This window comes from Mus caroli, unplaced genomic scaffold (genome assembly GCF_978045245.1).
Source record: "Mus caroli unplaced genomic scaffold, Mus_caroli_1 scaffold_8, whole genome shotgun sequence".
Lineage (NCBI taxonomy): Eukaryota > Metazoa > Chordata > Mammalia > Rodentia > Muridae > Mus > Mus caroli.
In genome coordinates, this window is record NW_028227263.1 from 129,169,996 (window position 1) to 129,242,084 (window position 72,089).

General features: G+C 37.8%; 1 pseudogene across 1 annotated transcript; it reads left to right on the top strand.

Annotated features, from left to right (window-relative positions):
• Positions 1 to 24,560: 24,560 nt before the first annotated feature.
• Positions 24,561 to 59,110, top strand: LOC147003502 (sulfotransferase 2A1-like; annotated as a pseudogene). The gene is made up of 6 exons (XR_015048013.1): positions 24,561 to 24,779; positions 25,847 to 26,055; positions 29,419 to 29,545; positions 50,908 to 51,002; positions 53,512 to 53,689; positions 58,894 to 59,110. The product of XR_015048013.1 is annotated as a sulfotransferase 2A1-like (transcript).
• The last annotated feature ends 12,979 nt before the right edge of the window (positions 59,111 to 72,089 follow it).

Consider the following 72,089-nt stretch of genomic DNA (forward strand, 5'->3'; position numbering starts at 1 on the left):
AAACCCAAAATGAGGCAACACTGGAGATAGAAACCCTAGGAAAGAAATCTGGAACCATAGATACCAGCATCAGCAACAGAATACAAGAGATGGAAGAGAGAATCTCAGGTGCAGAAGATTCCATAGAGAACATCGGCACAACAATCAAGGAAAATGTAAAATGCAAAAAGATCCTAACTCAAAACATCCAAGAAGTACAGGACACAATGAGAAGACCAAACCTACGGATAATAGGAGTGGATGAGAATGAAGATTTTCAACTCAAAGGACCAGCAAACATCTTCAACAAAATTATAGAAGAAAACTTCCCAAATCTAAAGAAAGAGATGCCCATGAACATACAAGAAGCCTACAGAACTCCAAATAGACTGGACCAGAAAAGAAATACCTCCCGACACATAATAATCAGAACAACAAATGCTCTAAATAAAGATAGAATACTACAAGCAGTAAGAGAAAAAGGCCAAGTAACATATAAAGGCAAGCCTATCAGAATTACACCAGATTTTTCACCAGAGACTATGAGAGCCAGAAGATCCTGGACGGATGTTATACAGACACTAAAAGAACACAAATTCCAGCCCAGGCTACTATACCCAGCCAAACTCTCAATTAACATAGATGGAGAAACCAAAGTATTCCACGACAAAACCAAATTCACACATTATCTCTCCACGAATCCAGCCCTTCAAAGGATAATAACAGAAAAAAACCAATACAAGGACGGGAACCACGCCCTAGAAACAACAAGAAGGTAATCCCTCAACAAACCTAAACGAAGACAGCCACAAGAACAGAATGCCAACTTTAACAACAAAAATAACAGGAAACAACAATTACTTTTACTTAATATCTCTTAATATCAATGGACTCAACTCCCCGATAAAAAGACATAGACTAACAAACTGGCTACACAAACAAGACCCAACATTTTGCTGCTTACAGGAAACTCATCTCAGAGAAAAAGATAGACACTACCTCAGAATGAAAGGCTGGAAAACAATTTTCCAAGCAAATGGTATGAAGAAACAAGCTGGAGTAGCCATTCTAATATCTGATAAGATTGACTTCCAACCCAAAGTCATTAAAAAAGACAGGGAGGGGCACTTCATACTCATCAAAGTTAAAATCCTCCAAGAAGAACTATCAATCCTTAATATCTATGCTCCAAATACAAAGGCAGCCACATTCATTAAAGAAACTTTAGTAAATCTCAAAGCACACATTGCACCTCATACAATAATAGTGGGAGACTTCAACACACCACTTTCACCAATGGACAGATCATGGAAACAGAAACTAAACAGGGACACAGTGAAACTAACAGAAGTTATGAATCAAATGGATCTGGCAGATATCTACAGAACATTCTATCCTAAAACAAAAGGATATACCTTCTTCTCAGCACCTCATGATACCTTCTCAAAAACTGACCACATAATTGGTCACAAAACAGGCCTCAACAGATACAAAAATATTGAAATTGTCCCATGCATCCTATCAGATCACCATGGACTAAGGCTGATCTTCAATAACAAAATAAATAATAGAAAGCCAACCTTCACGTGGAAACTGAACAACACTCTTCTCAATGATACCTTGGTCAAGGAAGGAATAAAGAAAGAAATTAAGGACTTTTTAGAGTTCAATGAAAATGAAGCCACAACATACCCAAACTTATGGGACGCAATGAAAGCATTTCTAAGAGGAAAACTCATAGCTCTGAGTGCCTCCAAAAGGGAACTAGAGAGAGCACACATTAGCAGCTTGACAACATACCTAAAAGCACTAGAACAAAAGGAAGCAAATTCACCCAAGAGGAGTAGACAGCAGGAAATAATCAAACTCAGGGGTGAAATCAACCAAGTGGACACAAGAAAAACTATTCAAAGAACCAACCAATCAAGGAGCTGGTTCTTTGAGAAAATCAATAAGATAGATAAACCCTTAGCCAGACTCACTAGAGGGCACAGGGAAAGCATCCTAATTAACAAAATCAGAAATGTAAAAGGAGACATAACAACAGATCCTGAAGACATCCAAAACACCCTCAGATCCTTCTACCAAAGGCTATACTCAACAAAACTGGAGAACCTGGATGAAATGGAGAAGTTCCTAGACAGATACCAGGTACCAAAGTTGAATCAAGATCAGGTTAATGATCTAAACAGCCCTATATCCCCCAAAGAAATAGAAGCAGTCATTAATAGTCTCCCAACTAAAAAAAGCCCAGGACCAGATGGGTTTAGTGCAGAGTTCTATCAGACCTTCAAAGAAGATCTAATCCCAGTTCTTCACAAACTATTCCACAAAATAGAAACAGAAGGTACTCTACCCAACTCATTCTATGAAGCCACAGTTACTCTGATACCTAAACCACAAAAAGACCCAACAAAGATAGAAAACTTCAGTCCAATATCCCTTATGAATATTGATGCAAAAATCCTCAATAAAGTTCTTGCTAACTGAATCCAAGAACACATCAAAACAATCATCCATCCTGACCAAGTAGGTTTCATCCCAGGGATGCAGGGATGGTTCAATATACGGAAATCCATCAACGTAATCCAGTATATAAACAAACTCAAAGACAAAAACCACATGGTCATCTCGTTAGATGCAGAAAAAGCATTTGACAAGATCCAACACCCATTCATGATAAAAGTCTTGGAAAGATCAGGAATTCAAGGCCCATACCTAAACATGATAAAAGCAATCTACAGCAAACCAGTAGCCAACATCAAAGTAAATGGCGAGAAGCTTGAAGCAATCCCTCTAAAATCAGGGACTAGACAAGGCTGTCCACTTTCTCCATACCTATTCAACATTGTACTTGAAGTCCTAGCCAGAGCAATTCGACAACCAAAGGAGATCAAAGGGATACAAATTGGAAAAGATGAAGTCAAAATATCACTTTTTGCAGATGATATGATAGTATATATAAGTGACCCTAAAAATTCCACCAGAGAACTCCTAAGCCTGATAAACAGCTTCGGTGAAGTAGCTGGATATATAATATTAACTCAAACAAATCAATGGCCTTTCTCTACACAAAGAATAAACAGGCTGAGAAAGAAATTAGGGAAACAACACCTTTCTCAATAGTCACAAATAATATAAAATATCTTGGCATGACTCTAACTAAGGAAGTGAAAGATATGTATAATAAAAACTTCAAGTCTCTGAAGAAAGAAATTATAGAAGATCTCAGAAGATGGAAAGATCTCCCATGCTCATGGATTGGCAGGATCAACATTGTAAAAATTGCTATCTTGCCAAAAGCAATCTACAGATTCAATGCAATCCCCATCAAAATTCCAACTCAATTCTTCAACGAATTAGAAAGTGCAATCTGCAAATTCATCTGGAATAACAAAAAACCTAGGATAGCAAAAACTCTTCTCAAGGATAAAAGAACCTCTGGTGGAATCACCATGCCAGACCTAAAGCTTTACTACAGAGCAATTGTGATAAAAACTGCGTGGTACTGGTATAGTGACAGACAAATAGACCAATGGAATAGAATTGAAGACCCAGAAATGAACCCACACACCTACGGTCACTTGATCTTCGACAAGGGAGCTAAAAACATCCAGTGGAAGAAAGACAGCATTTTCAACAAATGGTGTTGGCACAATGGTTGTTAACATGTAGAAGAATGCGAATCGATCCATTCCTATCTCCTTGTACTAAGGTCAAGTCTAAGTGGATCAAGGAACTACACATAAAACCAGAGACACTGAAACTTATAGAGGAGAAAGTGGGGAAAAGCCTTGAAGATATGGGCACACAGGAAAAATTCCTGAATAGAACAGTAATGGCTTGTGCTGTAAGATCGAGAATTGACAAGTGGGACCTCATGAAACTGCAAAGCTTCTGCAAGGCTAAAGACACCATCAATAAGACAAAAAAACCACCAACAGATTGGGATAGGATCTTCACCTATCCTAAATCAGATAAGGGACCAATAGCCAATATATATAAAGAACTCAAGAAGGTGGACTCCAGAAAGTCAAATAACCCCATTAAAAAATGGGGCTCAGAACTGAACAAAGAATTCTCACCTGAGGAATACCGAATGGCAGAGAAGCACCTGAAAAAATGTTCAACATCCTTAATCATCAGGGAAATGCAAATAAAAACAACCCTGAAATTCCACCTCACACCAGTCAGAATGGCTAAGATCAAAAATTCAGGTGACAGCAGATGCTGGCAAGGATGTGGAGAAAGAGGAACACTCCTCCATTGTTGGTGGGATTGCAAGCTTGTACAACCACTCTGGAAATCAGTCTGGCGGATCCTCAGAAAATTGGACATAGTACTACCGGAGGATCCAGCAATACCTCTCCTGGGCATATATCCAGAAGATGTCCCAACCGGTAAAAAAGACATATGCTCCACTATGTTCATAGCAGCCCTATTTATAATAGCCAGAAGCTCTAAAGAACCCAGATGTCCCTCAACAGAGGAATGGATACAGAAATTATGGTATATTTACACAATGGAGTACTACTCAGCTATTAAAAAGAATGAATTTATGAAATTCCTAGCCAAATGGATGGACCTGGAGGGCATCATCTTGAGTGAAGTAACACAATCACAAAAGAACTCACACAATATGTATTCACTGATAAGTGGATATTAGCCCAAAACTTAGGATACCCAAGATATAAGATACAATTTGCTAAACGCATGAAACTCAAGAAGAATGAAGACCAAAGTGTGGACACTGTGCCCCTTCTTAGAATTGGGAACAAAACACCCAGGGAAGGAGTTACAGAGACAAAGTTCGTAGCTGTGATGAAAGGATGGACCATTTAGAGACTGCCATATCCAGGGATCCATCCCATAATCAGCTTCTAAACACGGACACCATTGCATACACAAGCAAGATTTTGCTGAAAGGACCCAAATATAGCTGTCTCTTGTGAGACGATACAGGGGCCTAGCAAACACAGGAGTGGATGTTCACAGTCAGCTATTGGATGTATCACAGGGCTCCCAATGGAGAAGCTAGAGAAAGAACCCAAGGAGCTAAAGGGATCTGCAACCCTATTGTTGGAACAACATGATGTACTAACCAGAACCCCGGAGCTCTTGTCTCTAGCTGCATATGTATCGAAAGATGGCCTAGTCGGCCATCAATGGAAAGAGAGGCCCATTGGACTTGCAAACTTTATATGCCCCAATATAGGGGAATGCCAGGGCCAAAAGAATGGGAATGGATGGGTAGGGAATTGGGGGGCGCTATGGGGGACTTTTGGGATAGCATTGGAAATGTAATTGAGGAAAATATGTAATAAAAATATTAAAAATTAAAAAAAAAGAAAAAGATCTCTCCAATTTCTTTAGCAGGGCAAATAATACAACGAACTTTCCTCTTATCACTGCTTCCATTGTGTCCCATAAGTTTGGGTATGATGTATCAACATTTTCATGGAATTCCAGAAAGTCTTTAATTTCTTTCTTTATTCTTCCCTAACCAAGTTATCATTGAGTACAGTTGTTCAGTTTCTATACGTATGTGAGCTTTCTATAATTTCTATAATAGGGGCTGGCCTGGTATATAGTATGGTTTTGCCCTGAATATTTTGGTTTCTTCATATGTGTTGATTCAGTGTTTTTCTGGGTCTAGTAGACTGGCCTTACATTTGTGTTGCCTTAGATTCTGCATGACCTCTGACCAGGTTCTTCTGGCTTTGAAAGTCTCTATTCAGAAGTCTTGCTTAATTCTGATAACTTTGAATGTTATTTGGCCCTTTCACCTTAAATCTTCTAATATTGTTTCTTTGTTCTGTCCTTTTAGTGTTTTGATTATTATGTGACATGAGGATTTTCTTTTCTGGTCCCATTTATTTGATGTTCTATGGGGGTCCTGTACCTTTATGGCCAACTTTTTCTTTAGGTTGGGGAAGTTTTCTTCTATAATTTTGTTGAAAACTTTTTAAGGTCCAACGATCTGGGAACCTTTGATTGTCTTCTATTCTGATTATTCCTACGTTTGTTTGTTTGTTTTTGTCAACGTGTCTTGAATTTCTTGGATGGTTTGGGGTAGGAGTTTTTTAATGTTTTAAATTTTCTTTGACTGTTGTATCAATCTCTTCTATTTTATCTTCTACACCTGAGATTTTCTCTTCTTTTTCTTTTTAATTTTAATTTATTTTTATTAGATATTTTCTTCATTTACATTTCATTGCTTCATCTTCATTTACATTTACATTCACAGTCATCCATAAAATAGATGACTGTGAGCATCCACTTCTGTATTTGCCAGGAACTGGCATAGCCTCTCAAGAGATAGCTATATCTCTTGAGAGCTGTATCTCTTGAGAGCTTATCCCAAAAGTCCCCTATAACCTCCCCATGCCTTGCTCCCAAACACACCCAATCTGCTTCCTTGCCCTGGAAGTCCCCTATACTAGGGCATATGATCTTCATAAGACCTGGGGCCTCTCCTCCTATTGATGGATGACTAGGCCATCCTCTGCTATATATGCAACTAGAAACACAGTTCTGAGGGGTAATGGTTAGTTCATATTGTTGATCCTCTTATAGGTTTGCAGACCCCTATAGCTCCTTGGTTACTTTCGCTAGCTCCTTCATTGGGGGCCCTGTGTTCCATAAAATAGATGACTGTGAGCATCCACTTCTGTATTTGCCAGGAACTGGCATAGCCTCTCAAGAGATAGCTATAGCAGGGTCCTGTCAGCTATTTTTTCTTCTATCTCTTGGATTCTGTTGTTGATACTTACATCTGTAATTCCTGACATCTTTCCTAGGTTTCCCATTCCCAGGTTTGCCTCCATTTGTGTTTTCTTTATTATTTCTACTTCCACTTTTAGGTTCTGGATGACTTTATTCAATTCCTATGCCTGTTTATCTGTGTTTTCCTGTGTTTATTTCAGTGAGTTATTGTATCCTTCTTAAAGACTCTATTATCTTCATGAGATATGATTTTGTGTCATCTTTCTGATTTTTCAGGTCTGTTGTATTCAGGGCTTGCTGTTGTGAGGGAACTGTGTTCTGATGATGTCCTCGGATATTGGCTTCTGTTGTTGATTGTCTTGCACTTGCCTTTTGCCATCTGCTTATCCCTGGTGTTTGTTGGTCTGGGTTACTGTCTGGAGTCTGCCTGTTTTGTCCATGGATTACTTCAGGTCTCCTGCATCCTTGGTTGTAGCAGACTACCTTCTGTGGGCCTCCAACTTAGGAGCTCTTCACAGGGGTAGAGAACTCCTGGGAGCCCTTCAAACTCTTGTGTCTTCAGTGAAATATTCAATCTGTTGTACAACTTCTCTGAGTACAGCTGATCCTCAATTACTCTGAGTGCAGTAATCCTCAACTGCTCAGAGTGCATCAAGTTTTATAGAATAGATCAGAATATGGTGTATTCACTGAAGCAGACCAGCCGAGAATCTGCCCCAGCAAAAAGGACTGGGCATCTAATTACTTTCTTTATTTCTTCCATGACCAATTTCTCACTAGGAAGAGAGCTGTTAAGTTTCCATTGGTATATAAGTTTTCTGTTTTTTGGTTGTTATGGAAGTCTAGCCTCAGTCCAAGGTGATCTGATAAAGTACATGGGATCATTTCAATCGTCTTGTACTATTTGAGGTTTGTTCTGTTACAGATTATATGTTCATTTTGGAGAAGGCACAGTGAGGTCCTGAGAAGAAGGTATATTCTTTTGATTTAGGGTGAAATATTCTGTATATATCTATTCAATCCATTTGTTTCATAACCTATCTTAGTTTCACTGTGTCTCTGTTTAGTTTCTGTGTCAATGACCTCTACATTAGTGAGGGTGGGGCGGCGAAATCTCCCAATATTATTGTATGGGATTCAATGTGTGTTCAGAGCTTTAGTAAGTTTCTTTTATTAATGAGGTTGCCCTTGTATTTGGGCATAGGTGTTCAGAATTGAGACTGTATCTTAGTGGATTTTTCTTTTAATATATATGAAGGTTCCTTCCCTATCTCACTTGATAACTTTTGGTTGAAAGGTTATTTTATTGGATATGACAACGGCAACTCCAACTTTTTTGGGGGACTATTTGCTTGGCAGAATTTATCCATCCTTTTACTCTGAGGTATTGTATGTCTTTATTCTGGAGGTGTGTTCCTTGTAGACAGCAAAATGTTGTAATCTGCTTGCCTATCTGCGTTGTTGGATTAAACAAAATTAATATGCAAAAATTAGTAGTATTCCTAAATGTCAACAATGGACATGTTTAGAAAAAATATAATTTATAATAGTTTAGAATATATTGGAAATAATTCTGAAAAATGGAGTGAAAGAATTTTACAATAAAAATTTATGATAAAAATAAAGTTTTATTTATTCATTTTATATCCTGATTCCTGTCCTCATTCCAATCATACTCTCCTACAACCCTTATCTCTACTACTCCCATTCTCTTCTAAGATATGTAGACCCCCACTGATATACCCCCCAACACTGGCAAAACAAATTTCTGCAGAGATAGGCACTTTCTCTCTTACTGAGACCAGACATCACAGCCCAGCTAAAATAACATATCCTAGAGAATGGAAACAACTTTCAGGATAGCCCTGGCTCCAGTTGTTTGGTACCCATTTGAAGAACAATTTGTCCAACTGCTACATATATATGGTGGAGTGGGGTAGGGGCTAGGTCCAGCTTGTGTTCTTAGTTGGTGTTTCAGCTTTGAGAGCCCCAAGGGTTCAGGTTAGTTGACTCTGTTGGTCTTCCTGCATTGTTCCTGTCCCCTTTTGGGCCCCTCAATCCTTCCCTAAATACTTATAGAATAGGTCCCAATCTCCATCCTCTGTTGGGATGTGGGTCTCTGCATCTATCTGAATTAGCTGCTGGATGGTGCCTCTCAAGGGACAGTCATGCTAGACTCCTGTCTGCAAGCATAACAGAATATCATTAATAGCATAAGGGATTGTTCCTTAACCATAGGATGGGTCTTTAGTTGGGCTGGTTATTGGTTGGCTATTTCCTCAGAATCTCCTCCAACCTCCCTGACTACAGTTCTTCTAGACAGTATAAATTTTAGGTCAAAAGTATTGTAAGTGGATTACTGTACCTACCCTCTACTGGTGATCACTTCATATTGCATATCTCCAATGCTGTGAGTCACAGTTTGAATGTCTCCTCCACCCCAGATTTCTAGCATGTCTTCCAGATCCTCCAACCTCCCCCGTCAGTTGCTGTTTTCCATTCATTCTCATAGCCATCTGGACATCTCTCCTGTCCCTCCTCACACCTAATCCTGAAACCCACATCCTCCCCCGCAACCCTCTCTTTACAAAGTTACAAAGTTCCTTCACTCCATCTGCCTCCATGACTATTTTGTTCCCCCTTCTAAGTGAGATTCAAATATCCCCAGTTGGCTTCCCTCCTTGTTTCTCTACTTTAGAAGACACCATTATTTTTTTTAAAAATAACCTAAAAAATGGGAAAACATGGACTGGTTCCTTGTTGATTACATCTGTGTCAGAAGCTCCTTGTGTAAGATAGCCCCTGGAGTTGATCCTGTGCAAAAGGACTCCATACCCAAAAGTGGCTGGAAGAGAGCTGAACTCCCAGGAATGCCAAAACCTGTGAACATTGGTAAGACCACCATTTCTGCTCAAATTACTGGTCCAAGAGGGACCCACCATGATCCATCGGGACACAGAAACCAAGTAACTGCAAGGGACAGGATCCATCCATTTTCTGTCTGAGCCCAGAGCTGAGCCTGTACCACAGCACTCCATATACAAAGTCTTCCCAGAGAGAACTGTTCTTCCAGGAATACTGACACACAGGCTTGAAGGAGGGAAAAGCCACAGTCAGAGATAGTAAGACCAGCTGGCACCAGAGATAACCAGATGGTGAGAAGCAAAGGAAAGTACATAAGCAACAGAAAACAGGGCTATTTGGCATCACCAGAATTCAGTTCTCCCACCATGGCAAGCCCTGGATATCCCAACATACTGGAAAACCAATAACCTGATTGATAAAAATCACATCTCATGATGATTTTTAGAGAACTTTAAGAAAGACTTAAATAACTCCCTTAAAGAAATTACAGGAGTACACAGGTAAACAGGTAGAAGCACTTAAACAGGAAACACAAAAACCCCTTAAAGAATTATAGGGAAACACAATCAAACAGGTGAAGTAACTTACAAAAACCATCCGTGATCTAAAAATGGAAAGAGAAACAATAAAGGAATCACAAAGGGAGACATCTCTGGAGAAAGAAAACCTAGGAAAGAGATCAGGAGTCATAGATGTAAGCATCACCAACAGAATGTAGATAAAAGAGAGAATCCCAGGTGCAGAAGATGACATAGAAAACATTGACCCAACAGTCAAAGAAAATACAGAATGCCAAAAGCTCCTAAACCCAAACCTTCAGGAAATCCACGACACATTGACAAGAAGAAACCTAAAGGTAATAGGTATAGAAGAGAGCAAAGATTCCCAACTTAAAGGGCCAGCAAATATCTTCAACAAAATTATAGAAGAAAACTTCCCTAACCTAAAGAAATAGATGTCCAAGAAAATATATGAAACCTACAGAACTCCAAATAGATTGGACCAGAAAGTAAATTTCTCTTGTCATATAACAGTCAAAACACCAAATGCAGAAAACAAACAAAGAATATTAAATGCCATAAGAGAAAAAAGTAGGTAATATATAAAGGCAAACCTATCAGAATGAAACCAGACATCTCACCAGAGACTATAAAAGCTAGAAGATCCTGGGCAGATGTCATACAGACCCTAAGAATACACAAATGCCAGCATAACGACTATACCCAGCAAAATTCGCAATTACCATAAATGGAGAAACTAAGATATCCCATGGCAAATCCAAATTTACACAATATCTTTCTGCCATGCCCTCTGGTCTTGTCACCTTGACAGGCTGAAAAACATCTGTAAGCACTCAGTGAGGAAAAGAGTTTCAAGGAAGCTCACCTCCTGGAGTTTTGGCGTTCTCGTTTACCCATATACTCATCTCTATTCCCGAGTTAGTCTGGTGTATGGATCTATGAGCTCTCTTTTAATATTTTATTATAAATGCCTTTTAAGATTAAATTCTGTTATAGTTAAGTCTCCCCATTGTTTCAAGGTCCCAGAAGCCTGCAAGCTTGAAATCTCATAGGAATGCAGTAAGGAAGTTTACCTATTCAGTAACTAATTAAGCATTACAAAAGATGGAGCCAGTAGCTCAGAGCTGGTCTACCAAGGACAGTAGCAAATCTCACCCAAACAAGGGAATGCCATATTAGAGCTAGGGAATCCCACTGAGACAGAGATCTTCTCTACAGCTAGGTATTGCAAGTTTCACATTAGAAGCAAGTTGGTAAATTCTTCTGTAGACACAGGAAATGGGGTGTTGGGGTATTGCAGTATTCATGAAAAGGTCTGCTAGTGCAGAACTCCAGGTGGTGGGTTTAACAATAGACTAGTTTACACCTAGTTCCCTTCTTTTGCAGCAGCAGCCTGGTCCCCACCTTCTTTTGATGCATATATTCCTTTTGTATTGCGTCATTGTAACTTGGTGGATTGTATTTTGCCTGTTTTCTTGTTATTTCTTTGGTATAAAAAGTTTGATGCTTGACCTGACACAATACAATCAGATTCTATACAGTCTTGCATGTTGTTCTGTCTGTCACCTCCTGACGCCTTGTCCACCTGCCCCAGAGACCCGTTCCACGCAGAGAAAGGGACCCTGAGGGTCCGCAGCATCTTTCCACAAATCCAGCCCTACAAAAGATAAGACCCAGCCCTTTGCTGCATACAGAAAATGCACCTTAGTGACAAAGACCTTCACTACATCAGAGAAAAGGCTGGAAAACCAGTTTCCAAGCAAATGGTCCTAAGAAACAAATTGAAGTGGCCATTCTAATATTCTATTCTATTCTAATATTGAAGAAAATCAAATTTCAACCAAATTTACCAAAAAGGATAAGGAAGGACACTTCATACTGTTTAAAGGAAAAATCTACCAAGCTCAACTCTCAATTCTGAAAAATCTATGCTCCAAATACAAGGGTATCCAGATATTAAAATATATATATATATATATATATATACGTATATATATATATATGTATGTATGTATGTATATATATATATATATATATATATATATATATATATATATATATATTAAAGCTCAAAGCACATATTGGACCTCACAAAACAATAGTAGAGACTTAAATACTGAACCATCATCAATGGACAGATCATGGAAACATAAACTAAAAAAAGACACATTGAAACTAACAGAATTTATGGACAAAATGGATTTGACATATCCAAATCTATAGAACAGATCATTCTAAAACGATTTAATGTACCTTCTTCTTAGCACCCCATGGTACCTTCTACAAAATTAACCATAGAATTGGTCACAAAACAGGCCTCATCAGATACAAGAAGATTAAAACAATCCTAGTTATTCTAATAGATCACCGTGGACTAAGGCCAGTCTTCAATACCAACTAAAACAACAGAAAACCCACATACATGTGGAAGCTGAACAATACCCTGCTCATTGATAATTGTTCAAGGAAAAAGAAAGAAAGAAATGAAATACTTTTCTGAATTTTATGAAAATAAAGACACAGCATACCCAAAGTTTTGGGAAAAAAATGAAAACAGTGCTAAGAGGAAAACATGTAGATCTGCTGTAGGAATTGTCAGCTGGTACAACCACTCTGAAAATCAGTCTGGTGGTTCTCCTCAGAAAATTAGGCATAGTACTCCTTGAGAACCTAGCTATACCACTTCTGCATGTATACCCAGAAGATGCTTCAACATGTAATAAGGACACATGTTCCACTATGTTCATAGCAGCCATATTTATAATAGTCAGAAGCTGGAAACAACCAGATGCCCCTCAACAGAAGAATGGATACAGAAAATGAGGAACATTTACACAATGGAATACTAACCAGCCATTAAAAACAGTGACTTCATGAAATGAAGGATGGAAATGGATGGCATTTGCATGGAACTTGAAAATACCATCCTGAGTGAGGTAATTGAGTCTCAAAAGAACATACACCATATATACTTACTGGTAAGTGGATATTAACTATCCCATATACATTCACCATACACTACACTATTGTGGATGCTGTGAAGTGCTTGCTGACAGAAGCCTGATATGGTTGTCTCCTGAGAGGTTCTGCCAGAGCCTGGTAAATACAGAGGCAAATGCTTGCTGTCAACCACTGGACTGAGCATTGGGTCCACAATGGTGGAGTTGGAGAAGGGACTGATGGAGCTGATCGGGTTTGCAGACTCATAGAGGGAACAACAGGGTCAATTGGCCAGACTCTGGAGCTCCCAGTGACTGGACTACAAACCAAAGTGTACACATGCATGCCTCTTCCTACATATGTGGTAGATCATGGTCTCGTTGTCATCAGTGGGAGGAAATGCCCTTGGACCTGAGGGTGTTTGATGCCCCAGTGTAGGTGAATGCCAGGGTAGGAAGTCGTGAGTATTTGGGTAGGGGAACACACTCATAGAGTCAAGGGGAGGAGGAATGGGATGGGGGGTTCTGAAGGGAAAATCAGGAAAGGGAAAACACTTGAAATTTAAATAAAGAAAATATGTAATAAAAAATTAAAGATGGGAAGGCACCTGCACATACCACTCACAGATTGGCAGAATCAATATTATGAAAATGATAAAATTAGCAAAGGAAATCTACAGACACAATTTTTAAATTGCATTCCTTAAAAGAAATAATGCACTTTAAATTTACTTTACTTTCATGTGTGTGAGTGTTGGCATAAATAATTGTGTACGTCATACATACTTGGTGCCTATAGAAACCAGAATAGATCATAGAATTCCCTAGAACTATAGTTACAAATTGTTGTAAGTGGCATATGGGAGAAAAGAATGGAACCTGGAGCCTCTAGAAGAACAATTGCTTTTAACCACTGAGCCATATCATTCCTCTCTTCTTTCAGGGTCTGTTTGTAAAATGAAAAATCTTGTCCAGCAAGATATGATTATGCCTTGAATTCTATGACATACAGGTTTCCAATAGTCTAATCTCTTTTTTTTCTCCTATCATAATCAGACCTGGTACTTCAGAAGAGACAAAATTGTTAGAAAGGAAATCAAAATGATGCTATATTTTCATCTGATTTTTTCTGTAGTGTTAATGCCCATTATTTTCTCCAAAATGATATCTGGTGGAATATGAAAATAATGGGCCTAGTCTAATTTTTATCCACACAAAAAAATAATACCTTAGATATTGAGGACTGTTGTTTCCTTAAATTAGTATTGAAGACATTTTGAAAAGGTATATGGAAACTTTATATATTAGAAGCTTCCTTAATGTAAATAAAAATTACTTAAGTAATGTTATGATATATGGGGCAGACAATGCCCCAAGTGGAAATTATACACTACCAAGTAAAATCTCCAGTAGCAAGGATTGGTAACATCTTGTGAGTTGTTGAATAAATATGTCTAATATGACCCCCTAAACATTTCAGGCTACTGTCAATGCTATTTATTGCTTACATCCATAACATGATGGTAAGGTCCTATTACTGATGACATGAGGTAATTTCTCTCATTGAACATGTAGAAATTGAGCTGGTGTCCAACCAGATGCTTCAGCTTTTTTTTTTTTTTTTGACAGAATACAAACTAGATTTAAAATGCTGCATTAAAAACACCACAAATACCACATTTGGGTACCTACAATGAATGTTCTATTTGGAAGACAACAATATAGAGCAAAAAGAATGCACAATGCTTGCTCACTCACCACTCTACTTGCTGTTTTTCATTATAAGGTATTTTTTTATCACAGGGTGGCTGTTGTATCTTTGTGACTAGAAGCCCAACTCTTGTGCTAATTAAAGTATATCAGAATTTTGCTTAAAATACTTTAAACACCTGCAATAAACTACAGAATTTGCCAAGAATAGAGATACTCTGGATAACAATCAAAAGGTTTTAAATATGAATGCAATCCATAAGAACAATAACAACAAAAATAGAACAATTTTCTTTCAAGAAAAATAGACCAATTGCTACAAGTTATCATTATGTGAAGATAGTATTTTGAAGGCTTAGTCACAGGTGCCTGTGGAATTTGCTGCTGGGCTTCTGCTTCATGCCTGGAGAACCTTGGGAAAAGCAGTACTAACACAACAGAATGACATTTGTAGCGTAGAATACTGGAGTGAGAGACATGAGGTTGATGGCTAAAATCACATTCCTGTGTATTAAACTGTTACATCTTAATTATTCATACAGCTCATTGGTTCAATAGCACAAAAATAGAGAACAGCATCTCAAAATTTATCTCATTTCAAGTTCAGAGACAAGTCTCAAAATTTACCTCATTCCAAGTTCAGTTCCAAGGCTTAACCATTTTTTTCATTATTTTCTGGAGGCAATTCCTTGTTTACAATCTGATGGCATTCACACTCTGATAGTTTCCAAAGATACTATATGAAGAGGATGCTGAAGGTGATCACTATGAACCATATGGCCACATAAGGACTCTTGCATTCACCAATTCGGGCACACTTCCAAAATATTACCAATAGTCCAGTTTTACTTCTGTCCAGGATGCTGTGTGCCAGAGATCGAATATAAGCACCCATAAATATAAGCACCCATAAATATAAGATTACAGTCAATAGACTCTGAAAATTGAATATGGCAGGCATAGCGAGGTCGTTGCTGGTTCAGCCAGATCATCATTCTGGCCAGGGCAAAAGAGAATGCCCAGATGCTTCATCTTTATTGGTTCTCATTAATAGTGCTAGAAGGTACTGTACACACTATAGGAGAAGGAAAGAGATCATATATATTAAATAATGATGAACCCTGTGACCTGCAACAGTGACTTATCTTCAAGATATATTGGTGCAATAATGGCATAAGTGTTATGGGAATGACCAACAACTATTTGATTGAATTTAAATACAATGTCCTGAGATGGAACCCACACCAGACAATGGTAATGAAGCCAAGACCCTTATGGTAAATAGATTCTACTAAATCAACATAGCAATAAAATGACTCAAAGGGAGAAAACTCTGAAATAAAATCCTAGTAAAGAAGTCAGGAACCATAGATGCAAGCATCAGCAACAGAATGAAAGAGATCGAAGAGAGAATGTCAGTTGCAGAAGATTCCACTGAAAATATAGACACAACAAACAAAGAAAATGCAAAATGCATAAATATCCTAACTCAAAACATCCAGGAAATCCAGGACACAGTGAGAAGACCAAACCTACAGATAATAGGTATAAATAAGAATAAAGATTTTCAACTTAAAGGGCTGGGAATTATCTTCAACAAAATTATAAAAGAAAACTTCCTTAACCTAAAGAAAGAGAAGCCCATGAACATAAAAGAATTCTACAGAACTCCAAATAGACTAGACCATAAAAGAAATTCCTTCCAACACATAATAATCAGAACATTAAATGCACTAAACAAAGATAGAATATTAAATGCAGTAAGGGGAAAAGGTCAAGTAACATATAAAGGCAGACCTATTAGAATTAGACCAGACTTCTAGCCAGAAACTATGAAAGCCAGAAGATCCTGGACAGAGGTTATATAGACCCTAAGAGAACACAAATGCCAGCCCTGGCTACTATACCCCAAAAAACTCTCAGTTACCAAGGATGGAGAAACCAAAGTATTCCATGAGAAAACCAAATTCACACAATATCTTTCCACGAATCCAGCCCTTCAAAGGATAATAAAGCAATAACGCTAACACAAGGAGGGATATTATGCCTTAGAAAAAGCAAGAAAGTAATTCTTCAACAAACCTAAAAGATGATAGCTTCAAGAACAGAATTCCAAATCTAACAACAAACATAACAGGAAGCAATAAAGACTTTTCTTTAATATCTCAATATCAATGGACTCAATTCCCCCGATAAAAGACATCGACTAAAAGACTGGTCATGTAAACAAGACCCAACTTTTTGTTGCATAGAGGAGCCCCACCTCAGGCATAAAGGCAGACATTACCTCAGAGTGAAAGGATTGAATACAATTTCCAAGCAAATGGTCTGAAGAAACAAGCTGGAGTACCCACTCTAATATCGTATAAAATTGACTTCCAACTCAAAGTTATTAAAAAAGATAAGGAGGGCACTTAATACTCATCAAAGGTAAAATCTTCCAAGATGAACCCTCAATTCTGAATATCTATGCGCCAAATGCAAGTGCAGACACATTCATTAAGGAAACTATAATAAAGATCAAAGCACATATTGCACCTCACAGAATAATTGTGGGAGACATCAACACCCGACTCTCATTAATGGACAGAACATGGAAAGAGAAACTAATCAGAAACACATTGAAACTAACAGAAGTTATGAAACAAATGGGTTTAACAGATATCTACAGAACATTTTATCCTAAAACAAAAGAATATACCTTCTTCTCAGCATCTCATGGTACGTTCTCCAAAAACTGACAATATAATTGGTCACAAAACAGGCCTCAAAAGATACAAAATATTGAAATTATCCCATGCATCCTATCAAACCACTATGGACTAAGGCTGACCTTCAATAAAAACGTAATAATAGAAAGACAATATTCACATAGAAGCAGAACAACACTCTACTCAAGGATAACTTGGTCAACGAAGAAATAAAGAAAGAAATTAGTCTTTTGGGAAGTTATTTATTTAGATATTTTCTTCATTTACATTCCAATTGGTATCCTGAAAGTCTACTATAGAGTCCCCCTGATGTGATCCTCAACCCACCCAATCCAACTTCCTGGCCCTGGCATTCCCATGTACTGGGGCATATGATCTTCGCAAGACCAAGGACCTCTCCTCCCACTGATGGCATATTAGGCCATTCTTTGCTACATAAGCAACTAGAGACCCGGCTCAAGGGGGTACTTGTTAGTTCACAATGTTTTTCCTCCTGTAGGGTAGAATACCCCTTTAGCTCCTTGGGTACTTTTTCTAGCTCCTTCATTAGGGTCCATGTGTTCCATCCAATAGATGACTGTGAGCATCCACTGCTGTCCTTGCCAGGGACTGGCATAGCTTCACAAGAGACACATATATCAGGGTCCTGTCAGCAAAATCTTTCTGACACACTCAATAGCATCTGAGTTTGATGGTTGTTTATGGGATGGGTCCCCTTGTGAGACAGTCTCTGGATGGTCCTTACTTGTATCTCAGCTCTGAACTTTGTCTGTGTAACTCCTTCCCTGAGTATTTTGTTGCCCAATCTAAGAAGGAAGGAAGTATCTACACTTTGGTCTTCCTTCTTCTAGAGTTTCATCTGTTTTGCGAATTATATCTTGGGTATTCTAAGTTTCTGGGGTAATATCCGCTTATCAGTGAGTGCATATCATGTGTTTTCTTTTGTGATTGGGTTACTTCACTCAGGTTGATATCCTCCAGACACGTCCATTTGATTAGAATTTCATAAATTCAATGTTCTCAATAGCCGAGGATTACTCCATTTTGTAAATGTACCACATTTTCTGTATCTATTCTCCTGTTGAAGGACATCTGGGTTCTTTCCAGCTTCTGGCTATTATAAATAAAGCTGCTATTAACATAGTGGAACATGTTTCCTTATTATAAATTGGAACATCTCCTGGGTATATACCCAGAAGAGGTATTGATGTATTTTCTGTTTGTACTATGTCCAAATTTCTGAGGAACCGCCAGACTGATTTCAAGAGTAGTTGTACCAGCTTGCAATCCCACCAACAATGGAGAAGTGTTCCTCTTTCTCCACATCCTCATCAGAATCTGCTGTCACCTGAGATTTTGATCATTAGAGTTTAATGAAAATGAAGCCAGAACATACCCAAACTTACAGGACATAATTTAAGACGTCCTAAGAGGAAAATCATATGTCTGAGTGCCACCAAAAATAAACTAGAGAGAGCATACACTAACACCTTGACAGCACACCTAAAAGCTTTAGAACAAAAGGAAGCAAATTCACAAAAGGAGAATAGACTGCAGGAAGTAACCAAACTCATCATCGAAATCAACGAAGTGGAAACAAAAAGAACTATACAAAAAAATAAACCAAACTAGGAGCTGGTTCTTTAAGAAAATCAACAAAATAGATAAACCCTTAGCCAGACTAATTAGAGAGCACAGGGGCAGTAGCCTAATTAACAAATTCAGAAATGAAAGAGAAGATGATATAACAGCACAACCTGAGGAAATGCAAAGCATCATCAGACCCTACTACAAAAATCTATACTAAACAAAACTGGAAAACCTGGATGGAATAGACAATTTCCTAGACAGATACCAGGTACCAAAGTTAAATCACGATCAGATTAAACAATTTATACAAGTCCCATATTCCCTAAAGAAATATAAGCAGTCATTAATAATCTCCCAACCAAAAAAGGCCAGGAACAGATGGGTTAAGTTCACTGTTGTATAACACCTTCAAAGGAGACGTAATTCCATTACTCCTGAAACTATTCCACAAAATAGAAACAGAAGATACTCTACCCAATTCATTATATGAAGCCACAATTACTCTGATACCTAAACCACAAGAAGACCCAACAAAGAAAGAGAACTTCAGACCAATTTCCCTTAGTAATATTGATGCAAAAATACTCAATAAAATTTGCACAAACCAAATCCAAGAACACATAAAAACGATCATCCTTCATGATCAAGCAAGCATCATCCCAGGAATGAAGGGATTGCTTAATATATGAAAACCCATCAACATATATATATTCACTATACAAACAAACTCAAAGACAAAAATCACATGATCATCTCTTTAGATGCTGAGAAAGTATTTGACAAAATCCAGCACACATTCATGGAAATCAGGAAATCATCAGTAATTCAAGGCCCATAACTAAACATAATAAAAGCAATATACAGTAAACCAGTAGCCAAGATCAAAATAATGCAGAGAAGCTGGAAGCAATCCCACTAAAAGTAGGGACTAGACAAGGCTGCCCACTCTCTCCCTACCTATTCAACATAGTACTTGAAGTCCTAGCCAGAACAATTCAACAACAAAAGGAGATCAAGGGGATTCAAATTGGAAAGGAGGAAGTCATAATATCACTATTTGCAGATGATATTATAGTATATATAAATTACCCTTAAAATTCCACCAGAGAGTTCCTATATCTGATAAACAACTTCAGTGCATTAGCTGGATAAAAAAAAATTAACTCAAACAAATCAGTGGCCTTTCCCTAGACAAAAGATAAACAAGGTGAGAATGAAATTAGGGAGACAATCCCCTTTGGAATAGTCATAAATAATATAAAATACCTTGGTATGACTCCAAGTAAGGAAGTGAAAGATTGGTATGATAAGAACTTCAAGTCTCTAAACAAAGATATTGAAGATCTCAGAAGATGGAAAGATCTCTCATGCTCATGGATTGGCAGGATTCATATTGTCAAAATGGCTATCTTGCCAAAAACAATCTACAGATTCAATTTAATCTCTGTCAAAATTCCAACTCAATTATTCACAGAATTAGAAAGGGCTTTTATTAAATTCATCTACAATCACAAAAAACTTTGGATAGCAAAAAATTAAGGGGATCAAGGAACTCTCATACAAAATGAGAGACACTGAATCTTATAGAGGGGAAAGTAAGGAAAAGCCTAAAAGTTACCGGCACAGGGAAAATATTCCTGAACAGAACAGCAAAGACATGTGCTGTAAGATCGAGAATTGACAAATATAATTGTAAAGATTCTGTAAGACAAAAGACACTGTCAATAAGACAAAAAGGCAACCAAGAGATTGGGAAAATATCTTTACCAATCATAAATGAGATAGGGTACTAATATTCAATGTATATAAAGAACTCAAGAAGATGGACTCCAGAAAAATCATATAACCCCATTAAAAAATGGGACACAGTGATGAAGAAAAAATTCTCAAGTGAGGAATATCGAATGGCTGAGAAGCACTTGAAAAAAATGTTCAACATCCTTAATCATCAAGGAAATGCAAATCAAAACAACCCTGAGATTCCACCTCACACCAGTCAGAATAGCTAAGATAAAAAATTCAGGTGACAGTAGATGCTGGCCAGAATGTGGAGAAAGAGGAACACTCCTCTATATTTGGTGGGATTGTAAGCATGTACAACCACTCTGGAAATTAGTCTGGCAGTTCCTCAGAAAATTGGACATAGTACTAATGGAGGATCCAGCAATAACTCTCTTGGACATATATCCAGATGTTCCAACTGGTAATAAGGACACATGCTCCACTATGTTCATAGCAGTCTTACTTATATTAGCCAGAAGCTGGAAAGAACCCATTTGTCCCTCAACAGAGGAATGGATACAGAAAATGTTGTACATTTACACAATGGAGTACTACTCAGATATTAAAAACAATAAATTTATGAAACTCGTAGGCAAATGGATGGATATGGAGGATATCATCTTAGTGTGGTAACCAAATCACAAAAGAACTAACATGATATGGATGCACTGATATGTGGATATTAGCCCAGAAACTTAGAATACCCAAGATACATTTTGCAAAACACAAGAAAATATAGAAGAAGGAAGACCGACGTGTAGTTATGCCATTCCGCTTTAAAATAGGGAACAAAATACCCATGGAAGGAGTTACAGAGACAAAGATGGTAGCTGAGACCAAAGGATGGACCATCCTGAGACTTCCCCTCATGCAGGGATCCATCCTATAATGGGACACCAAACACAGACACTATTACATATGCCAGCAAGATTTTGCTGAATGGACCCTAATATAGGTGTCTCTTGTGAGGCTATGCCAGTGCCTGACAAATACAGCAGTGGATGCTCACAGTCATCTATTGGATTGAACACAGGGCCCCCAATGGAGGAGCTAGAGGAAGTTCCCAAGGAGCTGAGGGGTTCTGCAACCCTATAGTTGGAACAACAATATGAACTAACCAGTACCCCCAGAGCTCATGTCTTTTGTTGCAAATATAGCAGAAGATGGCCTAGTCGGGCATCATTGGGAAGAGACAGCCATTGATCTTGCAAACTTTATATGCCCTAGTACAGGATAATATCAGGGCTAAGAAGTGGGAGTGAGTGGGTAGAGAAGCAGGGTGAGGGGATTGTATAGGGGACTTTAGGGATAGCATTTGAAATATAAATGAAGAAAATATCTAATAAAAATTATGAAAAATACTGACCTTTACCTCTGGCCAGTTTTATTTTTTCACAAGAGAAGAAATAATAATATATATATAAGAACTAAAATATACCTTCTTAATTGGTCAAAAACTTTAGCAAGCAAGGTAATAAAAATTAAACTATTTTGAGATTTAATCTACTCTAGTCAGAAATAATATGACCAAACAAAAAACTTACAAAAAATGCAGGTGAGATAAATGATTGTAATAGTTTGGGAAACGGCGACCCTCACGAACTTAACTGCATTTCAATATGATGAAGTCACTGTGAAAATGAAAAGTGTATCATATGGCACAGATACAATATTCCTTGACATATGTGAAAGGACTTGATATATTACTCCACAAATTGTTTCTTAGCCATGTTTATTACTTTCCTAGTCATAATAACTAGAAAACAAAAACAACTTAAATATCCTTCAACTAATAAATGACTAATGAAAGTGTGGTTCATATGTACAAAGAAAATCTACTTAGATGTGGAGATAAATGACATCATGAAATTTTTAGGCAAACAGGTGGATCTATAAGAGATTTGTGTGTTCTGCCTTTGAATCTGTAACTGTGTGCTTATAACTTGGAGTAACCACAGTAACCAGGAAAGTTAAAAGGGATCACTTGAGAGAAAAATTCTAGACACTGGAATAGCACACAGGTGTTACAAAGGGAAAAATGGGGAAAATAGGATGGAGTGTATTTTGGAAACAGGACACAGGTCTAATGCACAGTAATTGAAGTGATAAAAGGCTAAATAATTCCATGGATGTTTAAAAAAACATAGAAAATCATATTATCCAGGATTTATCTAAAATCACATATGATAAATATATATGTGAAACATAAATATGTAGTTTAAAGATATTTTGCCATTTGGAATGACAATGTTCTCCACAAGAACTATGGACTATATATCAAAACCCTAATATCATGCATGAGAAATATTCTCTAAAGTAGTTAGTAGAATCTGAGAATTCCCCCCCAAAAAACATAAGTTCTTGATGCCCTTGGTTGCCTCCCAGATCTTGGAGATGCACTTCAGACAGTTTGGAGGAACTGATCTAAAATAGTCCGGAAATCTCTTGCCAATGAAGTGGTTTCATAAAGTAAGACCTTGCTCACTATGCCAGGGAGAGGAACAATCACTCAAACTATGCAGGCATGAAGCCTGTGAGCCATAAGAATGACTTGACTGGCAAGGCATCCAAAGAAGCCAAAAAGTGGCACTTTTATTTTGGGCTGATCAAAGGCTATATAATTAGTCCTTAAGCCTACTCAAATAGAGGGGAGCCATGTCTGGTATTACAAACATAAAACCAGGTGGGAATGGAAAAAGCAAAACCCCATCAGTCTCATTACCAACAGTTCCCTAAACCAGTGTAATTTCCAGCTGTTTTCTAAGTACTTGACCTTATACCCACAGGTTAATGAAGTTCTCACCCATTGTCAAAGATACTTCTTTTTGCAACATGTGGTGACTCTGGCAAGGATCCACAATGGACCAAAATGTAGATAATAACATAAAGGTACACAACCCCAACTGATATATCTGAAATAAATCCCTACAACCTGAGAGGCTCACAGAAAAGGTCACAGAAGAGGATACAGAGTTCCCCCAAAGGCCAAGGTTCCTGTTGATACAATATGTCTCTCTTAGACACAACAGGAAAATAGACACATGAACTTTTAACAGTATAGTTACCCAAACAAACCAGCATAATGGCATTAGTAGGTATACTAAAGAGGCCAGGGGAAATTCTATATGATTTTACTATATAAGAAATACCTCATATCAGCTGTTGCTAAGATATGGAGAATAGGATGTGTCTGAAGATGAAATCTCACATTGATTTTTCTAATCTTAACTGCACACCTCAAGATGCATCACATATAAGCTCAAATGCATGGACTGAGTAGGTTGACTATACATGTGTGTTTATATAAATAGCAGCAAATGTTAAAGAAGAGATCAAAATTATGGGAAAAGGAGGGAAGGCTTTGAGGGGAAGAAGAAGGGCAGTTAATGTACTATGAGTTTCTCAAAAGCAACCACTATTTAAAAAAAAAAAAGAAATTCCATAGAATGGTTTTGTATGATCTCTTGTCATTTTTCTGTACATTCAAAATCATTCTGAAAGCTAAATTGTATTACTAGGCATTTTAAATTAACTTACATTTCTATGTCCTATTGCATCTTACTGAGTCTCTGATTTGAGGTCATGAACTTGGTCTCACAAATTGCAGAATGTTATTTGTACAACTTTAAAATTGCTCAATATAGTAACCTTTGACTGTAGGTTGCAATATTTATTTCTTCCTATAAGTAAATATTTCACAGCAAACAAGAGAATGTTAATGATTTTTTACCTGCACTATAAATCTTACCTCTCAGCATTTGCTATAAGCTGAGTAGGTGTGCTGGGCTGTAATCCTAACAGCACCTACAAGGAGCTATTCATGATGTCAGACTATAATTGGTTTGAAGGGATACCTTTTCCTGCCCTAGCATATCAAAGAGAAATTTTGGAAGATATCCATAATAAGTTTGTGGTGAAAGAAGAAGACTTGTTGATATTGACTTACCCCAAGTCAGGTAAGGATCATCAGTAAGACTAATTCTGAAGTGTATAAGGGAGGTTAGTACTTTGATCCTAATTCATTTTGTATGATGAGTAGAGTGTTCTATATATTAATGTGTAAAATGACTTGTGGGCATGGAGATTTGTGTGTGTTCCACTCTGTCTGACCTATGTGGGCCGAGGAGATCAGCTATGGCACCAGGACAATGATAGTGCGTGCTCCCTGAGGCAGAATATGCCATTGGTCCATTTCTCTGGGGTATAGATATAAGAGTGAGAGCGGTGAGATTAAATACAAGAAATAACATTAAGAGATAAAGGCATGTATGTGAGGATATTTGGAGAAGAGGACAGTTTTAAGTAAATTTACTATGGACCTTGTGCAGGACGTAGAAAGAATCTGAAAACTCAAGAAAGCATAAAGCAACATCATGGTAGTTTGGGGGTATGGATGATTGCTGTTTGGAAGAAGCACTGAACATTGAGTAAGTATTAGGTTTTTGACATTGAAAGAAAAATGACACAGAAATTCCATAGGCAGTGGGAATACAGGAAAAAAGTACCAGACAATATCTCAGAGAAGGAAGCTAGAGAAACATCCACTGACAAATGAGCACATAAACACAAATCAAGGGTGTGTGATAAATATGCACAAGGGAATTGATTCACTTTAAAAAGAAGAAGTACTCAGTCATATATTGCAGCCTGGGGGCATCTCAATGACAGTGAATTAAATTAAAGGAGGTAGTCTCAGCGGGCATGTGCTATGATTAAAACATTTTGAAATATTTGAGATACAAATTCATCCCACCAGAATGTAGAATGATGTTGGCCCAGAGCTGGAGGAGATATTCCATTGCCAGGTTGCTGTTTATTGAGTATAGGGACTCTGTTTTGCAAAATTAAGTCTAGAATATGATGAGTGAATATACTTTGCACCTATGTCACATGGACATTGTGAACACAAGTCTGTGTGCTTGAAATTAGGCAGCACTGTAAATTGTATGAGCATATATTCTACTTGAAGCTTTTTCACAAGTAATGTTGACATGAGTGACAGTCACTTTTCCTTTTCATTCAGGAACAAACTGGCTGATTGAGATTGTCTGCTTGATTCAGACCAAGGGAGATCCAAAGTGGATCCAAACTGTGCCCATTTGGGACCGCTCACCCTGGCTAGAGACTGATACAGGATACCCTGCATTAATCAATAAGGAAGGACCACGATTCATATCCTCCCATCTTCCCATCCATCTCTTCCCCAAGTCTTTCTTCAGTTCCAAGGCCAAGGTCAGTGTCCAGTGGTTGAAATTTTCTTTGACTAAACACTCTGAACTTATTTTACCTGACAAGTCCTGAAGGACTTTCTGAAATGTGAAGATGGGATTCTCATGCACTAGGTGATGCTGATATTTCCCCACCTCAGACTATATTAGATAGAGTACAAGGATGTGGACCAGCACACAGTGATCCTGGGCAGCTTTAAGAAATAAAGTGAAATATCACACTGAAATATTCATGAACTATATATAGGCCAAACAGAGTTCAAACTCTAATGTACAGATATAATTACTATATCATTGTCATCAAAGAGCCAATCTTACTTATAACATATACTCTAAGCCCTGTGGGTGAAACACCTAAGACACAATTGCTTATAGGGGAAACAAAATGACCAGGTATCAATGTTCAAAGATCAGTTATATATAAAGTGTCATCATGTGTCTAGCTGTCTATTAATATCAGTAGCCACAGGAATCTCCCATGAAATGGAAAGAGGATCAGTAGAAGGAATCAGAGATATCCACATACTGACCTATCACAGGTACTAGTTAGTAAGAAAGTTTTCTGTAAATCCCTCCATCCATTAAAGCTATAAATAGTTTATGCTGCAACTACAAAGACAAACTTAGAATAATCTCTCATTAAAATTGCACAATGAATTTGTGGCGACTCTTATATATGTGTGTGTCTTATCTGGATTTGGAAAATTTTGACAGGGGAAACTGAAGCTTAAAGAGATAAATTCTATATTTCTGGCAGAGCCTCTCAGAAGACAGCTCCTGACAGCATGCACTTCTCGGCATTGACAATAATGTCTTGGTTTGTTTACTGAATATGGGATGGATCCTCAGATGGAGCAGTATCTGTATTGTCTTTCCTTCAGTCTCTGCTCCAAACTTTGTCTCCATGTTTCCTCCCATGAGTTTTTTGTCCCCCCTTCTAAGAAGCATGGAAGTATCAACACTTTGGTCGTCCTTCTTCTAGAGCTTCATGTGGTCTGTGAATTATATTTTGGTTATTCTGAGCTACTAGGCTAATATCCACTTATCAGGTAATGCATATTATTTAGATACTTTTGTGATTGGGTTACATCACTCAAGATGATATTTTCTATTTCTATTAATTTTCCTATGAATTTCAAAGGTCATTGCATTTCAAAGGTTTTTGTTGATGAGTAGTATGCTATCTTGTAAATGTACCAAATTTTCTGTATCCTTTCCTCTGTTGAAGGACATCTGATTTATTTCCAATTTCTGTCTCTTATAAATATGGCTGCTATGAACATAGAGGAGCATATGTCCTTGTTATATGTTGTAGCATCTTTTGGGTATAAGCTTGGGAGAGGGTCCTCAGATAATACTTTGTACAATTTCCTTAGAAACTACCAGACTGATTTTCAGAGTGGTTATACCAGCTTGCAATCCCACCTGCAATGGAGGAGTGTTCCTCTTTTCCATTTGTCCTAATGACAGGGTTCATTGACTTACAGAAACTTTGCAATTTTATTAGGTCACATTTGTCAATTCTTGATCTTAGAGCATAAACCATTTCTGTTCTGTTCAGGAATTTTTCTTTTGTGTCCATATATTTAAGGTTCTTCCTCTCTTTATCTTCTAAAAGTTTCAGTGTGTCTGATTTTATGTGGAAGTTCGTGATACACTTGGAGTTGAGCTGTGTAAAAGGAGATAAGAATGGGTTGATTTCCAGTGTTCTACATGTGGACAGCCAATTAAACAGGCATCATTTGTTGAAAATGCAAAATATCAACTGAACATAGGAGTGTGGGTTCAATTTTGGATTCTCAACTCTATTTCATTAATCTACCTGCATTTCATTGTACCAATAGCATACAATTTTTTTTATCAGTATTGCTCTATAATACAGCAAGAGATCGGGTATGGTGATTCACTCAGTAGTTCTTTTATTGTTGAGAATAATTTTTGATATCCTTGGGAAGTAGGAGTGGATGGTTTGGTCAGAAAACACTTTCATTGAAGCAGGGGGAAGGAGATTGGATTGGGGGTTTCCAGGGAAGAGGTGGGAAGCTGAAAAAAGTGATAAGATTTGAAATGTATATAAAAATATCCAATAAAATATTTAAAATTTCTAAGAGGACTTAGAGAGATGGCTCAGCTGTTAAGAGTTCTGGCTTCTCTTGCAAAGGACCTCGGTTCAGTTCCCAACACACACATGGTGTCTCACAACTGTCTGCAACTCTAGTAACAGGGCATCCAACCACCTTTTAGGTGGTTTTGGATTTCTGTCCACAAATAATGTACAAAAATGAATGTGTGCACTCAGACATGAATAAATCAATATTTTTGAAGTTAAAAAGATGAGATCTAGAAGTATTGGTACAAAATATGAAGTGCCTTTTTTTAAAAATGATTACTTTGGGGGCTGGAGTTGTGGCTCCAGGATTAAGAGCAGTAACTGCTTTTCCAGAGGTACTGACATCAATTCTCAGCAACAACATGGTGACTCATGACCATATGTAATGGGATCCAATGCCTTTTGGTATGTTTGAATACAGCGACAGTGTACTCCTATATATAATATAAATATTTTTTTAAAAAATAATGATTTCTTTTAATTTTTTTCTTTTCGTTTATGTTTTGAAATTTTTATAATAAATTAGAATTATATACATCATTTTCCCCTACCATTTTCTCCCTCCAAAAACATTAATATATCACTTTTTTCTCTCTTTCAAATTTATGGTTTATTTTTTCATTAATTCGTGTTACATAAATATACATATACACATACACATACACATAACCATACATATACATATACATATACATATACCTATACATATACCTATACCTATACCTATACCTATACCTATACAAAATCATATACATATACATATACATATATATTCCTAAATATATTTCTATGTTTATGTATTCCTATATAGACATATATTTACATGTTTCTAAAGTATACAGTATATATTCATATTTAAATAAATAATCAATATATTCCTAAATGAATCTGTATATCCCTAAATCCTTCAGTACATCTTTCTCAATCACTACAGCATTACTTGTATGTATATTTTACAGGCTTGCCATTTGGTATTAGATAACCAATTGTTATTGTAATCTAGAACTGTCTAATCAGCCCGGTTTTTTTTACACTGTTAATGAACTAGTCATTTTGTTGTTCCATTTTTACAAATCATATAAAATTAGAAAAGGGGAATTATGACTATAGATTTTTTCACTTGTGTATATGTTTTGCCCACATGAAAATAACAAATGTTTTTAAAACCATTAGATATTAGAAAATTTCATGGAACTTAAGAGAGTTAAAATGTGAGGAATAACTGTTGACCTTCATTTACATCTTTATCCATTCAAGGCAATCTATCTCATCAGAAATCCCAGAGATATTCTTGTGTCTGGTTACTTTTTCTATGGTAACACAAACCTTGTGAAGAATCCAGGGTCACTCGGAACTTATTTTGAATGGTTCCTCAAAGGAAATGGTGAGTAATCTGTAAAATATAGGAGGTGGGAGAAACTCAGAGACATTTATTTCATTAATTAACTTATTAATTAATGATTTATTTATTCATATTACATATACTATTAATTAATTAACATCACAATATTCAGCACCCCTCTCCTCTTAATGATCTCTACTTGCAGCTCCTATCCCCATCCTCTTGTCTTCTAGAAAGGGATAGGTGTCCCTAGCGTACCTCCCTACCATGACACATCAATTCTCCCCAGGACTTAGTGTGTCTTCTCCCACTGAGACAAGACAAGGCAGCCCAGATAGAGGAATAGGATCCACAGACAGGAAACATGTTCATGGAGAGCCCCAGCTCCAGTTGTTGGGAGACCTGCTCGAAGACCAAGTTGCAAATCTGCTACATATGTGCAGGGCCCCAAGGTCTAGCTCTTGATCGCTTTTTGTTTGGTGGTTCGGTTTCTGAGAGTGTTAAAATGTCCAGGTTGGTTGACTCTTCAGGTCTTAATCTGGGGTTCTTAACACCTTTGGGTCCCTCAATCCTTTCCCCAACTTTTCCAAAAGACTTCCACAGCTCTAACTAATGTTTGGCGGTGGATGTATACAATCTCTTTTACTCAGCTGCTGGGTGGAACCTCACTTATTCTGGGCTCTTGTAGGCATGCATATCAGAGTAATAGTGTCATGGATTGTTTCTTGCCCATGGTGTGTGTCTAAATTTTGGCTAGTCAATAATTGCCCATTTTTTCCATCTCTGCTCCATCTTTGTTTCTGGACATCTTCTGTTTAGAACACATTTGGGGTCAAAGGTTTTCTGAATGTGTTGCTATTCTTATCCCTCCACTGGGAATCCTACCTGCCTACAGGAGGTGGCATTTCAGGCTCCATGTCACTTACTGTTAAGAGTTTCACATAGAGTCACCACCATAGAGACTCTGGAATCTCCCCAGTTCCAGGGCTCAGAGAATTTTTTTTTTAAAGACAAAGTGAGAGATAGCTTAGGTTGGCCTTGAATTTTCTATATTGAAGTGTGGTTCCTTCTTCTGCTACCTCTCAAGATCTAAGACTAAAAACACCTACTGTATATTCTATTTAATTGGTGCTGGGGCTCAAACCCACAATTTCATATATGATACCTAACTTGCCTGCATCTCTAGACCTTTAATATTCTGTAGGTTCCATTTTATCTCTATACATTCAACAAGTCTATGGGCCCAGGAGTCATCATCATTTGAACACTGATTGTGAAGTCTTTCTGTTCTCACATGCCACTACAGTGCAGGATACAGTCACAGATTGCCCCATGTCATAATATTTAAGCATCATTTGGAGTATCTAGTCTTTACAGACCTAATCTTGATATTGACATCGGTCATCATTTGATTAAGAAGTGGCCCACATAGGCCCCCAAATTTCAACACTTGGTTCCCAATTGGTGGCACCTTTTCAGAATGTTTATGAGGCACAGCCTGGTTGGAGAAAGTATTCCATTCAAGGCGGGCTTTGAGACAGTAAACACTCAAACCAATTCCAGTACACTCCATTTGATTCCTGCATGCAGTTGAGAAAATGAAATCCCAGATTTCACTTCCTATCGTTCTACCTGACACAAACAAGCTCTCTTTTCCTTAAATTGCCTTTTATCATGGTGGTTTATCACAGAACAGAAAAATGAGAAATGCTGCTTATTTCCTACTATGCTTCTCATTTGTCTATTTTCTTAGTCTTTTTGTAATGGCTTCTTATACATCTTATAAATTAGCGTGATCATCCAGCATTTTCTTAAAAGACATCTTTCTATATATTGTAAATCCTAATCTCCTATTTGTCTCTAAAATATTTTCAGAGGTGGGGTGGTGGATTCTTGTTACGCTGTTTTGATTTATATTCTTATTGAAATATATTAATCACATATAATAAAGTGTTTTATTTTTGATGTTTCCATACATGTATACAGGGATTTTGATCTCAGTGACAGCCCACTTACCATTCTTGCCTTTTCTCCATTCTAGCTGATTTTAATTCTTTTTCCAACTACCCCTTTCTTATTTTTTACATCTCTTATGATATATTTTCTTTATGTACATTTCAAATGTCATCCCCTTTTCTAATTTCCCCTCTGAAAATCACATATACCCACCATGATCTCCCTGTACCCCAACCCACAGAATCCCATTCCAGGTCCTGGCATTTCTCTATACTGGGGCATAGAGCCTTCACAGGACCAAGGGCCTCTCCTCCCATTGATGATCAACTAGGCCATCCTCTGCTACATATACAGGTTAAGCCACAAATTCCACCATCTGTTTTCTTTGATTGTTGGTATAGTTTGGAGGAATGCTGGGGGTATTGGTTAGTGCATATTAATGTTCCTCCTATGGGGCTTCAGACCCTTACAGCCCCCTGAGGACTTTCTCTATCTCCTTCATTGTGGAACTTGTGCTCAGTCCAATAGATGGATGACTGTGAGCATCCACTTCTGATTTTGCCAGGAACTGGAAGACCCCTCAGGAGACAGCTATATCAGGCTCCTCTCCGCAAGCTCTTGTTGGCATCTTCCATAGTGTCTGGTTTTGGTGGTGGTTTATGGAATGGATCCCCAAGTAGGGCAGTCTCTGGATGGTCATTCCTTCAGCCTCCACTCCGAAATTTGTCTATGTAACTCCTTATATGGGTATTTTGTTCCTCATTCTAAAAAGAATTATGAGACTCTGGGCTAATGTCCACTTATCAGTGAGTTCATATCATGTGTGTTCTTTTGTGATTGGGTTAACTCACTCAAGATGATATCCTCCAGATCCATCCATTTGTCTAGGAATTTCATAAATGTATTGTATTTTTTCAATATTTATTATATATTTTCTTCAATTACATTCCAAATACTATCCTGAAAGTCCCCTATACCCTCCCCCCTGCACTGCTCACCTACCCAGTCACTCCCACTTCTTGGCCCTGACGTTCCCCTGTACTGGGACATATAAACTTTATAAGACCAAGGGGCCTCCCTTCCCAATGATGGCTAACTAGACAATCTTCTGCTACATATGCACCTAGAGACTTGAGCTCTGTGGGTACTGGTTAGTTCATATTGTTGTTCCACCTATAGGGTTGCAGACTCCTTCAGCTACTTGGGTACTTTCTCTGTCTCCTCCATTGGGAGCCCTGTGTTCCATCCAATATATGAATGTGAGCATCCACTTCTGTATTTGCCAGGCACTGACATCACAAGAGACAGCTAGATCAGGGTCCTTTCAGCAAAATCTTGCTGGGATATGCAAAAGTGTCTATGTTTGGTGGTTGATTATGGAATGGATCCCTGCATGGGGCAGTCTCTGTACAGTCCATCCTTTGGTCTCACCTCCAAACTTTGTCTCTGTAACTCCTTCCATGGGTGTTTTGTTCCCTATTCTAAGGATGAATGAAGTATCCACGCTTTGGTCTTCCTTCTTCTTGGTTTTCTTGTGTTTTGAAAATTGTATCTTCAGTATTCTGAGATTCTGGGCTAAAATCCACTGATCAGTGAGTGCAAATCAAGTGAGTTCTTTTTTGATTGGGTTACCTCACTAAGGATGATATTGTCCATTTACATCCATTTGCCTAAGTATTTCATAAATTCATTGTTTTTAATTGCTGAAGTGTACTCCATGTGTAAATGTACCACATTTTCTGTATCCATTCCTCTGTTGAGGGACAAATGGGTTCTTTCCAGCTTCTGGCTAATATAAGTAAGGCTGCGATGAACATAGTAGAGCATGTGTCCTTATTACCACTTGGAACATCTTGGTATATGCCTAAGAGAGGTATTGCTGGATCTTCTGGAAATATTATGTCCAATTTTCATAGGCATCATCAGACTGATATCCAGAATGGTGTAAAAGCTTGCAATCCCACCAAGTGATGGAGGAGTAATCCTCTTTCTCCACATCCTGGAAAGCATCTACTGCCACATGGATTTTTGATCTTAGCCATTCTGACTGGTGTAAGGTGTAATCTCAGGGTTGTTTTAATTCGCATTTGACTTAGGATTAAGAATGTTGAACATTTTTTCAATTATTTCTCAACCTTTTGGTATTACTCAGTTGAGAATTCTTAATTTTAGCTCTGTACCCCATTTTTAATGGGGTTGTTTGATTTTTTGGAGTCCAGCTTTTCAATCTCTTTGTACAAATTGGATATTAGTCCTCTATCAGATTTAGGATTGGTAAAAAAAAAACTTTCCCAATCTGTTGGTGGCTTTTTTGTCTTATTGACAATGTCTTTTGCCTTACAGAAGCTTTGCAATTTTATGAGGTCCCATTAGTTAATTTTTGAACTTAATGCACAGGCCATTGCTGTTCTGTTCAGGAATTTTTCACTTGTGCCCATATCTTCAAGGCTTTCCCCACTTTCTCCTCTATAAATTTCAGTGTCTCTGGTTTTATGTGGAGTTCTTTGATCCGCTTAGACTGGAGTTTTATACAAGTAGATAAGAATGTATCAGTTCGCATTCTTCTACATGAAAACTGCCCGTTGTGCCAGCACCATTTGTTGAAAATGCTGTCTTTTTTCCACTGGATGGTTTTAGCTCCCTTGTCAGAGATCAAGTGACCATAGGTGTGTGGGTTCATTTCTGGGTCTTCAATTCTATTCCATTGATCTACCTGTCTGTTGCTGTACCAGTACCATGTACTTTTTTATCATTATTGATCTGTAGTACAGCTTGAAGTCAGGCATGCTGATTCCACCAGAGGTTCTTTTATTGTTGAGAATAGTTTTTGCTATCCTAGGTTTTTTACTATTCTAGATGAATTTGCAAATTGCCCTTTCTAACTCAGTGAAGAATTGAGTTGGAATTTTGATGCGGATTGCATTGAATCTGTAGATTGCTTTCAGCATAATAGCCATTTTTACTATATCAATACTGCCAATCCATGAGCATGGGAGATCTTTCCATCTTCTGAGATCTTCTTCAATTTATTTCTTCAGAGACTTGAAGTTCTTATCATATAGATCTTTCACTTCCTTAGTTAGGGTCACACCAATATATTTTATATTATTTGTTACTATTTTGAAGGGTGTTTTCTCCCTAATTTCTTTCTCATCCTGTTTACCCTTTGTGTAGAGAGTTAATTTTATATACAGCTACTGCACTGAAGCTGTTTATCAGGTTTAGGAATTCTCTGGTGAAACTTTTAGGGCCACTTATATATACTACCATATCATCTGTAAATAATGGTATTTTGACTTCTTCTTTTCCAATTTGTATCCCCCTTATCTCCTTTTGTTGTAAATTGCTCTGGCTAGTACTTCAAGTACTATATTGAACAGGTAGGGATAGAGTGGACAGCCTTGTCTAGTCCCTAATTTTAGTGGGATTGCTTCCAGCTTCTTTCCATTTTGTTTGATGTTGGCTACTGCTTTGCTGTATATTTCTTTTATTATGTTTAGTTATGGGCCTTGAATTCCTGATCTTTCCATGACTTTTATCATGAATGGGTGTTGGATTTTTCAAATACTTTCTCAGCATTAAACAAAATGATCATGTGGTTTTTGTCTTTGAGTTTGTTTATATAGTGGATCACATTGACGGATTTCTGAATATTGAACCATCCCTGTATCCCTGGGATGAAGCCTCCATGATCATGATGGATGATCGTTTTGATATGTTCTTGGAATCGGTTTGGGAGGATTTTATTGAGTATTTTTGCATTGATATTCATAAGGGAAATTGGTCTGAAGTCCTTTTTCTTTGTTGGGTCTTTATGTGGTTTAGGTATCAGAGCAATTGTGGCTTCGTATAGTGAATTGGATAGACTACCTTCTGTGTCTATTTTGTTGAATAGTTTGAGAAGCACTGAAATTAAGTCTTCTTTGAAGGTCTGATAGAACTCTGCATTAAACCCATCTGTTCCTGGGCTTTTTTTTTTGGTTGGGAGACTATTGATGACTGCTTCTATTTCTTTAGGGGAAATGTGACTTTTTAGGTCATTAATCTGAACCTGATTTAACTTTGGTACCTGGTATATATCTAGGAAATTGTCCATTTCATCCAGGTTTTACAGTTTTGTTGAGTATAGCCTTTTGTAGTAGGATCTGATGATGTTTTAGATTTTCTCAGGTTCTGTTGTTATGTCTCCGTTTTTATTTCTGATTTTCTTAATCAGGATACTGTCCCTGTGCCCTCTAGTGAGTCTGGCTAAGAGTTTATCTATTTTGTTGATTTTCTCAAAGTACCTGCTCCTGGTTTCGTTGATTCTTTGAATACTTCCTTTTGTTTCCACTTGGTTGATTTCAGCCATAATTTGATTATTTCCTGCTATCTACTCCTCTTGGGTGAATTTCCTTCCTTTCCTTCTAGAGCTCCTAGGTGTGCTGCCATGCTGCAACTGTATGCTCTCTATAGTTTCTTTTTGGAGTCACTCAGGCCTATGAATTTTTCTCTTAGGACTGCCTTCATTGTGTCCCATAAGGATGGAAAAGTTGTGGCTTCAATTTCATTAAACTCTAAAAAGTCTTTCTTTCTTGATTTCATCCTTGACCAAGGTATCAATGAGTAGAGTGTTGTTCAGTTTCCACATGAGTATTGGATTTCCATTATTTATGCTGTTTTTGAAGATTAGCCTTAGTCCATTTTTATGTGATAGGGTGCATGGGATAATTTCAATATTTTTGTATCTGTTGAGCCCTGTTTTGTCCCTGATTATATGGTCAATTTTGGAGGAGGTACCATGAGGTGCTGAGAAGAGGGTATATCTTTTTGTTTTATGATAAAATGTTATATATATTTTTTTTTCAGATTTTCTGTTAGTTTCCATGTGTCTCTGATTTGTTTCTGTTTCCAGGATCTATCCATTGATGAGAGTGGTGTGAAGTCTCCCACAGTTAGTGTTTGAGATGCAATGTGTCCTTTGAGCTTTACTAAAGTTTCTTTAATGAATGTCTGCCCTTGCATTTGTAGCATAGATATTCAGGATTGAGAGTTAATCTTGGTAGAATTTAACTTTGATGTGTATGAAGTGCCCCTCCTTGTCTTTTTTGATAACTTTGGTTTGGAAGTCGATTTTATTCGATATTAGAATAGCTACTCCAACTTGTTTCTTCGGACCATTTGCTGGGAAAAATTTTCCCAGCCTCTCCCTCTGACATAGTATCTGCCTTTTTCCCTGAGGTGGGTTTTCTCTAAGCTGCAAAATGTTGGGTCCTTTGAAGGCCTGGATTCATGGAAAAATATTGTGTGAGTTTGGTTTTGTCATGGAATACTTTGGTTTCTCCATCTATGTTATTGAGAGTTTTGTTGGGTATAGTAGCCTGGGCTGGCATTTGTGTTCTGTTACGGTCTGTATAATATCTTTCCAGGATCTTCTGGCTTTATTAGTCTCTGCTGAGAAGTCTGGTGTGATTCTAATAGGTCTGCCTTTATATGTTACTTGAACTTTTCCCCTTACTGCTTTTAATATTCTATCTTTGTTAGTGCATTTGATATTCTGATTATTATGTGTTGGGAAGAATTCCTTTTATTGTCTAGTCTATTCAGTGTTCTGTAGGTTTCTAGTGTGTTAATGGTCATCTCTTTCTTTAGGTTAAGGACGTTTTCTTCTATAATTTTGTTGAAGATATTTGCTGGCCCTTTAAGTTGAAAATCTTCATTCTCATCTACTTCTATTATCCATAGGTTTGGTCTTATCATTGTGTCCTGGATTTCCTGGATGTTTTGGGTTAGGATCTTTTTGCATTTTGCATTTTCTTTGATTGTTGTGTCCACGTTCTCTATGGAGTCTTCTGCATCTGAGATTCTCTCTTCCATCTCTTGTCTTCTGTTGCTGATGCTCACATCTATGACTCCCGGTTTCTTTCCTAGGGTTTCTATCTCCAGAGTTGTCTCCCTTTGGGTTTTCTTTATTGTTTTTACTTCCCTTCTTTTGATCTTTGATGGGTTTGTTTAGTTCCATCACCTGTTTGGTTGTGTTTTCCTGAAATTCTGGAAGGGATTTTTGTGTTTCTTCTTTAAAGGCTTCTACTCATTTAGCAGTGTTTTTGTGTAATTCTTAAGGGATTTTTGTGTTTCTTCTTCAAGGCATTCTGCCTCTTTAGCCATGTTCTCCTATATTTCTTTAAGTGAGATATTAATTTCCTTCTTAAAATCATCTACCAGCATCATGAGATACGATTTTAAACCTGAATCTTGCTTTTCAGATATTTTGTGTTATCCAGGACTTGCGGAGGTGTGGATGCTAGGTTCTGAGGATGGTGAGCAGTCTTGCCGTCTATTAGTAAGAATCTTATGTTTGCCTTTAGCCGTCTGGTAATTTCTGGTGTTAGTTGTTATAGCTGTTTTTGATTGTAGCTTGTTCCTCCTGTGATTCTGTTTGCTTCTGTTAGCACTCCCGGGAGGCCAGCTCTCTCCTGAGTCTCAGTGGTCAGAGTACTCTCCTCTGACATGGAATGAGCACTGATGTCTGGAGCTCAGATCTGCTTCCTGGCTGAATATGAAGGCCCGAAAAGGGGCCTGTCCCAGAAGCTATGTTGCTTTTGCAGTCTGCAGGCTCTCCTATGCAGACTGGTCTCTGAGGGACCTGGGATACAAGATCAACTTCATTGTCTTTAATAGCTGCATAGTACTCCATTCTGTAAATTTACCACATTTTCTATATCTATTCTTCTGCTGAGGGATATCTGGGTTCTTTCCAGCTTCTGGCTATTATAAAGATGGCTGATCAGCAGATAAAAAAAAATTGAAGTAATCCCATACATCCTATCACCATAGACTAAGTTTGAACTTCAATAACAACATAAATAATAGAAAACCCACATAAAGGTTGAAGCTGAACAACACTGTATTCAATGATAACATGGTTAAGGAAGAAATAAAGAATGAAATTAAAGGCCTTTTAGAGAATAATAAAATGAAGCTACAACATACCTAACCTTATGGGACACAATGAAAGCAGTCTTATGAGGAAAACTAGTGTCTATATTTTAATAGGGCATTGTGAACTTCCAGGTTTACTAGAAACTGAATCCTTGTCTTATAGAAAACAGGGGATGCTTTGAACTGCTGAGCCTCCTCACATATGTACCTCATTAATTGTTTCAAATGCAACATTTATCATACACACACACACACACACACACACACACACACACACACATATATATATATATATATATATATATATATATATATATATATATATATACATATATTCATCCATATCTTTTATGTTTTCAAGCTTAGTGGTATATGATTTTTAAGGTAAACTCTAAAATTTTTCTTAATTTCATTTGTGCTGTGATAATGACTCCTCTTTTGTGTTTTACTGTATTGCTTTTGGCATTTTGGCATTTGCTATTCTTTTGGTGAGTTTAGATAAGATTTGATCAATATTCGTTATATTTTGAAAAATATAACTGTTTCATCAACTCCCTATATTGTGTTTCTTGTTCCTGCTGTTCCCTTCTTTAATTTCTACACTGAGGTCACTGATATCTTTCCAGCTACTAAGTTCGCTGTTTGCTTTGTTCTTTTTCCAAATTTCCATGTTGAACATTAACTATTGTATTAGAAATCACCTTGATTTCTTAATGAAGGAACTTTGAGCTTTAAATGTCCCTGTTAGGGCTGTTTTCATTTTATTCCATAGGTTAAATGCTGTTTTGTTTCCATCTTCATTTGATTATATGAGTCCTTTTGTTCTTGACTTCTTCATCATTCACTTGTGAGTTGTTAAATCTCCGTGAGTTAGTTTGCATTCTGGAGATTCTCTTTTTATTTATTTGTAACCATTTTATTGTTGCTAAGTAGAATATAAGAAATTATTTTAATTTATATTGGTCAATAATTTCTTTATATATATATTTGAGTGATAGCTCCATAGGCTTCTGAGAACAATGTGTATTCTACACTGTTTAGATTTAGTGTTCTATAGATGTTTGTTAAGCCTGCTTTATCCGGGACATCATTTAATATTGTTTATTTTTTAATAAGATGATGTGTTAACCATTCAGAGTAAGACTACTGTTTGTTACTGTATATCTAGTAGTATGTTCTGTGTAGAACTAGGTGTACCTGTGATTACAACTGCCCTGTCCTTTCCATGCATTATTCCTTTAATCAATACAAAACGATGTTTATCATTTCTCACCAGAATTGATTCAAGTCAACTATGATTTTGTAAGATTACATCAGCAATATTTGCTTTTTCTAGTTCCATTGGCCTGAAACACTTTGGTTAATCATTTCATTATTAGCTCTCATCTATTTTTTATGATAACATACAGCAAATATATACTTCCCTAAAGTAAAGGAAGAGATGCACAAGAACATACAAAAAACCTACAGAACTCGAAATAGACTGGACCAGAAAAGAAATATCTCCCTTACATCACATAATAATCAAAACAGCAAATGTACTAAACAAGGAATTTTAAAAGCATTAATGAAAAAAGGTCAAGAAACATATAAAGCAGGCCTATCAGAATTACACCACACTTCTCACCAAAGACTATGAAAGCTAGAAAATCCTGGACAGATGTCATACAGACCATAAGAAAACACAAATGCCATAGACAGAGAAAACAAGATATTCCATGACAAAATCAAAATTAAACAGTATCTTTCCACAAATCAAGCCCTACAAATAATAACAGAAAACACCAGTACAAGGAGTGAAACTACACCCTAAAAGAAGCAAGAAAGTAATCTTTTAACAAACCTACACAAACATAATTCCACCTCTAACAACAAAAACAACACGAAGTAACAATCACTTTTCCCTGGTATCTTTTAATTTGAAAATTAGTATTACTAACATATCCTAATCTATTGAAATTCAAAAATATAAAAAAATTAGGAATTAGTAAGATGCAATCCAGTAGTCTCTCTAGTTTGGTATTTGGAAAAATAGGTCCAAAATTATGCAATCCATATAAACTTTATTCGTGTTTGTACACTTCCGTATCTTTCCCTGGGCTTCTCCTACCTCAACCTCTCTCTTACTAGGGTTGTTTATTTGTTGGTTTTTTCTATACTATGATTTTCAGAACAGGTTACATATTTCAAAATTATTTATGTGGCCAAAAGAAATATAGACAACTAATTTGAAAGATGGCTTATAAGAGAACAGCAAAGATTGAGACTAAATGCTTTGCTTGGATACATATATTTATTGTATCTATTTTTAAGAAAAGAACTGTATAAGTTATTCTTAATCTGAGATGTATGCTTTTTAAAATCATCAAAGCAAAGGAAACAGAATCATAACCACACCTAATATCTGTGCCACCCTCCAAGCAGAACCATTCTACATTGAAACTGTTCATGTTTGATTTCATCGATAAACCATCTTAATATCACACCATTTCTTAAATGAGTGTAACCTGATCCTTGTGGGCTGAGAATGAAGACAATCAGTCAAGTCAAATAACTTTGACCATAGCAGGAAATCTGTATCGAAAAATCATGCCTACAATTCGTTCCTTGGCACAACTGAATTTTCAACTCTTAGCTTGGCTAATATGGAGGTATAACCTTTGGTTATGTGAGGAATATTGAAGTACAGCCTTATTACAAAGACCTCCAATGTCCAAAAATTTTTCTTATTGTGGGTTTGCACCTCAGTAAGAGCAAAGATTGTAAACTCTACTAAAAACAAAACAAACAAAAAGACTTTTTCTATTTATGTTCATTAAGAAAACCTAGTAGTGATGTATTATTTTTTAAATTTTTTATGATAAGTTTTCTTTATTTAAATTTCCAATGTTATCCCCTTTCCTAGTTTCCCCACTGAAAATCCCCTATCCCCTCACCCTGCCTGCACAATATCCTACCAACTTTCATTCCTAGTCCTGGAATTCCCCTATGCTGGGGCATAGAGCCTCCACAGGACCAAGGTCCTCTCCTCCCATTGATGACTGAATAGGCCATCCTGTGCTATATATACATCTAGAGCCACAAGTTCCACCATGTGTTTTCGTTGATTGGGGGTTTCGTTCCAAGGAGCTCTGGGGGGTAGTGGTTAGTTCATATTGATGTTGCTTCTATGAGGCTGCAGGCCCCTTCAGCTCCTTGGATACATTCTCTAGCTCTTTCATTGCAGACTTTGTGCTCCATCCAATGGATGGCTGTGAGCATCCACTTCTGAATTTGCCAGACTCTAGCAGAGCCTCACAGGAGACAGCTATATCAGGCTCCTGTCAGCCAGCTCTTGTTGGTATCTGCCTCGTGTCTGGGTTTGGTGGTTGTTAATGTGATGGATCCCCGAGTTGAACAGTCTCTGGATGGTCTTTCCTTCAGGCTCTACTCTGAACTTTGTCTCTGTAACTCCTTCCATGGGTATTTGGATCCCCTTCAGAAAAGGATTATGAAATTCTGAGCTAATATTCTCTTCTCAGTGAGTGCATATCATGTGTGTTCTTTTGTGATTGGTTTACCTCAAGATGATATCCTACAGATCTATCCATTTGTCTAGGAATTTCATGAAGTCAATTGTTTTTAATAGCTTCGTAGTACTCCATTCTGTGACTGTACCACACTTTCTGTATCCATTCCTCTGTTGAGGGACATTAAGGGTCTCTTCAGCTTCTGGCTATTATAAATAATGCTGCTATGAACATAGTGGAGCCTGTGTCCTTACTACATGTTGGAGCATCTTCTTGATATATGCTCAGGAGTGGTATTGCAGGATCTTCAGGTATTGCTAAGTCGAATTTTCTGAGGAACTGCCAAACTGATTTAGCTCCCATCTTTTAATAGGGTTGCTTAGTTTTCTGGTGTTCAACTTCTTGTATTCTTTATATTTATTGGATATTATCCCCCCTTTCAGCTTTAGGATTGGTAAAGATCTTTTCCTGCTCTGTTGGTTGCTTTTTGTCTTATTTACAGTGTCCTGTGCATTTTATGAGGTCCTATTTCTCTATTCTTGACAAACCATTGGTGTTCTGTTCAGAAATCTCTTCCCTGTGCCCATATCTTCGAGGCTCTTCACCACTTCCTCTATAAATTTCAGTGTCTCTGGTTTTATGTGGAGTTCTTTGATCCACTTAGACTTGAGCCTGATATATCTGTTTCCTGAGAGGCTCTGCCAATGCCTGACAAATACAGAGGCAGATGCTTGGACAGAACACTGGGTTCCCAATGGAGGAATTAGATCAAAGACTGAAGTAGCTAAAGGGATTTAAAATCCCACAGGAAGAACATCAATATCTACCAACCAGACCCCAGAGTTCCCAGGGCCTAAACCATCAACCAAAGTGTACACATGGAGGGACTCATAGCTCCAGCCACATATGTAGTAGAGGATGTCCTTGTTGGGCATTAATGGGAGGAGAAACCCTTTGCTCTGTGAAGACTCAATGCCCCAGTGTTCAAAGTCACTGTGGGGTGGCAGCGGTCGGTGTGTGGGAGAACACCTTTATAGAAGCAGGGTGAGAGGGGATGGTATAAGGGGATTTCTGGGGATGGGGATGATACCAGGAAAGGGGATGACTTTTGAAATGTAAGTAAAGAAAATATCTAATAAAAAGGAAGACAAAAGAAAATATCCCAGAATAAATATATCACCGTTTGCTTGCTTGAAAGAGATGTCCCCTATAAATTTCAGGCATTTGAATATGTGATCCCGAAGTGGTGAATATTTTGTGAGTATTATGAACTGTGAACTTGCTTGAGGAAATATGTCACTGGAGTGAGATTTAAAGTTTCAAAACTGGCACCTTTTTGAGTGATCTCTCTCCCTCCTGCTTATGGATTCACTTGTGAGATCTAAATTGCTGCTTGAATACTCTGTCTACTTGGATGGTGTCATACTTCCAGCCATAGTAATGATGATATACCTTTGTCTCTCTAGATCCATAAACCCCAAACAAAACATTCCTTCTATAACGTGCCCTGTTCATTGTGTTTTATCACAGCAGTAGAAAAGAAATTAATACAAGAAAGAGGTGATATATCCTCTACAGTGAAATTTTCAACAGGGTGAAGCAGACACTAAAAGGTAGAAAATAGAAAATCTCCTGTTCTAAAACTAGGAGAGTTAATGTTACAAAAAATTGCCATCGCTCCAAAACAATGTACTGATCCAACACAATCCCAATCAAAATTTCAATGTCATTATCCACAGAATTAAAAAAAAAATGAATTCGTGCAGAATGGTAAGATGTTCATTCTTACATGGTATATTGCACATCCACTTCTCATGCTTAGATATTATTGCAGAAGAGATGGTGGAATGAATGTAGGAGCTGAAGATAAAGAGAGAAGTGCTATAAAATACTGGCTTGTGAACATGGCAGACTAAATGCAGCAAGTAAAATCATTTGAAGCTGCTTGCAATGGGTCTGTACAAGACTGGCATTCATCAATAATTAATCATAGGTTGGGGAGGAGACTCATGGAACATCACTAATCCCTGCTGAAGTGCCAGATACTGAAGGATTCTGGGTCATAGGAAGCCACTGTCTTCAGTTTTATACCAATTGAGATCCTTAATAGGTTTCAATGGGTAGTTCAACTCTACAGTTTCACAGAAAATCCTATTCATGGTTATACTAATGAGTCATGAATAAAGAGATATGAGTGTTTTAAAAGAGAACTATAGGGAATAGAGGTTAATAAAGACAGAGGGAGTTTAGAGAAGGTGAATGCTATCAATATTAGAATGTAATTTATACATGTATGAAATTTCCAAATAAAAAACAAAATCAGTAATAAATTCATATGAAAGCAAATAAAAAAATCATTCTGATAATCAAATTGATCTTCAAAAACAGTACCTTATTTCCAGTTATACTACAGAGATATTAAAGAGAGCATTCGACTGTTACAAAAACAGACATAGAGATTAATGGAGTAGAAAAACAAGACAATATGTTAACACAACTGATGGTTCTTTTTGTTTGGCAAAATTAAAAAAATATACATTTAAGAAAGACAATTTCTTCAGTAAATTGGTAACTAGATTGCTATATGTAGAAGAGTGAGTCTATATCTTCTTTTTTATTTTTATTTTTATTAGATATTTTCTTCATTTACATTTCAAATGCTATCCCCTTTCCTACTTTACTCTAAAAGTCCCTTATACCCTCCCCCCTCCCTGCTCCCCAACCCACCCACTCCTGCTTCCTGGCCCTGGCATTCCCCTGTACTGGGGCATATAATCCCTCATCCCTCAAACATATAAACAGTGACACACATAGACAGACCGACAGACACAGAAGGACAGACACAGCCTGACAGACACACACCAATATCAAGTGGATCAAGAACCTCAACAGAAGACTCAAATCTATGAAACTGCTAAAGGAAAAAGTCGTATATCGTTTCAGGTAAGGACTTGCTAAATAGGATTCATCCCACTCAGACAACAAGGCAAATAATGGACAAGTAGGACCTTGCTCAAAGAAAAGGCTTCTATAAACCAATGTAACTCATTTTTCATGTAAAGATGCAGGCTACAGAATGGATGAAAACTTTTCCAATCTACATGTTCACGGTCTGTGGTTGTCTAGAGTCTAAAAGATTTTTAAAAATTCAAAATCAAGAAAAAAAAAACTGGAGCAAAATCTGTATCATGGAACCTAATAGTGCAACCAAAACAAGAAAAACAAATTCCTCATCTCCAATTTTTAAACCATTCAACATTATTAGCCATCCTGGAAATGCAAATAAAAACTACTTTGTGAGCTTATCTTACTCCAGTCAGAATGATATTTTCAAAAGAAAGAATATTTATGAAGCCTTGGGAAAATAAAAGAAAGCATAAATATAAAGTGATGAGAAAGAATTTGTTGCAGGTAATTTGCAAAAGTGTTGAAAGAGAATGCATAGCTAATTATTGTTTTCGTTCTAAGTCTACTAATACAGTTTTGGTTTTGGTGTTGGATAGTGAATTGAGGTGATGTTGAAATTGTAATATTTCATGTGAAGGTTCAATTATTCTTGTATGTCAATTCTTTTTTTATTAGATATTTTCTTTATTTACATTTCAAAATGTTATTCCCTTTCATAGTTTCCCCTCTGTAGCTTCCCTATCCCCTTCAACCTCCACTACTCCCCAACCAACTCACTCCTATTCCAGGTCTTGGCATTCCCCTATACTGGGGCATAGACCCTTCACAGGAACAAGGGCCTGCCTCTCCTCCCATTGATGACTAATTAGGGTATCCTCTGTTACATATATATCTAGAGCCTCAAGTTCTACCATGTGTTTTCTTTGATAGGGGGTTTAGTTCCAAGGAGTTTTTGGGGGTACTGGTTAGTTCATATTGATGATCCTCTTATGGGGCTTCAAACCCCTTAAGCTCCCTGGGTACTTTCTCTAGTTCCTTCATTAGGGACATTCGGCTCCATCCAATGGATGATTGTGAGCATCCACTTCTGTATTTGCCAGGAACTAGATAAGTCCCTCAGGAGACAGCTATATCAGGCTCCTGACAGCAAGCTCTTGTTGGCATCTACCACAGTGTCTGGGTTTGATGGTTGTTCATAGGATGGATCTGCAAGTGAGGCAGTCTCTAGATTGTCATTCCTTCAGGCTCTGCTCTGAACTTTGCCTCTACAACTCTTTCCATGGTTATGTTGTTCCCCTTCTAAGAAGGATTCTAAACTTATGGGTATTATCCACTTATCAGTGAGTGCATATCATGTGTGTTCCTTTGAGATTGGGTTACCTCACTTGGTATGACAACCTCCATATCAATCCATTTATCTAAGAACTTCATAAACTCATTGCTTTAATAGCTGCATAGCACTCCATTCTGAAAATGTACCACGTTTTCTGTATCCATTTCTCTGGTTGAAGTTTTTTTTATAATAAACTTAAAATGCTTAAAAATTTTATAAGATTTGTTTTTAAATCTGGGTCTAGCTTTTCAGATGTGTTTGGGTGCTCTGGACTGGGCAAGGTGGGAGTGCTGGGTTCTAATGATGGTGAGTGATCTTGGTTTCTGTTAGTAAGATTCTTACGTTTACCTTTCGCCATCTGGTAATCTCTGGAGTTAGTTGTTATAGTTGTCTCGGGTTAGAGATTATTCCCCTCATGATTTTTAGCCTCTATCAGCAGACCTGGGAGACTAGCTCTTGTCTGAGTTTCAATGGTCTGCAGGCAAGCTCTCCTCTTACAAGGAAGGTGCACAGATATCTGGTGTTTGGACCTGTCTCCTGGCCGAGGATGAAGGCCCAAAACAGGACCTGTGTCAGAAGCTGTGTTGCTTCAGCCTGTCACAGAAGCTGTTAGCTTCTGTAGTCCACACTCTCACCTGCACAGACTAGTCTCAGAGGGATCCAGGAACCAAGATGGCTCCCCCAGGTGCTCCTGCAAAGCCCTCCCTGGCAGGGCGGACACCTATCCTCTGGCAGGGAAGGTGCCTGGGTGTCTGGAGCCTGAAAAGGGGGCTGCCTCAGAAGCTCTGTGGCTCCTGCCTATACCAGAAACTGTTAGCTTCTGTAGTCCACACTCTCACCTGTGCAGACTACTTTTAGCGAGTTCCGGAGCCAAGATATCTCCCACTGATGCTCAGGCAAAGCCCTCCCGAGTCAGGCGGACACCTATCCTCTCTTTTTCTGAGATATATGGCTTAACAGATCTCTCAGTGATTTCAATGTACTTTCTTTGTTTACACAGTCATGATCAAGAAGAGAATAAATATATAGGTCATGGCCTTTTGGCCTTCATTTGGATTTTTCCTCCATCTATACTTCTCAGGATCCCACTAAGTAAGGAATGATGCTGCTCACAATATACATTATCCTTCTATATCTTCAATTAATAATCAGGACAATGTTTACATACATACACACATGCCAATTGTATCGACATGATTCCTAATTAGGACTGTCTTCCGGGTATTTATAGATTGTGTCCAGTTTCCTATTTCTTTTTTCCTTTAATGATATTTTCTTTATTATTATCTGGGATGTATGTGTGCATAGTGTCTGTGTGGATACACATATCACAGAACATCAGTGATGATCTGTGGGCAACTTTGTGGAGTCATTTATTTCCTTCTGATTTACTCAGGTTACAGAAAATGAGAAGTGATCATAAGGCTTATATGATAAACATTTTATACATTGAGCCATAAAACAATTGCTTCATTCCCTTTTAAAAATCTATTCATTTCATTTACAATTTTGAATTTTTGCTAATTTCTACTTTTTTGTTCAGTAAAGTTGCTCATGTCTTTCTTTTAAAAATGATACCATTAGGAGCTGGACAAAAGGCTCAGTGATCTATAGCACTTTCTGCTTTTTTAGAGGAGTAGAGTCTGGTTCCCCACACTCACACCCTGAGTAGGTGATGATTTTCTATAACTCCATATTCAGAGTAACTGAAATCCTCTTCTCTCTTTTGCAAATAAAAACATACATACAGGCAATCTCACAAACATAACATAGGCATATATGGAAATAAAAAATAAAATAAATCGTATAAATGATTTCTTTTACTTCAACTTTCTAGGGCTTACTATATTCGCTGAATCTCCGTGTATACAGCTGTAAAATGAGGTATTCTTTTCATTGATCTTCCTTCTCAAGGGTTACAAGACTAATGTTCTTTGAGTTAACTCAGTATCTCTGTGCTCTTTGTATAAAAGTTTTTAAATATATCTTTTGACTCTTTGATAATCGCATAAATTGTATTTTTATCACATTCATTCCCTTTCCTGATTCCTCCCTTATACTGCTGCTTCTAATCCCATAAGCATCCAACTTTGTATATTATCTTTTTAAGATTTAGTTTTATTTTATGTCTAGGTGTCTTTTATCTGCATGTATGTATGTGAACCATAATGAGAGCATTACCCACGATGGCCAGGGGTATAAATTATCTTCTAGAACTGAAGTTACAGAAGATAGTGAGTTACCATGTTGGTACTGGGAACTGAACCAACATCTTATGTGGGAGCAGCAAGTGTTCTAAAATCCTGAGCCATCTCTCCAGTCCTGTTGCTTTTTAAAACAATCCATTGCAATTAATTCTGCCTATACATTTTTGGGTGTATGAATATTCACTGTAGTTAGATAAACACTCATAAATAAACTGACTCTCTTCAGGAAGCCATCAGTCACTAGTAGTTCCTCATAGTTGGCACATCATGACCAACCTCTTGCTCCATGCAGGAACTCAGTCTCTCTTGAGCTTACACAGGTCTTGCACATACTGTCATAACTAGTGAGTTAATGTGTCCAACTGCCATGAAGTGTTCATAAAACACTGTTTTAGTCAAGTCATCCACCACCTCTGCCTCTATAATATGTTACATCCACATCCAATATGATACCTAAACATTGGAGCAAAAGGTTTAATATAGAATCCAAATTACTGCTCACCACTCCAAAGTCTCATATTGTCTGCACCAATAGGAGCTGTGGGTCTGTGACTTAATCTCTGTTTACTACATGGATACACTTTTCTGATAGTGGATAAGAGATGAACTAAACTATCATGAAAATTCATCATGAGGTGGTTTCTGAAGAAGATTTAAAAACTCATTCTTGGAATAAATATGTCTTAGATATTGGAACTGGTGTCCTTCAAAAGTAAAGTGAATTGGCATCATATATTGGCTTCTTCATCCTGAATTATCTGCTTTTAGAATTTTATTTAGACAAGCATTAGATTTTCCTATGTCCTTTGTTTGTGCTTGATTTAGTTTTCAATTTTTTTGTGATTTTTACATAATATTTCTATTCTTCCAAAGATAAAAAAATGAATATGTTATATCATATTCTGCCAGGTTTGCCAGTATGTATTCTAACACATTATACATCACATAATATGTCCATAGTGGAACTTAATTTTTTTCTAAACAATACAACCCCCTAATGCTAATTTGTGATGTTCATATGTGCATGGATGTGGGGCCGTCCATGTGGGTACTAGAACCATAACAGTGGTCCTATATGGAAAGGGTGTGGAAGTCTTTCTCATCTAGCAGTCATCAACTGCAAATAGATCCTCAGTGAGGAGTACAGATTCAGGACACCCTCTCCCATGCATCCTGGAATATTAACCAGCTTTATGTTATGCAGTTTTTCTTTAGGCAACCATTGGTGATATGAGCACATTTGCATAACAGCTAATTTATGTTCAAAGGACAATATTTACAGAGCATTCCAAATTTCAAAGCATTCCACCACATTCTCTAGCTTTTACTTTCTACTTCCTGTTCCATGGTATTTCCTGAGCCTTGGGTAAGGAATGATATATCAATGACTGAACACTCACAATTATGCTGCACATTTTGATCACTTCTGAGTCTACATTAACCAGAGATAGTTGCAAAATTAATCTCTAACAAAGATATAGAACAGCACAAATCCACAGGTATAAATACAAATATTTAGACTGTAGTTTGACAATATGACCATTTAGTAAATTGACAGTCGGAATCCTAGTTTGGAACTATGACATCATCAACCATGGGTTCATAACCAGGATTATAGTACCAGGCATGAATTCCATCTCAAGGATCAAGCCTCAAATCCAATCAGACATCATTTAAGTAACCCCATAACAATTGTGTCATTATTGCACTACTGGACACCTCTGACCTTGCACATCTATATTGCAGCATGTGAGTTCAACTCAGGAAAAGAGCACTATGTAGAACATCAGAAACTGAAAATTGAAAATTGAGAAATGGAAAGGATACCCCTATATACTCCCAAAGGGAATTGTAGACATAGGAATGCTGCGTTGAGATATTCTGTTGAAATTCCTGTCTCTTGTCTTCCCCACTTGGCAGTGCCTTATATAGTTCTCTTATATACTCTAAAACCTCACAAACATATTCTCTATCTCTCTCTCCCTCTCTCTCTCCATCTCTTACACACACACACACACACACACACACACACACACTCACTCAAAGGAGCCTGATCCCCTTAACTAACTTTGTTGAGATGATTATTAATGATGTCATATAGCTTTGATTCATACATCTATTAGATTTCTTCCATGTAGGTTGCTGTACTGATGGAAATCTTTCTTTCCAACACCATATAAAATACTGTTCTCCCATCTCTGTTATCAAATCGTTGTGTTTTCTTCATACAACTCACCAGTAGGCAGGAACTTACAGAAATCACCTCTAGATTTCTGTATTGTTGTGATAGATTTCCCCCAGCACACACCTCTGTCCTTGCACCTTGACAGTAGAATATCTCCTCTTGGCATCAATGGTAAAGCTGTGTGGTAATGAGTTTGATAATGAACTTGATTTTATCAGTTCTCTATATCTGTGTTAACCTCAAACATCATGTTTAATGCTATAAATACAGACTAGTTAGATTTTTCATAGTGAAGCTTTCTGCTGTTGCTTTCAGAAAATGAAGAAAGTCAAGCAGACACTGTGTTATTACTTTGTAATTGAGACTTTACTTCTCCCTGTACACAGTCATATATGGATCATGGTTTGAGCATGTCCGTGGCTGGCTGTCCATGTGAGAATGGGACAACTTCTTGGTACTATACTATGAAGACATGAAAAAGGTGACGTTACAGTTACCACTCAGTTAAGTACAAGAACCTATTACAACAACAACAACAATAAAAAAGATGAAAATTAGGCATGGGATCTAGAAAGGCAGAGAGAAAGCCAAAGATCTGCTCTCAACCTACCTGCTCCCCTCTAGGAATGGAGAAAAATATTTATTAATAAAAAGAAAAAGTGCAACCAGACAAAAACTGAAAGATGCAATTATTCAAAATTAAATTAGACCTTGGAGTGTTTATCTCTGAGGAAGCAGAAGGGAGGAACCTGGGAGGGAACGTGTATGGGGGAACTGGGACGGAGAGGTGAACCTGATACAGTATTGGGTGAAGGAAAAGGACTGAAACTCTGATGTCCAGCAGAAAGAATGGAAACAGGCATCCTCTGAAAATAGGAGGTTGGGGGGACCCTCCAGAATGCACCAGAGACCTGGGAAGTTAAAGACTCTCAGGACTCAAAGGGAGAGAACTTAGATGAATTTCCATGCATTTGGGAGCAGGATGTTATAGACCCTACCTCCACCTTCTGCAGGAAGACAGGGCATCAAATGAAGGAGAGTGGGCCCATCCCACAGTCATAAGTTTAACCCATAATTTTTCCTGTCTGAAAGAATGACAAGGTTGGAAATGGAGAGGAACCTGAGGAAAAGAAGGTCCAGCAAAAGACCCAAAGTGGGGTCCAGTTCAAGGGGAGGTCAGAAGGTCTGACACTATTTCTGAGTCTATGGATAGCTTACAAAAAGGGACCTATGATGAATGCCCTCTGAAAAACCCAGCAAGCAGATGAAAGAATCAGAGGCAAATGTTTGCAACCACCCAATGGACAGAAGCAGCTAACACTTGTTTTTGAATTAGAGTACGTTGAAAGGAGAAGGGTGATCCTTTAGGAGGACAAAGAGTCACGATTAATCTGGACCCCTGAGATCTTTCAAACAGTGGACCACCAGACAGCATACACCAGCTGATATGAGGCCCTCAACACATATACAATAGAAAATTTCTGGGTCACTGTTCATTCAAAGATGATGCATCTAACCCTTGGGAGAAAGAAGGACACAGGGAGATTAGACGTCAGCTGGGTTTGGGAGGACACCCCCATAGAGATACCATGGTGGGGAGGATGTATGCAATGTGGAACAGTCATAGGGTGGATCAGGATATAAGGGAAAAAATATAGAGTGTACAAAATAAATAAACTTAAATAATTAAAAAAGTTTCATCATACTCTTTTTCCCATATGTAGAATCTTTTACTTAATCATCATTAAGTTCAGTTTTCCCAAGAAAGGATCACTACCCAGCTGTCTGCTACACACTACTGCATATTCCAATAAGTCTTCTATCTGACCATTAACACATTCTTTTCAGTTATTATCATGATTGTTTACATTTGTATGAAATATTAAGCAGTACTCTGATAAATATGTAAAAAAAAAAAAAAGTTTTAAACCAATAAAACCTCATGTCCCCAGGGGGAGGGCTAGGACTGAAAGCACAATTTTTGTTGTTCTAAGATTTTACCTTGTAAAGAACAAAAAAACAAAAAAAAAGAAAAATAAAAGTAAAAAAAAAAAAGATTTTACCTTGTAATGATTATATCAGAAGATTAAATTAATTGTGGTAGTACACTGACATCATTGCAACGGTTAAAGATCTGAGACAGAAAAATTGGGAATGTGATGACCACCTGAGCCACCACCTGAGATGCTTACTCAAAACAAAATCTCTCAGAAGTACCCTCAAGTAATAAATATTGAGAACATTTGCATGAAACTGTCATAAAATCTGGATTGTTCTCAGTTAGCCTAAGCAAACAGTATTATCTGGCTCTAACATTAATATCTGCTGAGGATTTTGTGCACATGTCTTCATTTGCCTTGATCATTGTTTAGCAGCATTTCTATAAGTTTCTTTAAATGTCCCAGGGCAGGATAGTTATGGTTGTACATACTTTCAGTTCCAGAACTTGGAAGGAAAAAGCCAGATAGATGGATTTCTGATCTGTGTGAGCTTGACATATACTAATCGCCACAGCAACTTCCAACACACAAGAAAAACTCCATAGTGAGGCCCTGTATTAAGAAAAAAAAAAACTCAGTATAATGAGTGAGTGCATCAGCACACACGTGTGACCTTAGCACTATGGAGAGGGACAAGGAAGGTCTGAAATTCAAGGTCATGATCCTCTAAAAAGCAAGTTTAAATTTAACCTTGGTTCTATGAGAATCTCTCTCTTACATTTTCTCCTCCCTAAAAAGAATCCCCAGCCTCTGTCTTTTAGACACCATAGATGAGCCACATTGCAAGCACACTCAATATATAAATGTTGAGTGTGATTCCTTCCTCCCTTTGTTCCATTTCTTTTATTGCCTAATTCCTATTCATGCTCTCTCATTTGATGATGCCCTTTCACAACACTTTGATCATCCCCATACACAGATCCCATTTTTTAAACTTTTCTCTCAGTGCTCTGTGTTTATTGCCCTCATTTCAGTTTGTTCTTCTTTTAGGATACAAAGGGAACCATAAAGAAGATCTGTGACTTCCTAGGAAAAAAATTAGGGCCAGATGAGCTGGATCTCGTCCTCAAGTACAGCTCTTTCCAAGCCATGAAAGAAAACAACATGTCCAATTTTAGTCTCGTTAAGGAAGATCAGATTACTAATGGCTTGAAGCTCATGAGAAAAGGTAAAGAGATCATCTAGCTTCAGAATATGTCAGAACATGTGAAGGGGTTGTTGTGGCAATAAAGCTCTAAGTAGTTGGTAATGTACTGAAAGTCACTGCTCATCACCGATAGCTTCTCACAGACACAACAGGTAATGGTTTTATGGAGAAGATATGGGCTTCAAATAATCTGCAAAGCTGATTTATTCTGGGATATGAACTTGGGATTGGAGGTGGTCATGTCCAATAACTTCAATGAAAAAAATGGGAAAGAGGTCAGTGTTCTATGAGGCATTTTGTCAAGTTCCCTGTATCATATTCCTCATCTCTAAAATATAAAATAAAAAAGTGTAATGCATTAGACCAAAGATATATCTAAGATGATAACCATAAGACAACAAAAATTACCTTAACAGCTGGAAAAGATGTTGACCAGGTCAAGATTGCTGTCCAGTGGACGCCAAGTCCAATAGTTCTAAAAAAATTTTCTAGTGTTAAATTCTGATGTTATTTGCCAACCTATTTAGATTACATAGGTTCATGACCCCTCTCTTCTTTGGAATTATCTCTCCTGGAAGGGGAATTTCAATCCTCTTTATTTATGTGCCAACTCTTTCTATGCTGGGAACAGATTGTTTGTGTGTGTGGTTTCATAGCTGTACAGTTCTGGATTGACTTTGCCAGAATGAATCAGATCTTGTGCCTCACCCAGACCTAATTAGATAATGATAGGTGAGATGGAACTGAGAGTAGAAGAAAGAAGGTGTCAGTCATTAGATATTTAACACTAAATAAAAACATGGGTATAAATGAATGAAGTAAAAATTATGAGTTTAATTTCCTTTATCCATACTTAAAATGTTTCAGACTTTACCTTCCATCGACTGCTTTGGAGTGTAAGAATGGAAACTAAAAATATAGGGATATCAGGAGTTTTTGTAGAAAAAAGGAAGTCTAAGTAGTTACCAGATTGTATTTAATCTAGTACTCATACTATCCAAATAATACGAAATTTTGACTGAGATTTAAACATAAAGATATGTCACCACTCACTAAAAGAAAATGGAAATCTATACACTAAAGATCAAGGCATGTAGAAGAATAAACTGTTCTTGCCAGCTTCCCTCAGACTCGTGCACTCCAGACTCTGTGGAGACATATTTCTCTGCACTAGAAATGAATGTCTCACCAAAGCAAAGTGTTCTGTTTCTTGATTTCCTATAATGAATGAGAATTTGGCAGAGTTAAAACATTGTAAGAAAATAAAAGTCTGTTATTACATAGCTAAAGGAATGAAGTAGCTCTTTTAACAGCAAAGGAATAAGGAAACTAACAAGCAAAAGCTTTAGCAGAGACAAATCAGAGCAGATGGAATGGAATTTAAGACAAAATTCCATGAAGATAACTGTTGTTTCTGCTTTTCCAGGAAGATTCTTTTAGGATGAGACCACACTTGGATTTAATCTCTTCTGAATAGAAATACTATTTGTCATGCAGCACAGATGATAACAGGAACACATACATACATACATACATACATACATACATACATACACACTAATTATAATATAGTTCTGCCAAAATACTTGATAAGACCTCATTAATCTTTTGAAATTTAATTATCAAAGTGATTATATGTAGCATATGATTTTTTTGCATTTGAAGACAGCTTTTATTTTGGGGGATTATTTTTTCTTATACTAGTGTGACACCAATATCCTTTAAGCCAGGGAATTCTGAAAACCAGGTCACTGATGGGGGACACCAAATACATTACCCACTTGCTTCACTAATTCATTATAGACAATGATGAATTGGATATGTCTGGAAATAACTTTGAAAGTAAAATGTATATAAAGATAATATTTGTCTTCTCAATTCCTCTATCACATTGGTGCCAGTTTTGAATCATCAAACTATGAGCAAATCAAAGATAATGCTAATTCACTAGACCTATTTTTCCATATCCTTTAATTGTTCTCATCTCAAGACACAAGAAATTATCTTTTATTGCCTCTGCAGAGCTACTTTGTAAGCTTTATCCCAGAGACTCAATCATTCAAGTTGTTGAGATGCATCTGGTTTTAATCTCCAAGCAATGATTTTCCTCGTGCAATTGTAGTCATTATAATTCAATATTTAGGCTCTGCAGGAAATGCACACTAGAGAGATATTTAGCCCCTGTTTGGTTGACAAGACTTTGTAAAGACAATGCCACAATCAAGACATGTATAGGATACATATTCTGGCAACACTCAAAATTCCCTGTACCCATTGCTTCAGAGTATATGTTTAATGGACACAGTAGTTGGGCCATTGATCATTTTCACTGGTATCTTCAGAAGACATTAATCAGAGTCAAAAAGGGAAGATGACCCAAGGACAGAGGAAGAAACCTGCCATCTTCAGGCCAAAAAGAAAATCCTACAACGGTTTGGACAATACTCTGATGTGAGATCTGCAGCCTCCAGAACTATAAGGAAGTTCTTTTTCAATAAGAGTTAAGCCACCACATGTTAGGGTTATCCTGCCATCTAACACACAAAAGATTGGGGAGATTTTTAGAAATAAGGAAAGAAAATAAAATTACAATAAGGTGGACAGAATTTGCACATAGGTGAACTTACAACTCCATGTGTGTACCTCCAAAAATGTGGTTTCTCAGATGGACTGATTTATTCCATTGGGAATCCATATTGAATTTGTTGAGATGCTTGTAGTCTAGTATCTATCTGGTTTGGCTTATCAGGATCCAGGCATGCTGTCAAAAACAAGAAAACGTATTCTAATAAAGAAAAGAAAGAACCTGAGAGCACAATGGATATTAATAGATACCATCTCATTAGATGACATTTTACATTCATATCAATTATAGTATATTATTTTCATATGCTGTATCAAGGATTTACATTTTTATGAATTCTTTATATTTTCTTTAATATAGACCTCTGGTGAATTAAAATTAACTTATGTGATGATACAGAAAGAAAGTATGTGATAAAGAAAAGAATGGCTTCTATTGTCATTCTTTTTGGATTCAAATACACACCAATCACTGTCATAATGATAACATCTCAAAGACTAATGTTTCCTCATCAGCAAAATAGGAGCACTGACTATACCTTTCTCAGGTATTCATGAATTTATTTGAAAATCCCACACTGAGTATATCCTATATGTTTGGCACTCTTTGTAAAATGAACCATTTAGTAATTTCAGAATCACTTTCTTTTCAAATATATTAGATGCATATTCTGTGTGTATATTCAAAGCATAAATGCATGGTACATATAACAGTGTCACAGCTAGGAAATAAAGCAATGATGGGGCCTGCTAGATTGTAAATGGAGTTAAGATGGGAAGAGAAGGTTACAGTATCATTAATAAAGAGACAAAGACCAAGATGTAATTATATGAAAAATATTAGCCCTCTAGAGTGAAGGAAGATACAACACAGCGTGAGCAGTTGATTGATATCTAAGTTTCAAACTAAAGACATTCTGGAATGGAGTGGTGAAAAACAATATATGTTCATAAGACACAGTGCTACATAGAACAGGGGCTTAAATTATACAGATCTTCATGTATCACCAAACACCATGGATGAGTGAAACAGAGTCCTTCAATGCCCTCAGCTGGGAGGGACTGGGTCCACTGTAAAAGGTGAGAAAATCAAGGCACCTGAAATGCTGCTCATAACTGTGTGTATTTGCAGCACTCATGTGACCACACACACACATAAGTAGAAACTACTTTAAGATATTGGTTAAAAGTTGCTTTAAAATCATTTACTTCTATAAGTAAATACTATGAAGTAGACAGAACACTTGAAGTCTGTTTGGATCATTGAGATGATAAAACCTGCTGAGTAGGATAGCATGATAGGAACAGGTTTGATGGGAAGCAGGAATAATCTGTGTATATATAAAATGATCAAGCCATTGTTGCTGCTGTTAGATTGTCTAGCATATTGGTGAGAGAGGAAAAGGTAGGACATAATTTAGACAGAGGGTGAAGTTTGCATATATGATTTCAGGACTGAAGAAATTTTCGGTAGGGCATGGTGGCACACGCCTTTACTCCCAGCCAGCACTGGGAAGGCAGAGGCAGGCAGATTTCTGAGCTCCAGGCCAGCCTGGTCTACAAAGTGAGTTACAGGACAGCCAGAGAAACCCTGTTTCAGGGAGGGAGAGAGAGAGAGAGAGAGAGAGAGAGAGAGAGAGAGAGAGAGAGAGAGAGAGAGAGAGAGAGAGAGAGAGAGAGAGAGAGAGAGAGAGAGAGAAATTTACTACAGGAAATGATAGTTTGATTTATTAATGCCAAGGACAGGGCTCAGTTGGCCCCCCTCAATCCATGGGAATCAAGGTTCCAACAGGTGAGCATGGAGTCTGGGAGAATTCACTGACAGACACAGAGAGGAGAGAGTGTGCTGAATCTGAATGTATTGTCACAAATCGAACACCACTCTTATATAATACAGAAAGAAAGGAGTAGGGTGTCACAGCAGGCAAAGTATGTTGAAGTACATGGCACAAAACAGAGAAATGACTTCAAAAGACTTACAGGAACCAGGTAATATTTAGAGTAAAGATAGAACAGCCCTGTCTAGAGTCAGCTAATGATAGGTAAGGATTTCACAACATAGTCACAATTTGTCCTTCTTCTTTGAGCCTTGTGAAAGCTAGCACCAGGGCTTTCTGCTCTAGCAGACCTTCTCATGAATAATGCAAAACCACAACACTCCTATTTCCTAGGCATTGGTAAATTCTTGCATATGAGTGTAACTTGGATGTTAAGTATCTGTAGGGAATCTCCATTTGTCAGAAGAATTCACCAACTTGCTTCTTATATGCAATGTAGTCTGCTATACCTGGCTGTAATGAAGATTCTAAATATACTTTGCTAAGCTTACCCTGAGACTTCTAAATCTTATCCGGTAAAACACCGTAAGAAAACATGCAAGACCCTCCACAACATTGCAGAGAGAAATCTGGGGCATTCTAGCTATGGGAATGCCAAGGTTCCAGGAGGCTCTTTCCTTGAAACTGTGCCTCAGGTCTGCTTCCAGATTTCTAAACCTGTAATATGAGTCACTACTGGAGTGGTTGTAGCATATTAACTGTGTGATCATTATCAAACAGAAGGTAAAAGCATATGATGGGAAGAGCTAGTTTAGTGTTACAACAATTATTAATCCACCTATATATCTTATTCACATTTTACAGGCACAACTGGGGACTGGAAGAATCACTTCATAGTAGCCCAAGCTGAAGCCTTTGATAAAGTTTTCCAGGAGAAAATGGCTGGATTCCCACCAGGGATGTTCCCATGGGAATAAGTTTTCAAAACTTCTAGATAATATATGAAAATTGATGTTTATGTTCCTGTTGTTCTATATCTTGAATGCCTGGATGTGGTCATAGAATAAATCCTGTTGTGGAATTGTGAGAGTGAATTTTTAAAACCTTGTGTTACTAATACTAGTAGTAGCAACAGTAGTGGTGGTAGTGCTGGTGTGTATACCTTTCTGTTTGTAGTACCTACAGAGGCCAGAAGAGTGCCTTGGTTCCGAGGGACCTGCAGTTGAATGTAGCTGTAAACTTCCTTCTTTGGGTCCTAGGAACTCATCTCAGGTCCTCTACCTAAGCCAAACAGTACTACTAATATCTCTCCATCTTTGAGAGTCATCTCTTCAGCCTAGAACCATGGAATCTTGAGTCATCATATATTTGCTACTATTATTATTGTCTTGTTGTGTATTATCAGCAAATTCCAATTCACTTTATAGAATTCCAGCTTTAAAACATTTTATTTTCATTTAAATAGGTCATTTATATGTAGTTTTATTGAATGAGATTGGACATGAAAATTTTTCTAAGTGTGACACTATGGAAATTGCACAAGAATTACTCAGTATTTGTGCATTTATCATACTTTGCATGAATACCAGCTTCATTATTTGCAAGGAAATATATATATTCTTAACGTTTTCATTTGTTTATTTATTCTATTTACATCCTTCTTGCAGCCACCTCGCTACTCTCCTCCCAGCTGCACACTTACAACTTCCTCATTCTGTCCCCTCTCCTCAAGGAAGGGGGTTCCCTTGCATTCACCCACTCAGGGACAAACCCACCCTGGTGCATCAAATCGCATAGAACTAAGTACATCCTCTCCCACTGAGGCCAGACAGGGCAGCCCAACTGTGGGAAAGGGATACAAAAGGAGGCAACAGAGTCTTAGTCAGAGACAGCCCACCCCCGGTTCAATTAGTCTTCATGAGACACACATGAAGACTAAGATGTATACTTGTTACATATGTACAGGCAGCCTAAATCCAACCAGTGCATACTCTTTTGTTGGTCGTTCAGTCTCTGGGAGCCCCCATAGACCCAGGTTAATTGGCTCTGCGGGTTTTCTTCTGATGATCTTGACACTTCCAGCTCCTTCAATCTTACCCACAATTCTTTCATAAGAATCCCTGAGCTCTGTAGTAGAGGTTGAGAACACAGATGGTCATACATCCCAGAAGTTCTTGTACAGGAGTTTTTAGCTTTCTTGTTTTGTTTTGTTTTGTTTGTTTTGTTTTGTTTTGTTTTGTTTTGTTTTGTTTTGTTTTGTTTTTAACCACATAAAATGAAGAGTTATTCTTCTAAGGTGGATAAAGAAGTCTGTAGGAATTTTTATAGAAGTCTCACTGAATCTATAGATTGCTTTTGGTAAAATGGCCATTTTTACTATGTTAATCCTACTTGTACATGAGCATGATAGATGATGCCATCTTCTGATTTCTTCTTCAATTTCTTTTCAGACACTTGAAAATCTTATTATACAAATCTTTCACTTGCTTGTTTAGAGTCACAGCAATGTATTTTGTATTATATGTGGCTATTCTGAAGGGTTTGTTTCCTAATTTTTCTTTTTTTCTTTCTTTCTTTCTTTCTTTCTTTCTTTCTTTCTTTCTTTCTTTCTTTCTTTGTCTTTTTTTTTTTTTGGCTTTTTGGTTTTTTGTGACAGGGTTTTCTCTGTATAAGTCTGGCTGTCCTGGAACTCACTTTGTAGATCAGGCTGGCCTGGAACTCAGAAATCTGCCTGCCTCTGTCTCCCAATTGTTGGGATTTAGTTGTGTGCAACCATGCCCACCCTTTAGCCCATTCATCTTTTGTGTAAAGGAAGGTTAATAATTTTTTAGTTAATTTTTGTATACAGCTACTTGGCTGAAGATGTTTATCAGCTGTAAGTGTTCTTTGATAGAATTTTAGTGGTCACTTATGTATACTATCACATTATCTGCACATAGTGATATTTTGACCTCTTCCTTTCCAATTTGTATATCCTTGATCTTCTTTTGTTGTATTATTGCTCTATCTAGAACTTCAAGTACTACATTTAATAGATATGGTGAGAGAGGATAGCCTTATCTTCTATATGATTTTAGTGGAATTGTATTAGGTTTCTCTCCATTTAATTTGATTTTGGCTATTAGCCTGATGTATATTACCTTCATTATGTTTAAGTACCTAATGTACCCCTGATAACTCGAAGACATTTAAAATAAAGTAGGAATGTTGGATTTTGTCAAAGTTTTTTTTTTTTTCATAATCTGACAAGGTGATCACATGTTATTTTTCACATTCTGTTTGTTTGTTTATATGGTAGAGAATATTGGTAGATTTTTGTATGTTGAACATCCCTGCATTCCTGGGATGAACCCTATTTGATCATCGTGGATTATGATTTTGATGTGGTCTTGGATTGGGGTTGCAAGTATTTTGTTGAGTACTTTTGCATCAATGTTTATAACGAAAATTTATCTGTATTTCTCATTCTTGGTTTTGTCTTTTTGTTGTTTAGAAATCAGGGTGACAGTTAACTCATAAAATGAATTTGGCAATGTTCCTTCTGTTTATATTTTGTAGAATAATTTGAAAAGCTATCAGTATTAGCTCTTCTTTGAAAGTCTAGTAGAATTCTGTGCTAAAACCATCTCTCCCGAGGCTTGTTTGTCTGTCTGTCTGTTTCTTTCTTTGTTTTCCTTTGAATGAAAGAGCTTTATGACTACTTTTGTTTCTTTGGCGGTTATAATTCAATTTAAATTGTTTACCTGATCTTGACTTAAGTTTGTTAAGTGAAATCTATCAGGAAAATCATTGATTTTACTTCTATATTCCACTTTATGTGTACAGGCTTTTGAAGTAATACATAATGATTCTTTGTATTTCCTATTTGTCTGTTGTTATGTCCCCCTTTCATTTCTGATTTTGAAAATTTGAAAATTCTTTTCTGTCTTTATTTAAGTTAGCTGAAGTCTTGTCTATTTTAATGATTTTCTCAAAAACAAACAAAAAGCCAATTATTTGCTTCATTGTATGTTTGTATTGTACTCTTTTCTTGTAATTTATTGATCTCAGACTTGAGGTTGATCATTTCCTCTAATCTACTCCTCTTGTATGTTGTCTTCTTTATGTTCTAGAGCTTTCAGGTGTATTATTAAGTAGCTAGCATGATAACTCATCAATTTCTTTATGAAAGCATTTAGTACCATGAATTTTCCTCCTAGCACTGCTTTCTTTGTGTATCATAAGTTTGTTATGTTATGTTTTCATTGTCATTGAATTCTATAAGGTCTTTTATTTCTTCTTTATTTCATCCATGTCCCAGTAGTCATTCAGTAGAGTTGTCAGTCTCCTTCAGTTTGTAGGCTTTCTGCTATTTCTCTTGTTCTTGTTGAAGCCCAGACGTAATCCATGGGGATCTGATAAGATATAGGAGGTTATTTCGATTTTTTGTATCTGATGAAATTTGCTTTGGAACTGATTACATGGTCAATTTTTAAGAAAGTTCTGTTAAAAGATGAGAAGACAATATATTCTTTCATTTTTGCGTAAAATATTCTGTACATATCTGTTAGGTTATTTTGAGTTCTAATGTTGGGAGCTATTTAGACAACACTATTGTCCTGATCTCTGAATTGGGCCTCTCCCCCTAAGAAGAAAAGGGGGTCAAAAGAGGGCCACCGATGCACCGCTCTGAGAACAACCACAGATTTTTCCAGCCCTAAGTCAGTGCTGGATGTCCTGACCACAAGATGTACCCTGATACCACCAAGTTCCTGCTTCCCCGTGTAGTTGCCAAAAGAAAAATTTCCACTACCCCATCCCTCCTGCTAAGAAGTACTTCCTCCTTTGCTTGTGCATTTCTGCTGCGTCATTCCTCCTGCTGAGAAGTACTTCCCCTTTTGCTTGTGCATTTAAGCCTTGAGCCTAGCTAAATAGAGTGAGACCGTGATGCTACTCAGACTGCTTCTGTGTGTTGTTCATTACACAAGGTTCTTGTCTCTCTCTCCCCCCCATTTGGTTCTTAGGAGAAGGTCTCCTCAAGACCCTCGAATAACTGGACCTGCTGGACAGGTCATTCTAACATCTGTTTGTTTCATTATTTCTCTGTTGACTTTCTGTCTAGATAGCATTCCCAGTAGGAGGAGTGAGGTGATAGTATTGCACTATTATATGTGGAGTTTGATGTGTGATTTAAATGCTAGTAATGATTGTTTTATAAATGTGGGTCGCTTGCATTTAGGGAATGGATTTCAGTATTGAGATATCATCTTGAAGTATTTTATTCTTGGATGAGTATGAAAAGTTCTTCCCAATTTATGGATTCATTTTTGTTGGAAGTCTGTTTTATTATATATTAGGATGGCTGCTCCAGCTTGGTTCTTGGGTACATTTGCTTGAAAAATCTTGTCCCAGCCATTTACTCTGATGTAATGTCTATCTTTGTTGCTGAAGTGTATTTCTTGTGTGTAGCAGAAAGATGGATCCTATTTTCACACACATTCTGTTAGCCTGTGACTTTGTATTGGGGAGTTGAGTACATTGATGTTGAGGGATATTAATTACCAATGACTGTCAATTCATATTGCAGTAAATTTTCAACCCCAATAAGCCCATGTAGATAACACACAAGTCAGTTGTTATGTTTATATTCTGTACGCTTAGATTGGGGAGATCTACCACTATACCAATCTATTTCCTAGGTATGAGATAGATCCCTTGCTACTTGCAGCTTCTCCAAGCCATGTGGTTCTGTTCCATGTTCCTTCTACCTCTTCTTTCTCTGTCCTTCTTCTCTATCATGCCCTAAACTTCTTCCACTCTCTAAAACTTCCATTCCCCAACTATCCCTTCTACAGCCCAATCACAGGCTCCACCATTTATTTGACCAGTTAAAATGGGGAGAAGGTTCACATGTGATCTACTATTAATTGAGGAAGCCCCTCTTGGGAATGCAGAATTAACATCAGACTACAAACAGCACCAGGGCCACCTGTAAGGCAATGAGCTATGCACAGACAGCCTGATCTCCAGTAAAGCTGGGGGCTTGAACCCCAGGGTGACCCGATGGGTGGTAATTTCCACCTACATGGGTCTGAAGGAGTTCGATCATGTCTCCTGGAGCCCTGGCTCCTGACAAAGTGTCAAAACCCACAGCCTTCACAAGCGTGTGGCTAGCAGTCATGTAGACAATGTCCCAAGCTTTTGGCATGCTGGCTAGACTCCTCCTCAAACTAATCTAGCAACAGCAAGATAGCTAGCCTACCATAAGACGGGCTGCTTGACCCCTTCTTGCCTATAGCAATGACCAGTCTCTCTCTCTTTCTACCTTTACTCTTTCCCCCTGCATTTCTCCAATAAAGCTCTAAAATCATAGACTGTCTCTGACTATCAAGGCCCAGCATGCTTGAACAATGGGATAGGCTTTCTCCTAACAAGCGATGTCTAAACTCCTGACAGAAGACCTTCCTATGGAGCAGCCAAGGACTGGACTAAGGACTCTCGCCTGTGTGGGAATCATCCAGCACCTGCCTCTCCCTCTTCCCTCTTCCCTTATCTCTGGGGCCAAGTGCCACCCTGGGGCCCCTATTCTGTTCTCAGCTCCTCTGCCATATCCACATGCAATGCTGGAGGCTGAGAATCTGGTATCTGAGGCTGCCTCTTGTCCACCATCGCAATGTGGGGTCAGTGACTTAACACAGCCAGATACCCATCCAGGTCCACGTGAAAAGCATCCGGCAGTCCTCCCGTGTCCACACACCCAGACCACCAGATCTCTGGTGGGACTCGCGAACTCTCCTAATACTCTCTCAAAAACACCCGCAGACAAACAGCCATCCACAATATTTCCCTGATTTTGTACAAAAATAGCCTCTTTTCTCTAAGATATAAATTGACCACAACCATTACAATTATGTGAATTATAACGTATGAGATACACTCAGATTATCATATTTGTGAATTTAGATGAAACATCTATGTAAACTTAAAGTGCTTACAATATTATACCTGAATTATGTCATGGATTTAGCTTGGATTACCATGTGAAAACTATCCTCTCAAACCGATATCATCTCTCTCGATGTTAAATAACTTGAGTTGAGTATGGCACTAGAACTAGTCTACAACCTTGTCAGAATATGAGAACAACTTAAACATTACCTGCAATTACTAATGTGTAGAGACAGTTACTACCTTCATTCCTCAAAATGTTGCAATATCAGTCTTTGGTGTGCTGACCCAGGATCATCTGACAGACCTATGTAAAGCAGAATTATGAAGGACTTGTTTCCCTCTCTTGTCAGAGCTATCAGTTGACTATTTCACATAGTGTGTCACTTTCCCACACAGTATTTTTGTCAATAGATGAATTAGGGCAATTCTTGCCCAGTAGGTATCTTGCCACAACTGGAGAAACTCCATTGTTGCTCAGTTTTTTCTTTGAACCAAAAAGGGAGTGTTGCCAGGAGCACAGATGGTACTAGTCAAATGATCTTTAATAAGGAAATGGCGTCAAATGTCATATCCTGTGGGTTTCTGACACTTTGAAGAATATGTAAAATATATCTGAACTGTGAAACCTAACTATTCTTAGTCATGTCTATTTGAGTAAATTGAAAAATTGTATAAACTAAGTGCCTGGAACAACAAAATTCTTTTGCTAGCTTTTAGCTGAATTAGGGAAAAGAATTCCCTTATGTGGACCCAAAAGGAAATAGGAAAATTAGTTTTGTCAAAGGAGGGCTACATGGCATCATTTGCCTTCCAATCTCTATGTGTTGAACAACTTTACAGCTTAGCTGACATCCTGGTTATAACATTCTGAATGGCTAGATGGACAAGCTAGGTGTTCTGCAAAAGTCCTGGAAGCAAGTCTTTAGAGGAAACAGCTTCAATGTAGTTGAGATAAAATCAATCAAGGAGATGGAATGGAAGGTCCCATAATGTTGTCAGGCCTGTCTTCCTCCTCTTTCATTCTACAATGTATAGACCTTACAACCTACACATAGCTCTGTAAACCTTCATATCAAAGGTATAAGGTGCAAAAATTAATTAATGAAGATCAATAAAGAAAGACAATTGTTTTTCTTTAGTGGTTACTTTGATCATATAACCAAAGAAATATAAATTTCTTTTTTTTTTTTTTTTTTGGTTTTTTGAGACAGGGTTTCTCTGTGTAGCCCTGGCTGTCCTGGAACTCACTCTGTAGACCAGGCTGGCCTCGAATTCAGAAATCCGCCTGCCTCTGCCTCCCGAGTGCTGGGATTAAAGGCGTGCGCCAAGAACGCCTGGCTAAAATATAAATTTCTATTCATGCCATCTTAAAGGATTGTATGTAACAACAAGTCATGAGAATTTTATACCCAATAGGTGTTATTGGCTACATATAGACATTTAAATGTCAGCTTGTTCTCGAGCTATCTTCGTGTACAGAAATATATACATCACCTATCTTTTTATCCTACTTTGTCTCTTTCTTCTTGTCTGTAGCCAAGGTCTTTAAGGGTTCTTCCTTTGTCATCTGTGGGAAGCTATTCCAGACTCCCTGGCCAGCCAGATGGAAATCTATGCCAGGCAGTAAACAAGCCCATATATGATGGATGGCTCACCCTTAATCCCTGATTGGCTGAGCAAGCCTGCCTGGTGAAGTGATGTGACCTGTGGTGATTGGTTGAGGCATGGTTGTGGCTTGAGTGGATAAAAACCCTTGTACCCCGATGCACAGGGGATTTGAAAAGAGAAGCTGCCTGAGTAAACTGCTTTAAGAAGAACCTGTGGTTGCGTTTTCCTTGCTGGTCGAGTGGGATGCAACAAATGGTGCCGAAACTAGGGAACCGACTCCCCCACTGAAGAGGTTCAGAATTTTCTGCAGTCAGGTTCTGTCAACAGTATGAGTACGGTAAGTAACTCACCATCCCAGGATTGAGATAAATCTTGAGAGCCTTACTGTCTCTTGGTAAAGAGACAGTAAGGCTCTCAGTAAGAAACAATAATGCTCTCGCTAAAGAGACAATTAGACTCTCTGTAAAAAGACAATAAGGCTCTGGGTAAGAGACGATAGGGCTCTCCTGCTCTGGAGACGAGAAGGTGAAAGTAAGAGGGTAGTGAAAGTAAGAGGGTAATGGGGACAGTGTATGGATTACTTTCTTTTTCTAGCCATTTGGGTAATTTCTCTTACTGCCTTTTGGTTTAAGGACTACCCAAAAGGATGGCCGATTCAGGAGTCAGTACAAATATTACCAGGCCTGGGCTATGCAAAGAGCCCAGACGTAAGAGCCAGGATGCTCCTTGGAAAGATAAGGAAGGGCATGATGGGATGTTTCAACCATATGTGCTTGAGCTGCCCATTACCTTATGGGGTAGGGATTTGTTAAAAATAGTGTCCTGTTTAAGAGCAAAGATCGCCCCTACAGCCATTTGGCCTCAAAAGATACAGTTGAGGGTTGATTCCTTGCATACTTTAAATGATTTTCAGAAATTGTTAGGTGATATCAATTGGATTCGGCCCTATTTGAAGATCCCAAATGTTAAATTAAAACCTCTGTTTCAAATTTTAGACGGAGACTCAGAGTTAAGTTCCAAAAGGGAATAAACATCTGAGGCTAGTAAGGCCCTTACCCTAGTGGAAGAAGAATTGATTAAAGCCCAGCTTCAGCATTGTAGAGAAGGGTTACCCATCATTTTGATAATATTACCTACTGAGATACAACCCACAGGATTATTGTGGCAAGAAGGCTCATTGTTATGGATCCATTCCAAAATATGCGCTGAGAGGAAATTAGATCATTACCCTACAACAGTGGCTTCTTTGGCCTTGTTGGGAATTCAGTATTGTTTACAATTTTTTGGTATAAAACCCAGCTCTATTGTAATCCCTTATGATGGGTATCAGCAAAAGGTCCTAACAGCAAATATTGATGAGTGGGCTATTTTAGCCTGTGTTAATGAGGGCCCATTTGATAATCATTATCCCAAACATTCTTTAATGACCTTTTTAAAGGAACATCCAGTCATGTTTTTCCTCAAGTGGTGAGGAAAACACCCATTAAGGATGTAGTTAACATGTTTACTGATGGATCAAAAACCGTATGTAGAGGGGAAAGATCCTGTGGTCAGGCAGTATTATCCCTGTACTCCACAGATGGTGGAATTACAAATAGTTATTGAGGTCATTAAGGATTGTGATTTTCCTTTTAATCAAATTTCAGATTCACAATATGTAGTTAATTTAGTTTTATCCCTAGAAGTGGCCGGCCAAATAAAAGCTCATAGTACCATCCAAGCCTTGGTCTTACAATTACAGAAGTTGCTGTGGGAAAGACGCCAACCATTACAAGTTAAACACAGCCTGCCATAAATTCCTCAAGGTCAAGAAATCATTGAACGAGCACATAGAAACTTAAAAGAATTATTAATAAAACAAAAAGGGGGAATAGGCTATCACCATACCCCAAAGATAAGACTCTCCTTAGCTCTTTTTACCTTAAATTTTTTGCAATTGGATAATACCAGCCCCAGTAAACTGGGGTATGCTAAATGGAAGGACGTGCTTACAGGATCCGGTTCCCATGTTGGCCTGGGTGAGAGGGTCTGTTTTCGTGTTTCCACAGAATCGTGCAGAGCCAGTGTGGGTTCTGGAGCGGCTAGTGTGACGCTGTCAAAATGAAGAAGCTGATCTTGCTGGTGATGAGCATGTGTCTGCACCTGATGGGTGTGGAACCCAGATGGGGGATACTGTCAATGTTTAAATTGGACTGCAAATTTTGATGGCAAGATGAATGAGTTTCGCTCAGCGATTGTCACTGTGAATTGTACCTGAGTGGATACTGGCTTGGCATGGAGAAAGAATGGGCTGGGATAGGTGCCCTCACTGTGGCCCTTGTTTTGGCATGCATGTTGTGTGTATGGTGTATGTGTCAGTTGCAGAATGCGCAGGTCCGCACTGCCGCCATGGTGGTGCAAGCTTTTGCCACAGTGGAAGCAGGGCAGTCACCTCAGATTTGGCTTGCTGCCAGGAAGAATGAACAATGAAGCCATCGCTCCACAGGGTTGTAAGGCTAAGCACTGCACAGAGGTTAGTCTGGAAGCTGTTTGACAATCTCTGGGTGGTATGTCTGATTGCATGAGGGTTGAGTGTCCTACTGTCCTTCCCCCAGGAAAAATGGCACAGGAGCAGGTCAGGGTTGCTCTGAGTAAACACCTGTGAGCCTAAGAGTCAATCCTGTACATGGCCTCTATTTCTGCACACTGGGGATCAGACCTCTATCTTCACCCATGGAGCTTGCTTCAAAAGAATATAATAGGGGGAATTGTGGGAAGCCATTCCGGACTCCCTGGCCAGCCAGACGGAAATCTATGCCAGGAAGTAAACAAGCCCATATTTGGTGGATGGCTCACCCTTAATCCCTGATTGGCTGAGCAAGCCTGCCTGGTGAGGTGATATGACCTGTGGTGATTGTTTGAGGCATGATTGTGGCTTGAGTGGATAAAAGCGCTTGTACCCCGAACCACAGGGGATTTGAAGAAGAAGCTGCCTGAGTAAACTGCTTTAAGAAGAACCTGTGGTTGCGTTTTTCTTGCTGGTCGAGTTGGACGCAACAGTCATCTCTGATTTTTATCAATTTGTTTTTTATGCCAGCCCATGGCCTACATGAACTACATATACCTGGGACTCAGGCTGGAGCTGAAAGAGACTTAGACTGAGAGAGAAATTAATGGAGACCATGACACGTGTCTATTCAAGGCCTGCAAATATACTAAGAGACCGTGCTTATAAGGGGGAAGGCCCATTCCCCCCAATTCCACTCTTGGTGCCTGGAGCCATTTTGTCAGCACTTGGTCACCAGGGTGGTTGCTTCTTCACGAATGTCTCAGGAAGACAGGTTCAGCCTCTCGGCATTTAGCAGAATCTCAGGGCAGTTGTCACTTCAAAAAGGAGCCAGCCAAGTCGGAAAGCTGTACCGCAGGTGGCACCACCTCAGTGGCAACAAGATTTGTGCCAGCCCACTTCAGGCTGGGGGAGGCTACAATTCCTCCCTAAATGTATAATGAACATAGCTGGACCGAGACATAAGATTTATTTATGCTCCCTAGTCCTGCCTGGGAGTTTTGGTGGCTGGTGGTTGTGTCCGTTTTATTATCTAAGATTTTCCAAGCCATTCTTATCCATCAAGGAGAATATATGCAGCTTTTTTTGTTTATTTTACACAAACATGGCTCTGTGGTATATTATTAACAAACCACAGCCTCTCGCCATATACCTCTGTCTTAGATTGATCTGGCACCGAAAACTGGTTGCCTGTCATTGACTGTCCAGACCTCATAGCACAATATTCTCAAATCAGACCAAAGCCACAAATATATACTGAATATGCTTCTTCATATTGATTATTTTCTGCCACCTGTGCTTGCTGTAGGCGAGGCTGCACACTTGCTGAAATCAGGCTATAAGGAGAGACAGACCTGCTTGAAAAACAAAGTTTAGATAGTTGGAAAGCAACAGGATAAAAGTTTCTTTGTGGAAGCCTAGGTACTTTATTCAGTTGCAAATTAGCAATGATCAAGATCGGACTCTGACCTCCTGGTGTGGGGGAGTTGGCTTTGAGAAGTAGCAGAAATGCTGGAGATTCTCTGAAAATGGAGGCTATGCCCCAAATTAACTTTGCTAGTTATTTAAGATTTTTAGCTGTCTTCAATAGGAATCTGTTATATTGGAAATATTACTAGACCAGTCTAAGATTGAGTTACAATAACCTGTCACATTGAAGGAAAGAGAAGAATCATTATAACTCTTTCTTATGACTAATCTTTCTAAATCAGATTCCATGGTCTCTAATGTTCTATGTTCCATAAGGTTAAAAAGCTTGAGGCAAGGCATCTTAGCCTGTCCAATCTGGGACAAAAGCAAGCAAAGGTGGGTCAAAAACATATACCTAATTCAGCTTTCTTGTCACCACAGTCAGGGCACTAAGCGAATTTACAGGTCAGTTTGTCACACAAATCATTCTGACAGTTGTGATGCTTTTTCAGCATTCTGTGGAGAGAATCTAAGCTTCCCCCTTTCCTCAGTAGGGTAGCTGTTCAGGATCAATCCATATGCCAATAAGTAGATCATTTTCATCTCACCTAGACATGATTATGTATAGTTTTAAGATACTATAAGGCATTTATTAAGTTCTTTGACATCCAAATTTCAAAATTCTTAAATAAAAATATAATTTAAATAATGTGCAAAGGGATATAATTCCTCCCCTTCTTTGTTTTTTAAGAAGCTATAGTTTAATACCTTGTCTTTGAGAAATATTAAATTGTTGACGAAACATCTCAAATACTTGACTGTTATCGTTAGTTTTAATATAACATGGGCAGTGACGACACTTTCAGTTGTTTCCCTTGAAGAGAGGTTGTAACTAAAAAGCATGAAAAGTTATTAATAGTCACATGTGCATAATTTAGTTATTTATTAATTAGAAATAAGAACATTCATTTGCAGCAATTGATTAAGTATAAGTCCTTGAGAATTAATACCATTATGTGGAAACAGGTAGAATCTGAGGACATCAAGAACAAATTCTTTTCTTTACAATTTTATATGCACATACTCTAAAGCTACATAAATATTATCTTAAGCCAATACTGTTTTGATTATGTAAAGAACGTGATTATTCTTATGTAAGGCCTGTGATCTGTCTGAGATATAAATCCAGCATGGAATTGCCTTAACGGGTCATGTCCAGGCAATCCAGGACAAATTCTTAAATGTCCAAAAAAAAGTCTTCTTAAAAGAGCAGCATTTTTTTTCTTATGAGTTATATATGCACAAACCATTGCAAATTTGAGAATTTATAGTATCTGAGGGATGAACAATTTTAAGCAATTGTAAGCTCTGAAATATAATGTTGACTATTAATATACAAAATAAAGCTTGGTTATTCAACATTTTAAAACACCATCTACATCACACATTTAATTATCTGTGCTGAAGCAGGAGGAAACTCAAAAGAATAAGCATGTGATCCAATTCACGTATACTTTTCTCCCATAGAAGGGCTGTTTTTAAACACAGTAATTGGGATGCATGCATG